The following is a 72,089-nucleotide window of genomic DNA, read 5'->3' as shown; positions in this document are numbered from 1 at the left end:
AAACTCTATGAATTTCATCCATATTGAGCTTCATGCTGTATTATATAGCCTAATAGAGTACAGCCTAAAGGCATTTCACTGGACCTTGTGCATGTGACATTAAAACGTGAAACTCTGAGACTGATCAATTCAGTAAGTGATGGAGTATAGTTAAGCCTAGAGGCCTGTTGGCCAAATCCAGGGGAGTATCTGGTACCAGAAAAAGTACTCCGCTGATGAAGAGAGTGTGTTTGTGTGTATTGAATGGCAAGGCTGCTGGTTCTACCAACAAGATACAACCTAGCACTGTAGTACCCTGCGAACCATGATCCGTTCGGTATTTTTACACCCTGAGTTAAATGTAATGGAGTCTGTTGCACATGTTGTGAATGGATGCCGTTCATACAAAGACCTGTGCATTGCAAGGTATGATCACCTTGCCGACCTGGTAGCTACTGGGGTGAGTCAGGTTGTCTCACCAACAGCGCACATACACGTACAGTCTCTTGTCAGAGGAGCCTGGTTTGATGTAGATGATGTGTAGATGATTTTCTTGTATTGCCGAATAAGCAAGATATTGTTGTTTTGGGGGGAGGCCAGAAGGAGGTGGTGATTTTGGAAGTGGCCTGCTCACCCGACTGTTTGCTTTTGCAGACAAGCTCCTCAAAACCAGCCCCTCATATCATGCCTGGACAGCCTAGGATACAGAGGAAGGTAGGTGGCACTGTTATTTGGCAGTCTCAGTCACGTATGTAAGCTTACTGTACAAGGCCTCCAGATTGCAGGCCTGCCTAAGACCAGAGCAAGGCAGCTGGCTAGGCACCCACATGAAAAAATACTACAGTTTACTATAAAATACTACATTGCTTACTATATAATTTGATTGTAAACTATAGAATACAGTAGAATACTATACTACACACTGTAGCATCCCTCGATCATGTGCAGTACTTCCTATAGAATGTTGTAGTATGATTTAGAATAATATAGTTAATACTGCAGTATTATCCGCCAAAGAAATAATGTAGTAAATACTACAGCAATGTCTGCAAAAACACTTCAGTCCACAAAAACACCACACTTTTTTAACCTCTACGGGATGGGTGTCCCTAAATCGGGACGGTTGTTGCTAACGTGCGCTAATGTGACTAGAATTAATTAAAAGTTTACCCTCTTCATCTTTGACAAAGACACTTATATGTTTCCCCTTTCATATGTGTCTGGTGTTAGCTAGTTACTGGCTAGCTAGGTCTTCATCTGTGTCTGGTGTTAGCTAGTTACTGGCTAGCTAGGTCTTCATCTGTGTCTGGTGTTAGCTAGTTACTGGCTAGCTAGGTCTTCATCTGTGTCTGGTGTTAGCTAGTTACTGGCTAGCTAGGTCTTCATCTGTGTCTGGTGTTAGCTAGTTACTTGCTAGCTAGGTCTTCATCTGTGTCTGGTGTTAGCTAGTTACTGGCTAGCTAGGTCTTCAGCTAGCATGAAACAAAAGGGGGTGTAGCGTCAATCAAAACTCTGACACCACTTTTCAATAAAATTATAATAAAACATGAACACTGTACTGAATATTTCAGTTAAGTCTGCAAAAACACTACAGTGAACACTACACTAAAGTCTGCAAAAAACACTACAGAGAATATTATTTATACCATAGTAGTATACGATAGTATTTTTTCATGTGGGTACTGCTCTGTTTCGGCGGTTATGGGCAGCCTAGCTGTCTGGAGAATGGTGCTTTTTTTGTTCCCTTGAGTGTCCTTGTCTCAATGACCCTTGAAATTGTTGAGCCCTTTGTGATGAAATGTGATTGGTGGATTCAATAAAGCATTGAAAATGAGGAGCCGTGGGAAAGATAGTGGCAGGTCCACCCAACGTGCCTGCCGTGAATTTAACTAATTGAAGATTATGGCAGGGTAGTACCTCCACCAGCAGATAATAGGGTGCATTACAGAGAGGGACTCCCCCCACGGAGACACAGACACAGACACTGAGAGGAGGCACTGTTTAATTACCAGTCTGGTAACTGCCTCAGAGCTGGCAGACCGTAACGCGGAGAGAAACTGGGGAGGGAGGGAGAGGGAAGAGAAGGCTGTGGGGAGCATAGCGTGAACAGAGGACTAGGGAGGGAGAGGGCGGAGAGGGAGTCTTTGAGCTGGGGGAGCATATTGTGGAGACTGGGGAGGCAGTGGGGACACTGGGACAGAGAAGGAGTGTATTAGGGAGGGTTTGGGGAGGGAATGTCTGCCCCCACTCCCCCAGCTATGGAAAACAGGAACAATACGATTTTGTTTAGACTGCATGGCTACGCAGCTTTCCCCTCAAGTTGCCTATTGTCTCCCTGGTTCTTGCTTAAGCCTTTGCAGGTTGACAAATCCAGACACATATTGAGTCATTCATGCATCTGTCATTGACAGGGGTGAAGCCCCATGTAGGGGACCCTGCTGGGAGTCTACTGAGCGTGTTTTCCATAAGATGCTATCTCCCAGTTAACAGACTAGCATATGATGTGTTTATTGGGTTATGTGAGAAAGTTAAATGCCAATAACTTCACTGTAAGCATTTCACTGTTAGTCTACACCTGTTGTTTACAAAGCATGTGACAAATGAATGTTGAATGGATTTTCATTTTAATTCAGAACTTGGATCTGGTGCCAGTTTTTTGGTTTACAGTCCTGTTCATCTTCATGCAATCTGGTGTTAGAAAGCTCCCCTGTGGTCTGTGGGTGGGACAGTTATTGTGGATAGATTCTTCAGGTGAAACCCCAAATGGGGATGCTTGTTATTCAACCTGTTGTATGCAGAAACCATTCCCATCAACGTGCAATTCACGTGAATGTCAGAGTTACTAAAGGAACACAATTTCAGCCTTCATCACTTATACTGGTTAGTAGTAAGCAGCAGACAGAGAGCCCAAACTCAATAGAGAGCGGTAACTTTGTACTTGTGGCCCTGTCAATAATCTCCTCAACAAGGGGAAGCCATGGAGAACTTTACAAATAAGTATGGCTTAATGTGACTTGTGTATAGAGCCTCCAGACAGTCTGGGGTCAAGCGGTAATTAAGGCAAACATTTCACCACAGTTAAAAATAGACCTCACCACTTCCCAGAGTTGGTGTTCTCATGAGTGACATGAATAGCAGGTAAGAACTCTGAGCCAGCAAGTTGTAAACCTTAAACTAAATATCTAGTGGTTTTGCATTTTGGTATGTAAGCGTGTTGTCTGACCTGTTGTTTAGGCAGTATAAGGAGCTCATTGTCTATAGTTAGAGCTGCACAGCACATGGGGCTAGGGGAAGCATGTGTCAATGCATTAGAAAAACAGGGTTTTGTATTCAACCATAACAAATATGTATTAGGTCTAAATTCACGTTTATTTCTATTTCAACGTCAAGGAAATCAACAAGGCGGAAACTCTTGATCTCCATCCCCTTTCATTTTGTTCTGTACTTGGCGTTCATTTGCTCCTGCAACATTGACTACAAGGCTTAACACGGAAATAAACTGACATTCAGGCAGACGTATTGATGTACAGCTGGAACCTCCTGAATATGCAACAGCATGTCCTGTTGACAGCAGTGCCTTGGTTTGACAAGACGCTCCACAGTTGTCTTTATTCTTCCGGATGGCTCCATGGCTGTATTGGAAGCAGGGAGCCGGAGTGGCTGTGGGGTGGACGGGCGCATGGTGGGGCAAAGCAAAGCCTTATGGAGCTTCCAAAGTAGACTTTCCCTGTGGAGCCTGTGTCAGCACTCCGTAAATCTATGCTTTCTCCCACCACATCTGTTCCTGGATCACATGCAGCATCGGCTAAGACTACGGCTATAGGGCTTTAGGTCTGGGAGACCCTCTTAATCCTGACCAGTGATGACGAGACGCCCCAGTGTTTCTTCCCGGTCACACCACCACAGGGCTGTTGCACCCACCCTGAGCCCATCAACAACAACCTGACTAACTTAAGACACATTAAGACACATTCATGCAGTTCTAAGAAAAAGCATAGCTATCAACAAAGGATTTTACATGAGCGTCAGGAATTGCGACATTGGAATGATCCAAAAGCGATGTGAACGGTTGATTCCCATGTATTAGTATTTCATGACAAACACAGAGAGACAGTGTGTTCCTTTCAGAACCTCTAGCTCTGTAAGTCCTTACAATCTTTCTTTATACAGAGCACGTAACTCTGCCCTGAGTCCCAGGCTGGGCGAACCCGATCACCCTGTCCCGCCAAGTAATCCCCCTCTCCTAACCTCAGTGATCTCGTCACATGACCAGGGGGCTGAATGGCTGCCTGAATGCGGAATCTGATAAAAGACGTCACCAACAGACTGTCACACTCTGCCTTGGTAATCTCGTTAAATCTTGTCTCTCCCATGTCACTGCTACGGTCAACGGGGTTGTTGTGTGTCTTGTCCTACAATAGGATCAAAATTATAATGTATTTAAGTGCAAAACATGAGTCGGTCAGTTTAAAGTGGCCGGGCATGTTAGTACTACTGCCAGAATGATGAAGCAGCTTGAGTGGACTTACATTCACTCTGCATGGGAGGAAAACATGTCTGGTGTTGTACAAGGGGGGACATTTTTGGTGGTAAACAACGGGGGAAGTTGCACGAAATGACCTCCTATGTCCTATATTGTTCACTAAAGTAGTACCATTTCAGAAGCAGCCTTGAACTTATCCTCCTGCAGGAAAAGTCTGCTAGGGCCTGCATTTCCTGTTTTTCGGGGCCCTGGCTGGTTTAAACGAGGCTGCTCATGCAGTACTACAGGTGTAGGTTACTGTAGGCAAGCTGAGAAATATCTGTGTGACTCGTCATTCCTTCCTCTGAGCTCCCCGTGGCCATTGAAGAGACCCCCCCCCTCCCCCATTTGTCATTGATTGTACAATGTTTGAATTGCACCATGCCAGACTTATTTTAAGTAAATCAATATGGCTACTGAAAATAGAATATAGAAACAAACAACAAATAGGTATCTTGTCAATAGTAGAAACCTTTTAAAATAAGAAGTATAATAGTTCAATAATAGTATAATAGTTCATATAAATTAATTTAGGGTGCATGTCCTAAAAAGTCTGAGTGGATATTGACAAACTTGTAACCATGATAGATTAAATACATTTGGCCATAATGGAGTTTAAAATCACTGTACTAGTTCCAGTGTACACACCAACAATCATAACTATAGTCACTGAAATACTACTGTGGCTTATTGTGTAGTCATGGATCAAGATATTGTAAAATGTCTGTAGAAAACGTTTGATTCCACATTTCATGAAAGATTTGCAGCATTTCCAACGGTTGTATGTAGACTTTAGGCGTACTTGTAATGAATCTACTCTATTTGCGCCTCTATAAACATCTCTGTAACACATTTGCATCAGCTTGGCCTGTCAGTTAAAGTAATAATTGGTTATGTTTGACATTTAATAAATTGAATTGCTTAATTTTATTTTATTAGGATCCCCATTAGCCGACGACAATGGTGACAGCCTGTCTTCCTGGGGTCCGATACGTAACGAAAAAGACATTACAGACAAAAATACTTTACAATGTACATACATTTAAAAACATTAAAATAGACATTGCAGACAATATACAATATACAAGAGTCAAAAGTTTGGACAAACCTACTCATTCCAGGGTTTTTTGTTTTTAAAACTATTTCTTCATTGTAAAACAATAGTGAAGACATCAAAAGTATGAAATAACACATATGGAATCACGTAGTAGCCAAAAAAGTGTTAAACAAATAAAAACAATATTTTATATTTGAGATTCTTTGAAGTATCCACCCCTTGCCTTGATGACAGCTTTGCACACTCTTGGCAACTCATCCCAAACCATCTCAATTGTGTTGAGGCCAGGTCATCTGATGCAGCACTCCATCACTATCCTTCTTGGTCAAATGGCGCTTACACAGCCTAGAGGTGTGTTGGGTCATTGTCCTTTTGAAAAAACATGTTAGTCCCACTAAGCACAAACCAGATGGGATGGTGTATCGCTGCAGAATGCTGTAGTAGCCATGCTGGTTAAGTGTGCCTTGAATTCCAATTTATCACTGACAGTGTCAACCAGAAAAGCACCCCACACCAACACACCTCCTCCTCCATGCTTCACGGTGGGAACCACACATGCGGAGACCATCCGTTCACCTACTCGACGTCTCACAAAGACACAGTGGTTGGAACAAAAAGTCTCAAATTTGGACTCATCAGACAAAAGGGCAGATTTCCACCGGTCTAATGTTCAGTGCTCTTGTTTCTTGGCCGAAGCAAGTCTCTAATTCTTATTGGTGTCCTTTAATAGTAGTTTCTTTGCAGCAATTCGACCAAGGTCTGATTCACGCTGTGTCCTCTGAACAGTTGATGTTGAGATGTGTCTGTTACTTGAACTCTGTGAAGCATTTAATTGAACCGCAATCTGAGGTGCATTTAATTCTAATGAGCTTATCCTCTGCAGCAGAGGTAACTCTGGTTCTTCCTTTCTTGTGGCGGTCCTGATGATTTCATCAAAGCACTTGATGGTTTTTGCGCCTGCACTTGAAGAAACTTTAAAAGTTCTTGAAATTTTCCACATTGACTGACCTTCATGTCTTAAAGTAATGATGGACTGTCGTTTCTCTTTGAACATTTAAACAGTTCTTTTCATAATATGGACCAAATAGTATACCACTCCTACCTTGTCACAACACAACTGAATGGCTCAAACGCATTAAGAAGGCACACCTGTTAATTGAAATGCATTCCAGGTGAAGCAGGTTGAGAGAATGCCAAGCGTGTGCAAAGCTGTTATCAAAGAAAAGGTTGGCTACTTTGAAAAATCTCAAATCTCAAATATATTTTGATTTTTTAAACACTTTTTTGGTTACTACATGATTCCATATGTGTTATTTCATCATTTTTATGTCTTCACTATTATTCTACAATGTAGAAAAGAGTAAAAAATAAAGAAAGACCCTGGAATGAGTAGGTGTCTCCAAACTTTTGAATGGTACTGTATAAGTATAGATAGTATCCATAAAACTACAACTAAAGACACACATTTGCACAATAATAATAACAGCGTTTTATTGTCGCATACAGTGGATAGGTGCAGTGAAGTATTTTGTTTCAAAGGGTCAGCCATAGTAGTATGGCACTCCTGGAGCAAATTATGAATAATATCCTTGCTCGGGGGCACATCAACTGATTTTCCACATTGTTGGCTTTGGTATTTGAATCAATGACCTTCCGGTTACTGGCCCAACGCTCTAACCGCTAAGCTACCTGCCACCTAAACAAGAAGTTGCTCATTCAAAAACTAACAATCAATTATCTAGAAAATCTCATCAAATCTCAGGTCTCTTGTCAGTAGTCCTGGTCAACATAGTTCTTCCAGGAAAATGTATCAGCAACTGCAACAGTTTTAGATTCATACCTTCACAAATATGTTTTAAAGCCTTCCCACTCAACAATCAATAAATCAGACTTTATTTATAGAGCATATTTCTTACAGGAGATGCATTTCAAGGTGAAAATCAAATAAAATAACAAACCACGTCACATTGTTCACTAAAGAGTTTCTGGGCACATGTAAATTAAAATTGTGCTTTAATTTATTAACATACGAATGGTATGACAGCATTGTCCCTAAAACAGGTCTGTATTGAAAGGGGTCAGTGATATAAAATGAATCATGCATAGGCCTTAATTGTAATGGGTTAGTTTATAAATGTTTCAATTTGTCTAATAATTCATTTATATTTAATAAATAATTGTAATAGTCATTGTAATTAACCACATTTTGAGAGACAGGATTTAGGCCTACGGGAATACCCTAAACAAAACAAAATAAATGGGAAAAGTTATATGCACATACAATATATCATATGTGTATAGTTTCATATGCAATAGCCTATTTTAAAAAGAAGAGAGCAAGGACAAAGCAAATAGTCTAGACCTTGAGAGAACCAACAGTTTTACTGTTTACTGATCAGCCTATAACAGAAATGGTTACACAATATATATACACACACCATCAACCACATAGAAGCTAAATATTTGTACAATTTCATTATAGGTAACCCTTTTTCTTTTATTCCATACTTTATGTAAATATTCCACAAACAGAAATACACAATGGACAAAAAAACATGTAAATTTCTCCTCGTCACTCAGCTACATGTATATCGAGGTAGAAAGGGCAATAGAGGATCAAATTAGTTTCATTCTCCATTTCTTAGAGGTCACAATAGTTACATAGTCTTTCCTCTTCTATTTCACCACAATACCGACCTGTTTCAATACGCAGAGACAATATCCCTGATCTGATCTGACCTGTTTCAATACACAGAGACAATATCTCTGATCTTATGTTTTTCAGTACGCAGAGACAATATCCTTGATCTGACCTGTTTCACGCAGGGGCAATATCCCTGATCTGATCTGACCAATTTCAATACACAGAGACAATATCCCTGATCTGATCTGACCGGTTTCAATACACAGAGATGGTATCCCTGATCTGACCAATTTCAATACACAGAGACAATATCCCCGATCTGACCGGTTTCAATACACAGATACAATTTCCCTGATCTGACCTGTTTCAATACACAGAGACAACATCCCTGATCTTATGTTTTTCAATACGCAGAGACAATATCCCTGATCTGACCTGTATCAATACGCAGAGACAATATCCCTGATCTGACCTGTTTCAATACGCAGAGACAATATCCCTGATCTGACCTGTTTCAATATGCAGAGGCAATATCCCTGATCTGACCTGTTTCAATACGCAGAGGCAATATCTGTTATGCAGGTGAATGAGGACCCAAAAGCGACTTTACAGAAACAGAGTTTATTCCAAGTCAAAACAGGAAAACTGAAACCCTCTAGTCAGTAGAGGGAAACAACTGGAGATGCGACCACAGACTGCGGGTCGCTTCGGGAGGGCGCAGGCCGTAGCTGATCTAGACACCTGCTCACACGCAGCATCTGAAGAAGGCAAAAACACGACAGGACGGAACGAGGAAACAGAACAGCAAACAATGATCCGACAAGGACAGAAGCGAAAACAGAGGGAGAAATAGGGACTCTAATCAGAGGGCAAAATAGGGGACAGGTGTGAAAGAGTAAATGAGGTAGTTAGGAGAATGAGGAACAGCTGGGAGCAGGAACGGGACGATAGAGAGAGAGAGCGAGAGAGGGAGAGAGGGAGGGGGAGAGAGAGGGATAGAAAGAGGGAAAGAACCTAATAAGACCAGCAGGGGGAAACGAATAGAAGGGGAAGCACAGGGACAAGACATGACAATCAATGACAAAACATGACAATATCCCTGATCTGACCTGTTTCAATATGCAGAGGCAATATCCCTGATCTGACCTGTTTCAATACGCAGAGACAATATCCCTGATCTGACCTGTTTCAATACGCAGAGACAATATCCCTGATCTGACCTGTTTCAATACGCAGAGGCAATATCCCTGATCTGACCTGTTTCAATATGCAGAGGCAATATCCCTGATCTTACCTGTTTCAATACACATAGGCAATATCCCTGATCTGACCTGTTTCAATACACATAGGCAATATCCCTGATCTGACCTGTTTCAATATGCAGAGGCAATATCCCTGATCTGACCTGTTTCAATATGCAGAGGCAATATCCCTGATCTTACCTGTTTCAATACGCAGAGGCAATATCCCTGATCTGACCTGTTTCAATACGCAGAGGCAATATCCCTGATCTTACATGTGCACATAGCGATCTCTTATTTTTAGGTAGGTTATACCTAATATACATCTCACACACAAATTAAAACCCTTAATCAAACAAAAGGTTCTCAATTGTGGTTTATGATTCATCTCCTCCATCCATTTGTATGCTTCAGATTGCATCAGCAGTTGTTTTTTAATCATATCTACGTATCCCTTAATTTGGTTTTCATACAGATGTTCATAGTCAGACTGTTGTAAAAGGTCAGACATTTCAGTTGCCCAGGCTTCCCCGTATGGATAGATCCCATTGGAAAACTTTACTTGCTATTCTGGCAGTCGGCAAATCCAACAGTTTATTCCAAAGTTTCACCATACACACCTTCCATTTCACCTCACAGGGATCCCAGCCCACGTCCCCATTTATTGCAAGTATAGGTGCAAACTTGTGGACACCGAAAAGTAACATACTGATATGTTATGAACATGTTTGTTTTTAAAACACCTCTTAGCACCCCACACTCCTGCTGAGTCGTCCAGAACAGGACACACACACGTCTGATACAGTTTGGAATATGTAGCATAACCAGTATCTTTGAGTGTTTTAGTTTGTCCTATAACTCCCCCAAGAGCTCTACTTGCTGAGTCGGCCGGGGCAGATGTTGCATATAGAAAGGTAATATGTTCATCAATAAAAAGACCCAAATATTTATAAATGCTAGTAAACTCAAGAATGTCTTCACCAAAACAAAACGGAATAAACACTTATCTTAGTAGCTGGTTTTCTAAAAGTCATTATCCGTGTTTTTGTCTGGTTGATCATGAGTCTCCATCTTTTACACCAATTGACTGCATATAATAACATGTTCTGCAGGTCTTGTTCAGTTTCTGCATTCAAAATAATATCATCAGCATGTAAAAGGACACTTAGCATTTCATCATCATATCTTACTCCAATATTGAACTGTTTAATTTCTTTTGCCAAATAATTTATAAACAAAGCCAACAACGTCTGTGATAGGGCGTCTCCTTGTTTTACACCCGAGGGTGTGGGAAACCAACCTGTCTGATATTCATTAACACACACAAGCAATTGGTACTTTGTAAAGAGTGGATTGCTTGATAAAATTTCCCATCAAACCCTGTCAACAAAATATAGGCTAAAAGATCCCTATTTGCAAAATCAAAAACATTCTGGAAATCAAGGAAACATGCAAAAGTAGGCTTCTCGTCATGTAATCTATTTCTGATTATTGTACAGACCGAGAAGATATGATCTATACAGGCTCTGGATTTATGAAAAACATTTTGTTCTTCCACCAGAATGTTTTGGTGTAATGAAATTGTAATTAGCCTATTGTTGAGGATGGATGAATATAATTTATATTCCGTACTTAATAAACGTATGCCTTTATAGTTCAATGGCACTCTTGGGTCATTTTTGAAGATTTGGGAATGGGATTCACTATAGACTTATACCAAGTGAATGGCTGTATACTGTACTCAAATCATATAGGACATCAATTAATTTAGGGGATTTTTAAACCTCATTAGGCAGTTCATCAATATCAAATCATTTCCCATTTTTTGCAGCGTCAATCACCTTGTTAACTTCTGCCACAGACAGCTCCTCATTTAAGTACGGGTTACCTATATAAGAGGGTTCTAAACGTTGTATTTTCCATTTGAGTTCTTAGGGAACATATGTCTATATAAAACTCTTCCTCAAAATATGTCACATTTACAGTACCTGAGAACAAACTAGCAAACCCCTTCTCCCACTCCTTAAGTACCTGTGTAATATCAGAGTTCAGCACCCCCCCCCCCCTGCTCTTCCCTGACTTCCATTGGAATGTCGTTTTGGTCCTAACTTGTTTATTTGGCTCCAAAACTGTTGCATATTTCTTGTCTGTATCTCCTCAAGGTGTAATAACTGCCCTCTCTGATATGTCCGTTTCAATAGGCACAGTCTTTTATCAAACAAGTTTTTCCTTCCTACACTCTTGTATTCCTATCTTTACACTGTAAAAATAAGTACTCAGCGTTGTGCATTACTGACCATAGATCCCTTAATTCATCATTCCAATTATGCTTGTTCAGCTTGTAAATTTTCCTGAACTTGGAGGGTAATTCTTAATACCCATTTTTTTTCAATTTCAGAATATACAATATCACAACATTTTTCATACCCGTATTAATCATTATAAAAAATCCTTATATTAAGCAAACCAGACAGCATCCTTTTTCTTGTTTTGATTTATTTACGGATAGCTAGGGGTATGCTCCAACTCAGACATCATTTACTAATGAAACATGTGTTTAGTGAGTCCCCCAGATCAGAGGCAGTAGGGATGACTGGGATGTTCTCTTGGTTAGTGTGTGAATTGGATAATTTTCCTGTCCTGCTAAGCATTCAAAATGTAACAAGTACTTTTGGGTGCTAGGGAAATATGTGGAGTAAAGAGTACATTATTTTCTTTAGGAATGTTGTGAAGTAAAAGTAGTCAAAAGTATAAATAGTAAAGTACAAATACCCCCCCCCCCCCCCCCCCCCCCCAAAAACGACTTAAGTAGTACATATTTTTACTTAAGTACTTTACACCACTGAGTAGAGTACAGTAGAATACTGTACAGTATGGTATGATATAGGACAGTAGCATTTTATTCAGTAGAGTAGAGTATAGTAGAGCACAGTAGAGTATAGTAAAGTAAGGAAAATAAAGTATAGTGTACTGTATTGTCCCCTACCTTACTCGAATGTACAATACTGTACTATACTAAACTGTACTGTACTCTACTGAATTAAACTATACTGTACTTTACTCTACTGAACTCTTATGAATAAAACGCTACTGTCTTTTACCATAGAGTGCTCTACTGTACTCTAATTAATTAAACCGTGCGGTGCTGTGATGTTCAAACTTGTGAGCTTTGGATCTCGTCCTCACCACCAAATGTGTACTTGTTTGGGGGTGGAGCTCATTGAACTAATACCCAGCATGCTTTACAAGTGTTTGTTTTAACATTTACATTCTGGTCATTCAGCAGACGCTCTATGCCGAGTCAGTGCATTCAGCTAAGGTAGATAAACAAAAATGTATCACAGTCATAGCATGCAAAAAAATCTGTAACCATTTCTGAGAATTTTATTGTGATTAATGTGGTCTGTTGCTTAAAGCGGTTGGTTGGCCTCCTTTAAACATAATTGCTGCTAGTTTTAAAGCTTTTGATAAAGATGGCTGTGCATGTTATAAATTATATAGTACGCTGTGACCTACAGCTCTTCTTTCCTATATTAAGAGGATGGAACAACGAGTGTGATATAATGCTTACGTCATTAAGAATGCATAGCAGTTGAAATTTGGCCATACAATCAATGACTGAAAAATACATATTTTCAACGTCTGTAAATTACGTATTTTAAACATCCGGGGAAACACTTATTTTCACCTTTCACTCAGCACCTTAAATGCACCTTATTTCAATGTCCTGAAAACACGTCTTTTCGACTTCCGTAAAAGACGTATAGACATGTATTTTCGACATACAGAAAATATTTTTCACCTTTCATTCAGCACACAAAATGCACCTGACGTCAACGTTTGTCTACTGGGGGTTTCTGTCAGCCTACTCTATTTCTATGGCTCAAAATATGTAATGCATAACTGTCCTTTATCATTCCGAGAGCCGGACATGATCATGCTCAAATAGGCTATCACACGTCTCCATTGGTGATGTTCAAACGTTACTTTTTGATTATTATGTGTGACTGTGTGCAGTGACTACCGCAGTTTCAGCCTATGGTTCCGTTTCGCCAGCCGGTGCATGATGCACAGCTCGTGGCTATCACGCTAGTGAACACGAATCGGGATGGGGGAAAAACATAGATGAGAAGCTTTCCCCGGGATTAAAACCCCGTCCTCTTGAAAGGTTCTATATCGTCGGTCGTCGTTAGTCGGCGTCGGTTTCCTTTCTGTACAGTGCTCTCTTACACGCGCGAAAAATCACACAAAGCACAACTACACGTAAAATGGTGTGCTTGAAATGTTTTATTGGGTTTTAATTCAGGTCTTTTAACACGTGGAAGTCAGATGGGAGACCTGAAAACAACAACGGACAAATGGTAAGTGTTGTGTTTCCCTTGCCATTGGACACTGATATACTCTTTGCATGTTTGCTATTGACATAGCCTAAGGTTTATACATTGTTTTATGTATATGTGTTTTTTTATATACAGTGTTGCAATATGTAGGAAATACAGTGTTGCAATACGTAGGCCTAGATCTTTGGTGCTGAAACTAACGGTTTAAATATAATTCAGGTGGAATAGCCTTCTCTCCTTATTTAAAATAATGTTTTTATTTTTTATTTAACCTTCATTTAACTAGGCAAGTCAGTTACATTGTAATGTAGGCCAGCCTATTATAATGTATTGCACTATGAGAATAGCCTCTTGTTGAAAATAGCCTATACTTTTAAATGATACATAGGACTGTGATTCTTTAGTTGTTGATGCCTTGCTTAATTATTAGTGTCCATGATTCTGACTGTCCAAGATTCTGACTGTTTACAATTTTAGCCATTTGTATTGAAAACTATGCAGTTAATGTAGCTTATAATTGTTTTCATTTACATTTTTGTGTTTCCCTGACTCATTTCCTTAGTATATTAGGCCTATAGGAAAATAAGATGGCAACATTGGGAATTTTCATGCTGCTCCTTCTTTCTCTGGTAGTTCATGGTGTAAACAGTCCGTAGTACAGTGTATGTTGTGTAACCAAACACAATATCCTGAGGTAGCTGTATGCTGTGTGCTCAAAAGTCTGAGGCGTGCATTTCGAATGTCCAAGGCTACTGTAGTTATGTGTTTATTACATGTACTTAGTAGTTCATTGAATGAAGCTCATATGACAAACTAGAATGCCAGAAGACCCTGCAACTTTGGCCTTGACCATTCCTCTGACTGAAGTACAGTATACAGGTTTTATATACAGTACAGGTATACATGGTGTACCTTTGTCAAACTAGAGAGGGCCTTCAAGATGGGATAGAAACGTGTCATATAACAGTGTCACATATGGCCAGGTGGTAGATGTGGAATCGTCTTAAAATATAGGGCATGTTTCCTACAATCACACAGCCAGACCTCTTTCTAAGAAAGCCTTAACACATACACTCCCCTATGTATTTATTTAGACAGTGAAGCTAAAACCTTTCATTTGGCTCTATACTCCAGCATTTTGGATGTTTTATATGAGGCGACAATACAGAAGATCACCTTTTATTTGAGGGTATTTTCACACATATCTGTTTTACCATTTACCATTTGAAGGTGTCATAAGTATTGGGACAAATTCACTTATAGTGTATTACATTTAGTCACAAGGATAGTATTTTTTTATTTAACTTTTATTTTACTAGGCAAGTCAGTTAAGCACAAAGTCTTATTTACCATGATGGCCTACCCTGGCCAAACCCGGATGACTCTGGGTCAATTGTGGCCCGCCCTATGGGACTCCCAATCACGGCTGGTTGTGATACAGGCTGGAATCGAACCAGGGTCTGTAGTGATGCCTCTAGCATTGAGATGCAGTGCCTTAGATCGTTGCGCCACTAGCGATAGAACCTATTTGGTCCCATATTCCAATGACCACATCAAGCTTGTGACTACAAACCTTTTGGATGCATTTGCAATTTGTTTCAGTTGTGTTTCAGATTATTTTGTGCCCAATAAAAATGAATGGTAAATAATGTATTGTCATTTTGGAGTCACTTTTAAACTAAATAAGAATAGAATATGATTCGGAACACTTCTACATTAATGTGGATGCTACTATTACTGCGGATAATCATGAATGAATCAAGAATAATGAAGGGAGACATAAATTTAACCCCCCCCCCCCCAAAAAAAAAATGCTAGCCTCCCGTGTTATTTGGGAATGGTGAGAGGTTAGCATGTTTTGGGGACATTTATGCCTCTGCAACTTTCTCACTCATAATTATTCACGATTCATTCATGATTATCCATAATCATGTTAGTGTCCACATTACTGTAGAAGTGTACATTATTAGTGAATTTGTCCAAATACTTATGACACCTTCAAATGGAGGGCCTAGAAACATAAAGTGCATTTATTTATAAATGGTAAAACACATACGTACGAAAACACTACACCCTTAAAAAAAAGGTAACATTCTGTACTGTCGCCTCATATAAAACATTTGATCTCAAATCCAAAATGCTGGAGTACAGAGTTGTAGCTTCGCTGTCCAAATAAATACATAGGGGAGTGTAACAGTAAACTTCTGGTCTGTGTACGAATGACTTGTTCTCCCCTGTTACCTCCTTCCAGCAAGGCCGTGGCGAGGTTGGGAAGGGGAGGGAATTGGGATTTCTGTCCAGAGAATATTGCTGGCCGCCAAGACATAATAATAGAAATATTAACAAACACACACACATCGCAAAGGGAAACAATCTAAACTAAACTGTTCATTTTTACACATACATCTTACACATACTCATACATACATGCACTCTTCTCAGGATCCTCATTCAGCTTTGGGAAAAGCTCTGGCAGATTCTTATTTTCAATTGATAGTTCCTGAGATTTGACATGACTTTTTCTAGCAGTATGTCAGTGGCCTGAGAGCCTGCCACACCTAGATAATGTGTGTCAGCACAAAAGCTGACTAATATGTACTGCCAATTGTAACAGTGCAGAGCTGAGATTGCTTGGTTGCTTCCTATGACTGTAGGTCAGAAAGTTGATGGCTGTAGTATTAATTTGCCTTTTGCATAAAGAGTTGGACTCGCCATATAATTGCAAGTATTAGCCGGTATTGCAGTACGCTCTCATTAACGTTGAACTCACTCATCAACTGAGGCTGTACTCTCCCACGTGCTACCAAACACTTATCAGTCACTGAATGTCATTGAGTTGATGGCTGACTAATGTAAATAACTTGGTGTGTGAGATATTGAGATATGTATATCTGCTTTGGTATTTAACTTTCATAGCCATGTCACATCATTTCCAGTAAGTCACATTCAAACTAATTTCATTGCTGTTCCTGCCCTGGCTCACCTAGGAAATGACAAGTGTGATGCGGCTTTCGAGACAGACAGACAGACAGACAGACAGACAGACAGACAGACAGACAGACAGACAGACAGACAGACAGACAGACAGACAGACAGACAGACAGACAGACAGACAGACAGACAGACAGACAGACAGACAGACAGACAGACAGACAGACAGACAGACAGACAGACAGAGCTGGTGAATGATGTGCATTGCCAGACTAACCCGTAGACCAGACTCAGACTATTGACCATAGCTGACTGGTGGGGCACATCCTCTGTGTAGCCCACTCTCCTCTCCTAAAGTCATCTGTCTCTGTGTTGTGTAATGTCCAAGTCAAATACATGTGAAAAGTCCAAGCTCAGCACATACAGTATGACTAGTTACTTTACTGACAGTACTGGGTGCTTAGAAATGGCCGTTCGCGTTACGTTGGCATGGTTTTTACTGTGTGTGCTTTTCTTGCTGGGTTTCCATGTGATTTTCCGATGACTTTGAAAATGGCCTTTCAAAGTAGTGCATGTTTATCTGTGTGTCTGTGTTTCAGGCCTTTATGTGCATGACCTAATTCTGCAGCGAGCAAATAATCTGCAGTGAAGGCTTTCCTCTGTGTGTGTGTGTGTGTGTGTGTGTGTGTGTGTGTGTGTGTGTGTGTGTGTGTGTGTGTGTGTGTGTGTGTGTGTGTGTGTGTGTGTGTGTGTGTGTGTGTGTGTGTGTGTGTGTGTGTGTGTGTGTGTGTGTGTGTGTGTGTGTGTGTGTGTGTGTGTGTGTGTGCCTGCATACACTCTCCCTCCCTCCCTCTCTCCCTCCCGCCCTCAACGTTTCCTTGTATGAGCCGGCAGAGAGAGGGAGAGAGAGCGAGGGAGAGAAAGGGAGAGAGGGGGTAGTGAGAGCACACTAAGTTCATCTGAGGACAGGGAAATGCTTTTCTTTCCAGTGTGAATCATTTTGGAAAAATGAGTCTCTGGACTGAATTGCCCCAGCAATTTGGCATGTTTCTCCATTCTACTTTATTGTCTATTTTGGCTGAACTCACAGATCTTCGTTTTACTGCCAAGAAAACTTCAGGTCCTTTAAAGATACAGCAGGCAAACCACGTCCTTTAAGCAAATAAAATAAATCTCAGTAGAATGCTGCCATAGCTTCCTGTTTATCTCTGAATTGTGCTGGTTCTCCGAGTCTGCATCCATCCAGCGCCCAGGGAGAATTAGTCAGTTGGCGTTTAAGAGGCAGTTTGAAGAACACCCCCTTTTTTAAAGGATTTAAATGTTGGTAAAATGGACATTACATGTTTAATACGTGGTGTGGGTTTTGGTTCAGATCTTTATTTTTGGTAAGTGAATTTCCACACTAAAGATGTTGCCTTTGATTTCAGAAAGAACCTTGAGTTTATCGGCTGCTCATGCACTTATCACTCAAGCAGTTTGGAAAACAAATGTCTGCAGTGCAGTGAAGAAGAAAAAGAAAGTGTAAGAAGGGTATGGGAGGGAGGGAGGGAGGGAGGGAGGGAAGGAGGGAGGGAGGGAGGGAGGGAGGGAGGGAGGGAGGGAGGGAAGGAGGGAGGGAGGGAGGGAAGGAGGGAGGGAGGGAGGGAGGGAAGGAAGGAAGGAAGGAAGGAAGGAAGGAGGGAGGGAGGGAGGGAGGGGGAGGGAGGGAGGGAGGGAGGGAGGGAGGAGGGAAGGAGGGAGGGAGGGAGGGAGGGAGGGAGGGAGGGAGGGAGGGAGGGAGGGGGAAGGGGAAGGGGAGGAAGGAGGGAGGGAGGGAGGGAGGGAGGGAGGAGGGAGGGAGGGAGGGAGGGAGGGAGGGGGAGGGAGGGAGGGAGGGAGGGAGGGAGGGAGGGAGGGAGGGGGAGTCAGTCCCCTCTCCCACCACACAAATCATTTTGCTGTCTCCCCCCCTGAGAGAGGAGAAGAGACCAGGGATAAGACTGAAGAAAGGAGAGAGAGAGAAAGGGGAGAGAGGGAGTGGCCTGTGTTGGGGTTTAGATGAGGCAGTGGTGGACCCAGTCAGCAACAGCTGGGTCTTTAGTGTCTCACTATGTCTCCCAGCCAGCCTCTATCCCCAGCCCCAGCCTCCAGCCCCAGCCCCAGCCTCCAGCCCCAGCCTCCAGCCCCAGCCTTCCAGCCCTGTCTGAATTATGACACAACAGGGATGGCAAGCAGACTAATTACAATGACTGATTGCCTCTCTGCTGGCATTTCATAGACAGTGATTGTCATGTGAGTGAGCAGGTCTGGAGACCTGGAGGAGGAAGAGGGAGGCTTTTCATTAGCTTGCCTCACTTACTTTGGACAGAAACAGATGCTGATTTAGATGTGTGTGTTTTTTAAATGACATTTGGCACCAGACAGAACTGGTGTGAGGAGGCTAGAAGCCAGAAATACAGGTGATTTTGTAAAAAACAAATGTAGATTTGCTGTTCAGTCTTACTGTGCTGTGTTAGAGCTAAAATATATTACATGTGTTAGTTTTCTTAAAGTAATATCACGTAGGGAACAGACTCTGGATTATGAATGAAATTGGGGGATCTTTTGCATGGTGTACTTTTTCCTAAAACAGCCGTGTCATTTATACTGTGTTATAAAGAAGTAATAAGGAAGTAAAACCAGCTGAGGTGAAAAGGTGCTGGCTTCTAAATAGCAAGAGACAAAGTGATATCCATCGGAGGCCTGTTAGAGGTTATTGAAATAAGTGCAGAATTCTCCCTCTATTGACTTCTCGTAGTGGTCATTTATGAGATGTGTCTCTGTATATTACTGGGCATATTTATTTTCAAAGGGAGACACGTAAAGGCCTTGAACTGTCCATTTGTATGTCAGTCAGTCAGAGAGCACAGTGAAGTGTGATGTGTGTGTTAAGTGGGAGCTGGTTTGGGTTGGTCGGGACGGCTTTGTCCACTGCTTTGGCTTTTGTTCCTTTTAATAATGAATTGCGGAGGCCTTGGCTTGAGCCGGCCTGTCTCATAGCAACTGAAGACAGAGTGGTGAGGCGAGAGAAGGGCAGAGACAATCACGGGCGTATGTCTGTCTCTCGTGGGGCAGACAGACAGACCAGAGCTCAGTCCAAGCACACTGAAGAATACTTAACATGCAAAGAGGAGGAAAACCTATTTGCTTTGTATAATGTGATCTATTACTTCCAGATAACACTGTCATTTAACAAAAAATAAAACTGTAGCTGTGTCATTGTCTGGCATCACAGCTCTCATGTTGTCAACCAATGTTCCATTACACTGTTCCACTTATTTCTTGCCATGATCTTCCCAAATGAACCAGGGACAAACACATGCTGGATATGTACATGTTGTAAAACATGGAATATACACGTAGTAGTATATAAGAGTCTATGACCTCAAATGGGCATCTAACCTTATGACTCAGCTGTCGTTGATTAATGGAAGCCTGTTCCCCTGTATATTAATGTTTGTCCTCAGGTCAGCTGGCACCAGTCACCCGAGACGGGTGTGCGTGTGTGCACATGCTGTGTCTGTTTGTGTGTGTGCTTCTGCGCCCTCGCTCACACTGAGCTAGAGTTTTATTAAACGACGGCAGACCGCTCGAGGCTGGCAATGTTTTGCCCTGTGACCCAGACACTACCTGTCTGCTGCCATGGTTACAGGGACGGAGCAGATTTAGTGGCCTGACTCCAGGGATCACTTTCCCTGTGTTAACAATCAACCCTGCACCCTCACGGCCATAAAACAGCCACCCTGCTGCCCCACGGGCCAGGAGAGACCAGGACACATCAACCCTGCACCCTCACGGCCATAAAACAGCCACCCTGCTGCAGGAGAGACCAGGACACATCAACCCTGCACCCTAAACAGCCACGGCCATAAAACAGCATCAACCCTGCTGCATAAAACCCACGGGCCAGACCAGGACACATCAAGGAGAGACCAGGACACATCAACCCTGCACCCTCACGGCCATAAAACAGCCACCCTGCTGCCCCACGGGCCAGGAGAGACCAGGACACATCAACCCTGCACCCTCACGGCCATAAAACAGCCACCCTGCTGCCCCACGGGCCAGGAGAGACCAGGACACATCACATCAACCCTGCACCCTCACGGCCATGCCCCACGGGCCAGGAGAGACCAAAACAGCCACCCTGCTGCCCCACGGGCCAGGAGGAGACCAGGACACATCAACCCTGCACCCTCACGGCCATAAAACAGCCACCCTGCTGCCCCACGGGCCAGGAGAGACCAGGACACATCAACCCTGCACCCTCACGGCCATAAAACAGCCACCCTGCTGCCCCACGGGCCAGGAGAGACCAGGACACATCAACCCTGCACCCTCACGGCCATAAAACAGCCACCCTGCTGCCCCACGGGCCAGGAGAGACCAGGACACATCAACCCTGCACCCTCACGGCCATAAAACAGCCACCCTGCTGCCCCACGGGCCAGGAGAGACCAGGACACATCAACCCTGGTGCCCTGACGGCTGTTAAAGATGTCCTAAGTGCCCTGTAAGATTAGCTGTACTGCCTAATTGCTGTGGTGTCAGTGAGCGTCTCTCCCTTTGTGATCGGGTTCACTTGGAGCTGTTAGCCTTGTTAAATGAAAGAGCGCGTGAGTATCTGATACCATTTGAAAGCGCTTCTTTGGTTTGCTATTGCATAATGAACTGGACGCAGTATGGAGCATTGTGCTTTGTTGTGAAGGGAAAATATCTTGTCTCTTTGTGCCGTTGTATTACGTCCAATGGATTGTTAGCGTTGACTGTTGTGTTCAAAGACCTTTGTGCTGTGGTTAGATACTGTATTTCACTATGTGTGTTTTTGTTTTTCAGTGTTACAGAGGGTGGCAAGAAGTCCAGATGAAATGGACTTGAATGAAGCAATACAGGTAAAAGATTAATAAGAAGAATGTTCACAGAGATTCTCAGTGCTGTCTCATAATGTGCCCTCATATTAATCATCAGATGGCTCTAGAACCAGTTTTCTCTATCTCTGAACGAAGTACTGAGCTGGCCAAACCAGCTCCCTCTGAATGAAGTACTGAGCTGGCCAAACCAGCTCCCTCTGAATGAAGTACTGAGCTGGCCAAACCAGCTCCCTCTGAATGAAGTACTGAGCTGGCCAAACCAGCTCCCTCTGAATGAAGTACTGAGCTGGCCAAACCAGCTCCCTCTGAATGAAGTACTGAGCTGGCCAAAACCAGCTCCCTCTGAATGATGTACTGAGCTGGCCAAACCAGCTCCCTCTGAATGATGAGTACTGAGCTGGCCAAACCAGCTCCTCTGAATGAAGTACTGAGCTGGCTAAACCAGTTCCCTCTGAATGAAGTACTGAGCTGGCTAAACCAGCTCCCTCTGAATGAAGTACTGAGCTGGCCAAACCAGCTCCCTCTGAATGAAGTACTGAGCTGGCCAAACCAGCTCCCTCTGAATGAAGTACTGAGCTGGCCAAACCAGCTCCCTCTGAATGATGTACTGAGCTGGCCAAACCAGCTCCCTCTGAATGAAGTACTGAGCTGGCCAAACCAGCTCCCTCTGAATGATGTACTGAACTTGCCTCCTATGCACATATCAAAACCAGCCATATGCAAACACATTAGCCTTTCTTTCTTTCTTTCTTTCTTTCTTTCTTTCTTTCTTTCTTTCTTTCTTTCTTTCTTTCTTTCTTTCTTTCTTTCTTTCTTTCTTTCTTTCTTTCTTTCTAGTGACTTGCACTGTTGCAGGTGTCCACCAGATGCTGCAAGCAGACAGAGCCTTTGCGGAAAAACCACATGATTTCACATGTGGAAAATCATCTGATTTCACGTGACATATCCACATGTTTTGCACATGAGAAATCATGCGTTTTTGGAACACATGACATGATGATATTTCACATGTGGATTTTCACAGGTAAATTCCCTGCAAACATATATGTATTATTATGATACACACAGTGCTTTTAACATACAAAGTTTGTTTATGTTTATTTATACATTAATTTTTATTCAACATGACCTTTCCTAAGATTTGAACTCACAACCTCTTGGTTCACAGCATTCTGATCTTGCTGCTATGCCACAATGTCTGTGTCAGTAACTGATTTCACCTTTCTTTCTTTTGCATTACAACAATGACCACTGATTTGACCTATGAACCTGAAAGAGATACTTTGGGATTTTGGCAATGAGTCAGATTAACTTGTGGATACCATTTTTATGTCTGCTTTCAGTTTGAAGGACCTTGTTAACTAGCATGCTAGCAGATACCCATAGACTCGCAATCAAAACGACCTCTAACTTCATTCATATTGGACATAGAGACATAAAAATGATATACACGAGTTCATCTGACTCTGGGGAAGTAGATTGCCAAAATCCCAAAGTATCCCATTAAGTCAAATAAATGACCATACAAAGTCAAATAGAAAAACAACAGGAAAGTTGGACAAACACATTTAGATTGTAGATACTGCACAAAGTAAATCTTTTTTGAAGTATAAACATTCTGCGTGATGAAATAGTACTTACCGGATGGCGAAAATGATTGCGGATGACTACAATACAACATTGAAAAGATCCTGTTAATTAACTTCTGGACCACATCCTGACTGATGGCAATACATTCTTGCATAATCAATGCTTGGAGTTTGTCAGAATTTGTGGATTTTTGTTTGTCTACCCGCCTCTTGAAGAGAGGCGAGACAAGTTCTCAATGGGATTAAGGTCTGGGGAGTTTCCTGGCCATGGACCCAAAATACCAATGTTTTGTTCCCCGAGCCACTTAGTTATCACTTTTGCCGTATGGCAAGGTGCTCCATCATGCTGGATAAGGCATTGTTCGTCACCAAACTGTTCCTGGATGGTTGGGAGAAGTGGCTCTCGGATGATGTGTTGGTACCATTCTTTATTCATGGCTGTGTTCTGAGGCAAAATTGTGAGTGAGCCCACTCCCTTGGCTGAGAAGCAACCCCACACATGAATGGTCTCAGGATGCTTTACTGTTGGCATGACACAGGACTGATGGTAGCACTCACCTTGTCTTCTCCAGACAAGCTTTTTTCCAGATGCCCCAAACAGTCGGAAAGGGGATTCATCAAAGAAAATGACTTTACCCCAGTCCTCAGCAGTCCAATCCCTGTACCTTTTGCAGAATATCACTCTGTCCCTGATGTTTATCCTGGAGAGAAGTGGCTTCTTTGCTGCCCTTCTTGACACCAGGCCATCCTCCAAAAGTCTTTGCCTCACTATGCATGCAGATGCACTCACACCTGCCTGCTGCCATTTCTGAGCAAGCTCTGTACTGGTGGTGCCCCGATCCCGCAGCTGAATTAACTTTAGGAGACGGTCCTGGCGCTTGCTGGACTTTCTTGGGCGCCCTGAAGCCTTCTTCACAACATTTGAACCACTCTCCTTACAGTTCTTGATGATCCGATAAATGGTTGATTTAGGTGCAATCTTACTGGCAGCAATATCCTTGCCTGTGAAGCCCTTTTTGTGCAAAGCAATGATGATGGCACGTGTTTCCTTGCAGGTAAACATGGTTGACAGAGGAAGAACAATGATTCCAAGCACCACCCTCCTTTTGAAGCTTCCAGTATGTTATTCAAACTCAATCAGCATGACAGAGTGATCTCCAGCCCTGTCCTCGTCAACACTCACACCTGTGTTAACAAGAGAATCACTGACATGATGTCAGCTGGTCCTTTTGTGGCAGGGCTGAAATGCAGTGGAAATGTTTTTTGGGGATTCAGTTCATTTGCATGGCAAAGAGGGACTTTGCAATTAATTGAAAATTAATATTTGTGTCATTCTCAAAACCTTTGGCCACGACTGTAAAGTTGAAGTCGGAAGTTTACATACACCTTAGCCAAATACATTTAAACTCAGTTTTTCACAATTCTTGACATTTAATCCTAGTAAGAAATCCCTGTCTTAGGTCAGTTAGAATCAGCATTTTATTTTAAGAATGTGAAATGTCAGAATAATAGTAGAGAGAATGATTAATTTTAGCCTTTATTTCTTTCATCACATTCCCAGTGCTTCATAAGCTTACATACATTCAATTAGTATTTGGTAGCATTGCCTTTAAATTGTTCAACTTGTTTCAAATGTTTCGGGTAGCCTTCCACAAGCTTCCCACAATAATTTGGGTGAAGTCCAGTGAAGTTCCTTGAGTGCCGTCGTGGTATCGGCGTGAGGGAGGATATACACGGCTGTGACAATAACCGATGAGCATTCCCTTGGGAGATAATTCGGTCTGCATTTGATTGTTAGGAATTCTAGGTCATGTGAACAAAAGGACTTGAGTTCCTGTATGTTGTTACAATTACACCATGAGACGTTAATCATGAAACATACACCCCCGCCCTTCTTCTTCCCGGAGAGATGTTTATTCCTGTCGGCGTGACGCACAAAGAATCCAGATGGCTGTACCGACTCCGACAGCATATCCAGAAAAAAACATGTTTCCATAAACAATGTATGTTACAATCCCTGATGTCTCTCTGGAAGGCAACCCTTGCCCTAATTTCATCTATCTTGTTATCTAGAGACTGGACATTAGCGAGTAATATACTCAGAAGTGGTGGGTGGTGTGCGAGCCACTGTGGTTGGTGGTGTACACATTCTGTCTGCCTCTTCTCCAGCAGTGTTGTTTTGGGTCAACCTCTGGAATCAGTTCAAATGCCCTGGGTGGTTCAGACAAAGGATCCGCTTCGGGAAAGTCGTATTCCTGGTCGTAGTGCTGGTAAGTTGACATCGCTCTGCAAAGTTTTCCTAAGGATTAGAAGCGAGACAGCCCTCTCATTCGAACAACAGATAGTCCCAGAAAATAATCTTAAGAAAGTTTGTTCTGAAGTGTATGTCCTATATCTAGGAGATACAGTTTATTCGGAAAGTATTCAAACCCCTTGACCTTTTCCACATTTTGTTACATTAGAGCCTTATTCTAAAATAGTTTTTCCCCTCACCAATCTACACAAAATACCCCATACTGACAAAGCAAAAACAGGTTTTAAAATGTTTAGCAAATCTCCAATAAAAAAAAACGTAAATATCACATTTAAATAAGTATTCAGACCCTTTCCTCTGTACTTTGTTGAAGCACCTTTGGCAGCGATTACAGCCTAGAGTCTTCTTGGGAGTGACGCCACAAGCTTGGCACACCTGTATTTGGGGAGTTTCTCCCGTTCTTCTCTGCAGATCTCCTCAAGCTCTGTCAGGTTGGATGGCAGCTTTGCGCACTTTGCACACTCTTGGCATTCTCTCAACCAGCTTCATGACAATTATCTACTTGATTCTGGGCAGTTTTAGCAAAATGCAGAAATGCATTATTGCCTATACGTCTGTGGCCATATCTTTTTCACACTCACATATCTGGTGGTGTAGCTGCACTGTACAGTACATTTGAGTTTGCTAGCGACCAAGAGGTTATGAGTTCGAGAACCATTGGCTTGGCCCATCCAATCAGAATCAGATTTTCCCCACAAAAGGACTTTATTACAGACATAAATACTCCTCAGCACCCTCCAGCATGGTACAGTGCCTTGCGAAAGTATTCGGCCCCCTTGAACTTTGTGACCTTTTGCCACCTTTCAGGCTTCAAACATAAAGATATAAAACTGTATTTTTTGTTATTGATTTGATAAAAAAGTTTGAAATATCCAATAAATGTCGTTCCACTTCATGATTGTGTCCCACTTGTTGTTTATTCTTCACAAAAAAATACAGTTTTATATATTTATGTTTGAAGCCTGAAATGTGGCAAAAGGTCGCAAAGATCAAGGGGGCGGAATACTTTCGCAAGGCACTGTATTTGCACACTCCCTCAAAACGTCAGACATCTTTGGCATTGTGTTGTGTGACAAAAAGGGCAAATTCTAGAGTGGCCTTTTATTGTCCCCAGCACACCTGTGTAATGATCATGCCTTTTAATCAGCTTCTCGATATGCCACACTGATCAGATGGATGAATTATCTTGGCAAAGAGATAAACTCACTAACAGGGATTTAAACGAATTTGTGCACAAAATTTGAGATAAATATGTTTTTTTTTGTGCTTATGGATGATATCTGAGATCTTTTATTTCAGCTCATGAAACATGGAACATGGGACCAACACTTTACATGTTGTGTTTATATTTTTGTTCATTAGATTTATTTAATCTTTACGGCAAAGTCCAGAAATGTGTTCTTGCCCATCTCCATTATGTCAAGTGCAGAGGTTATGAGTTCAAATCCCAAGGGAGGTTCAGTCTCAACTAATTATCATCTGTCCCTTAACAACTGAATCTAACTGTAAAAATACAGTAACTACTTGTAGATTTACAGTATTGTCACTGCAACTAGACAAAAACATCCAGGAGACCATGACTGTTTTAATTGAATTAAGGTCAATTATGCCTTTCAAAGTAAAATATTGTGAATTACATTCCACACTGGGTTTTCACAGAGCTCTATTTTAATTTATTCCGACCACAGCACCGCCATGGTTTTGATAAACAGAGTTGGCATTTGGATTGGAGCTTGTGCTATGCCCACAAATACATTTTTAATTTACATCAAAATGAACATTTTGCAATAGCCATCTCGGTCTCCGGACTTGAACCCCATTGAAGTACCGTGGTTTGAATTGAAGAGGGCAGTCCATAAGGGTAGACAAAAGATATGGAAAGATTCTATGTGGAGGAATGGTCTAAGATCCCTCCCAATGTGTTCTCCAATCTCATAAAACATTTCAGAAAAAGGCTCAGTGTTGTTATCCTCGCAAGGGGAGAGTGCTAGAGTATTGAAAACAAGGGTGCCAGTAAGTGTGACCTTTATCTTGAGATTTTATTTTATTACTTGTTAAACAAAATCTCTTTCTCTGAGCATATGTATTAGTACAAATCATAATTTTGTTAGTATACCATATGCTGTGGCTCAGTAGACTATTTGTATTATTTATTATATACAGAAATTGAGAAAAATACTGTTTTTTAACATATGATTTTTTTGTAAATAGATAAGAGTCATGAAAATACATTGAAATGAGTTACTGTTTTCAATAAATGTAAAATATTAGACAATTGGCAGAAATTTAGGTTTTCATCAGACAGTGATGATACAGTATGTGTGCCAGCAAATACATTTATTTTGTGTGATTATTGCGTGTCTGTCTAGTAGGTACTGTAGAACTGTATTAGAGAGTAAAAAGAAAGGTTCCGTCACGTGCTGAGTCGAGTCGAGCAATTTAACAGTTAACACTGGGACAAAGCCAGGCCTGCGCAATGCATGCTGGGAAGTTTGGCTGCCAGACAAATTGCCTGCAAAGTTTCAGCTCAAACTCTTGCTAAGGCTGAAACTGAGAGTGGAAATGAGAGGAGCAACAAAAGAGAAAGAGAGAGAAAGATGGCTAAAAGCTGAGTGTGCTCCTAAGCATTCCTGAAGCATGGAGAGAGACATGGGACTGTACAGTACTTACCAGAAGAAACAATATGTGGAACTTTGGTTTACTTCTTTCGATGGAGAATATGGGGACATTTTTACTATTCTGCCTTTACCACAGCCCGAATTGAATTAAATACATTTGACACATTCTTTCCCCCATCAAAATGACATAGGAAGGTGCAATGTAGCACGTTGTTACATATGACTGACAACTTTTACATTGTGCAGTGATGTAGCATGTAGCTAGGAGGAAGGTTTAAATTTGTTCTTAAATCTAATGTTCGTATAAAAATCTAATGTTCGTATAAAAATACACAAACAGCAAACTATGTAACATAATTTTATTCAATTGTTACACACGTTATTCAAATGTGCACAATAAAGATTAATAATGTAATAATAGTCCTAATCCAATTGAATATCTATCAACACTGGAAATTGGAACTTCCAACACAGGTTGGGGTGAAACACAAGTTATTTTAAACACAATCTACAAATCTTCAGATTCCACATACAATTCACGACACAGTATTATATTTTAAAATCAGTTTTGTATTTTAAAATCTTTGAAAGAGTCCCACAACAGGTTTTGCTACCCAGTAGCTATATAGTTCTGTCTCGCCATTCTTAAGGGCCTTCATCTGTCTGTCATAGAGGTGTGGCTGGTCCATTAAAAGGCTGTGTGTGTAATGATGGGAGCAGAAGAGAGACGAGGCTGAATATAGAGACTGGCACCTCTGTGGCAGCCTGGTAAGGCTCTCTCTCTCTCTGAGTCTCTTCAGCGTCCCCTCGTTTGGCTCTCACACATTGTGCCATTCAGCCCTAGACCGTATATTCACCCTGTTCTGAGACGAGGCAGACTGCTATTGTGTGCGCAAGCTCATTTGAATAGCCTTCAGTATTTTGTGTGAGCAAGTCAGGGCTATTTGCATTTGTCACAAAGGTTTACAGGTCAATTGAGGCAGGCTAGAAAAATAACACATGCCAAGGAGAGTGTTTTCTCCTCTCTCTCCCTCCATCTATCTCTCTCTCCCTCCCTCACTCTCTCTCTCTCCCTCCATCTTTCTCTCCCTCCCTCTCTCTCTCTCTCTCTCTCTCTCTCTCTCTCTCTCTCTCTCTCTCTCTCTCTCTCTCTCTCTCTCTCTCTCTCTCTCTCTCTCTCTCTCTCTCTCTCTCCCTCCTTCCCCCTCTCTCTCCCTCCTTCCCTCCCTCACTCTTTCCCTCCTTCCCTCTCTCTCTGTCTCTCCCTCACTCTCTCTCCCTCCACCTTTCTCTCCCTCCTTCCCTCTCTCTCTGTCTCTCTCTCCCTCCTTCCCTCTCTCTCTCTCTCCCTCACTCTCTCTCTCCCTCCATCTTTCTCTCCATCTCGCTCTCTCTCTCTCCCTCCTTCCCTCACTCTCTTTCTCCTTCCATCTTTCTCTCCATTTCTCTCTCTCTCCTTCCCTCTCTCTCTCTGTCTCTCTCTTCCTCCCTCACTCTCTCTCCCTCCATCTTTCTCTCCGTCTCTCTCTCTCTCCCTCCTTCCCTCTCTCTCTGTCTCTCTCTCCATCCTTCCCTCTCTCTCTGTCTCTCTCTCTCCCTCACTCTCTCTCTCCCTCCATCTTTCTCTCCATCTCTCTCTCCACCTTCCATATCTCTCTGTCTCTCTCTTGCTCTGTTGATTATATAGAGCTAAGGGTCTGAAATACTTTTGTTGGCATCCAGGGTGCCAGCTGGGGATCAGTTAGTGGAGAGAGAGGTGTGCGGTGTGCAAGCCTTCCATTCCTGCCCTGTTGGCTGACAGACAGACAGACAGACATGGTGGGTGATGGAGGCTGGTGCCAGGCCAGCAAACCAAGACAGCACTCAGACAGACACAACTAATCCCTTCAATTTGACAAGCTCTATGGGCTCCCTATTGTGTGTTGCTAGTGTGTGAGTGCATGTGCATGCATGTGTGTGTGCGTGCGTGCAAGTGCGTGTTGCATGTGCGCATGGGGATGCCAGTCTCTGAGAACGTTTTTGAGCGTGGCCGGGACCTCATACACAAGGGTTGATATGTTTGTTTGGGTGTGCTGGTGTGTTGTACTTCTTCTGTCTGCTGCAGTGCAGCCCGATAGAACCCATATAGTGAAGAAGCAGTGTGCTCTGTTTCACATGGTGTGTTGACAGGATAGGGGTGTGTCTGTCTCCAGCACTGTGCTGTACTGTGCTGTATTGTGCTGTGCAGCGTGTTCGTCGTCAGTGTGTGCGTGTGTGTGTGTGTGTTCGTCAGTTGGTGGATGATGCTGACAAGGACGATGTGACGTCTTCTCAGCAGACAGTGTGACAGTGGGAGCGAGGGCTGGGAATTACCAGGGTCCTCTCGATTCTCTCAATTATATGTATTGCGATACAATACTGTGATTTTATTGCGATTTGATGTTCCAAACATATTACTAACCATATGTCTGCTGCAGACGAACAAGTCATGGAAATATACAGTGGGTCAAAAAAGTATTTAGTCAGCCACCAATTGTGTAAGTTCTCCCAATTAAAAAGATGAGAGAGGCCTGTAATTTTCATCATAGGTATTTTTCCTTCATAGCTTGTTCTCCATGTTCTTTTTAAATAGGGAGCCAGTTTGTTGTCAGCACTTACAGTGGGGCAAAAACGTATTTAGTCAGCCACCAATTGTGCAAGTTCTCTCACTTAAAAATATGAGAGGCCTGTAATTTTCATCATAGCTACACTTCAACTCTGACAGACAAAATAAGAGAAAAAAAATCCAGAAAATCACATTGTAGGATTTTTAATGAATTTATTTGCAAATTATGGTGGAAAATAAGTATTTGGTCACCTACAAACAAGCTAGATTTCTGGCTCTCACAGACCTGTAACTTCTTCTTTAAGAGGCTACTCTGTCCTCCACTCGTTACCTGTATTAATGGCACCTGTTTTAACTTGTTATCAGTATAAAAGACACCTGTCCACAACCTCAAACAGTCACACTCCAAACTCCATTATGGCCAAGACCAAAGAGCTGTCAAAGGACACCAGAAACAAAACCAGGCTGGGAAGACTGAATCTGCAATAGGTAAGCAGCTTGGTTTGAAAAAATCAACTGTGGGAGCAATTATTAGGAAATGGAAGACATACAAGACCACTGATAATCTCCCTCGATCTGGGGCTCCACGCAAGATCTCTTCCTCGTGGGGTCAAAATGATCACAAGAACGGTGAGCAAAAATCCCAGAACCACACGGGGGGACCTAGTGAATGACCTGCAGAGAGCTGGGACCAAAGTAACAAAGCCTACCATCAGTAACACACTACGCTTCCAGGGACTCAAATCCTGCAGTGCCAGACGTGTCCCCCTGCTTAAGCCAGTACATGTCCAGGCCCATCTGAAGTTTGCTAGAGAGCATTTGGATGATCCAGAAGAAGATTGGGAGAATGTCATATGGTCAGATGAAAACAAAATATAACTTTTTGGTAAAAACTCAACTCGTCGTGTTTGGAGGACAAAGAATGCTGAGTTGCATCCAAAGAACACCATACCTACTGTGAAGCATGGGGGTGGAAACATCATGCTTTGGGGCTGGTTTTCTGCAAAGGGACCAGGACGACTGATCCGTGTAAAGGAAAGAATGAATGGGGCCATGTATCGTGAGATTTTGAGTGAAAACCTCCTTCCATCAGCAAGGGCATTGAATATGAAACATGGCTGGGTCTTTCAGCATGACAATGATCCCAAACACACCACCCGGGCAACGAAGGAGTGGCTTCGTAAGAAGCATTTCAAGGTCCTGGAGTGGCCTAGCCAGTCTCCAGATCTCAACCCCATAGAAAATCTTTGGAGGGAGTTGAAAGTCAGTGTTGCCCAGCAACAGCCCCAAAACATCACAGCTCTTGAGGAGATCTGCATGGAGGAATGGGCCAAAATACCAGCAACAGTGTGTGAAAACCTTGTGAAGACTTACAGAAAATGTTTGACCTCTGTCATTGCCAACAAAGGGTATATAACAAAGTATTGAGATAAACTTCTGTTATTGACCAAATACTTATTTTCCACCATAATTTGCAAATAAATTCATTAAAAATCCTACAATGTGATTGTCTGGAATTTTTCCCCCATTTTGTCTGTCATACAGGCCTCTCTCATATTTTTAAGTGGGAGAACTTACACAATTGGTGGCTGACTAAATACTTTTTTGCCCCACTGTATATTCCAAATGGTGACATTTGCGCAATCGGTTTTCTATTGCTCATTTTCACGTCACATCAGTGATATAATTTCACCGTGTAGGACTGTGGGTCAATTAACCTTGTCAGAGTGGGTGCCCTGATTCTTGTTTGTGAGCTATGCAGGCTACTGCCTGGGATGGTCTCGCACTCAGAAGTACAATATGGGGAGGGGGCGGAGGTAGGTTGACCTCAGATTTCCCCACTGGAAGCCCGAGGTTGGGGGAGCGGAGGAATCTATCAAATAGTGCACCTCTAACTTTGTACAGAACTAATGCAATTAGTGTTTGTGTGTTTCTTGTTTGAAGTAATAATCAGGGCCTCTTCTTTATAACTGTGTTATTCTATTTGTGTGATGTAGGATTTGTGCAATTTAGTTTTATTTGTGTGTTTGTTGTTAGCAACAGGGTAATAATGTAATCATTTGATTATATCTTTTATTTGTATTTATATACTACAATTTGTTTATATTTGTCTTAGTTACTTCTTTTTGATATTTATGAGTCTTATTTGTGTATATATATATTAATTTAGTTTTAAATGTTATGATTATGTATTTGTGTGGTTCCAAATGTCTGAATAATGCAATTCACTCTGGTCTTGGTCTTGAATCGGTCTTGCTTTAGGTGGTCTCGAATATAACACTGCCTTTAGCTATTTACCCCAGTTATTCCTCATTATCTGAACTTGGCTGGGGCATGAGGACAGGGTAACCCAGGTCATCTTTACTACACCGCCTCGTTCCCTTCCTACCCCTGGCCGGCACATGATGGGCACTCGATGCCAGACCCACCCCTCCCTCTCTCACTCCCTTTCTCCTCCTCCCTCCCTCCCTTCGCCGCGGGCAGACTCAGGCATGGGATCTCCATCTGTACACAAAGGAGCCTCCTCTATCTGCATACGCTGCACATAAAAGAGCCTTTTGTCATGGGCTCTGCACACATGACCGTCCGCCTTTCACCCCCTGGAAAAAAATACCAATCTCTCTCTCCGTCAACCAACTCCACCCCCAATCGTCCCCAGCCCCCCAACCCCACTCCCTCCCTGCCAGAGTTACGTCTGCAGCAGACATGATTAAACACTCACTTTCTTTTTAAATAAAGAGATGCATAAGTGAGCTATACCTCCCTTATTACTGTTAAGTGATTTTCAAGTTTTTATTTTCGAGGTGCTAGTCAAGTCTCAATTTCTCGCTATGTACATTTCAAGTTTTGCTCTCTCGCTCCCCCCTCTTTCTCTCTTGCTCTCTCACTCTCCCTATCTCTCAGTTTATCTCTCTATATCTCACACTCTCTCTCTCTCTCTCTCTCTCCTTGGCCCTTGTTGTGTGCAGCACTCACAGTAAGTCACAGTGAACTACAGCATCTGCTGTCCTGAAATATGAATGCGCTCTAGTTTTTGTCTCTCCTCCTCTCCCGTTTCTGACATTTAAGTGAACTGAATGGGCATTAGTGTTTGGTACCATGCCCGGTTATCACCCCCATTACTGTGGCAAAAGGCGCACTTGGGATTGCAGACTGTCTGAGAGCTGCTGGTTTTCACACTGTCATTGTGGAGCCGTCTATCTTTTCACCCTCCTGTCCTGTAGTTGTGAGAGCTGAAGAAACAGCAAATTGGTATGAGCCTGTCAGAAAGGAAGAGAGTTAGTGGCACTATGAGCCTCTGCTGTCTGCACTCTATGCTCCAATGTGCTTTATTGAACAGGTCTCGACGTGGATCTGACCTGAATAAAGACCTAACGATTCAAATTGTCAAAGTACATTGGAGCATTGGAGTCTCTCTTTACATTTCACTGAGCAATAATGTTTTGATCTCCGGCACCTGCTTTAAAAACATTGAATGTATGTAATACTGCATATTTCATTTGGTCCTATACTTGATGTAAACATGGCCATTCAGCAAAGGTGCTTTCCTGCAGTTTCCTGAGTCCAATGAGCTGGATTTCTCAAGAATTAAATCCAATGGATATCTGCCATTTTGGCAGTGAATGATGACAGATAGATATTCCGTTGGGGAAGAGTCAGAGTCAGTTGGGGAGGGGTAGAGAGTGTAAGTAAGGAGACCGTGGGGACACACGCACACTGTTAAGTGCATGGGCCATAAAAATGCTCTCCTCAGCAGTTCCTCCGAAACACTGCACTGATGCCTTCGCTTTCTGTCCAAATAAGTGTGGATTTTGGAACGCTCCTCCAGCCCATCTTGCTGTCACTGCACAGCTGGTGCCGGAGCTGTGCCATGCAGGAGTGGAACTGTTTTCCGTACAAACAGTGCCATGTCCCCTCCCTGACCCCTGTGTGTTGTGAGAGGTCAGGGGCTGCCATGTAGCCGACTGGGATAGCCTGTCCACACCTCTACCCACACCCTGATGGGAGGGCTAAGGAGTCATCTCCTTTCCGTCACAGACAGACAGACAGACAGACAGACAGACAGACAGACAGACAGACAGACAGACAGACAGACAGACAGACAGACAGACAGACAGACAGACAGACAGACAGACAGACAGACAGACAGACAGACAGACAGACAGACAGACAGACAGACAGACAGGTCTGCCGGGGTATGAGTGGTTTAGTTCACACTGGGTGTATGTCTAGTGGGTTCATTTATAGTGTGAGACAAATTACAGGGATTGAAAATTACAGACGTGTTTATCTTAAGAGTTTTTGGGATGATAGTGTAAAATATGGTATGGAGACTTAAAATGTTTTTTGCTGTTTAGTTTAATTTGATGTTTTACTTTACACCCATGCAGATTGCCGCACAGAAATTGTACACCGCTGAACCGTGATGCTGAATGATATGCTCTTCCTTAATTGACCATTATATTATTTCACAAGAAAAACAATTAAAAAGTACTTTGATGTCATGCAATAGCCCAGTAGTTAATAACAAACACTCCGTTCGTTGAATTGCTCACCAAAACATTGCCACGTTGTCAAGTTACCTCACTCATCCAACCGTACAGGCATGTGCACAGATAGGGCTCTACCGTTGCAGAGCACATGCCCCTTTCCCTTCCAGACTCTAAAGTGCCCTTTTGGGTGCCCCCCCCCCTACACACACACACATTTTTTTTTAAGCCAGTCGCACCTGGACTGGCAATTTAAAAAACATTACAATACATTCATTACAGAATTCACAACACACTAAGTGTGTGCCCTCAGGCCCATACTCCACTACCATCTACAACACAAAATCAATGTGTACGTGTGTGTATAGTGCGTGTGTTATTATGTGTGTGTATGCATGTGTCTGTGCCTATGTTTTTGTCTCTTCACAGTCCCCGCTGTTCCATAAAGTGTTTTTAAAATCTGTATAGAAAATCTGATTCTACTGCTTGGATCATTTACCTGATGTGTAATAGAGTTTGATGCAGTACTGGCTCTATGTAATACTGTGCGCCTCCCATAGTCTGTGCTGGACTCGGGGACTGTGAAGAGACCTCTGGTGGCTTGTCTTGTGGGGTATGCATGGGTGTCTGTGCTGTGTGCTAGTATTTTAAACAGACAGCTCGGTAACTTCAGCTTATCAACACCTCTTACAAAAACAAGTAAATGAGGAAGTCAATCTCTCTTCCACTTTGAACCATGAGAGATTGACATGCATGTCATTAATGTTAGCTCACAGTGTACTTTTAAGGGCCAGCCAGGCTGCCCTGTTCTGAGCCAACTGCAATTTTCCCAAGTTCCTCTTTGTGGCACCTGACCACACGACTGAACAGTAGTCCAGGTGCGACAAAACTAGGCCCTGTAGGACCTGCCTTGTTGATTGTGTTGTTAAGAAGGCAGGGCATCGCTTTATTAAAGACAGACTTCTCCCCATCTTAGCTACTACTGCATTAATATGTTTTGACCATGACAGTTTACAATCCAGGGTTACTCCATGCGGTTTAGTCACCTCAACCTGCTCAATTTCCACATTATTCATTACGAGATGTAGATGAGGTTTAGGGTTTAGTGAATGATTTGTCCCAAATACAACGCTTTTAGTTTTGTAAATATTTAGGACTAACTTATTCCTTGCTGCCCATTCCGAAACTAACTGCAGTTCTTTGTTAAGTGTTGCAGTCATTTCAGTCCCTGTGGTAGCTGACGTATATAGTGTTGAGTCATCCGCATACACAGACACACTGGCCTTATTCAAAGCCAGTGGCATGTCGTTAGTAAAGGTTGAACATGTTCAATAGCGACCTCCATTTGAGACCGCCGAGACAGCTAGGCTAGCTGGGCTTCCGTGTTTCTCCCCCTCTGCGGAATCTGGAGGGATCCCGGGACAGAAAGCAGCGCTCACAGCAACTATGCCCAACAGAGCAGCAGGATCCAACATAAAACAAAAGTATATAAAAACACTGTCAGCTTTTAGGGCGGCAGGTTAGCCTAGTGGTTAGACTGCTGGACTAGTAACTAAAAGGTTGCAAGTTCATATCCCTGAGCTGACAAGTTACAAATCTGTTGTTCTGCCCCTGAACAGCCAGTTAACCCACTGTTCCTAGGCTGTCATTGAAAATAAGAATTTGTTCTTAACTGACTTGCCTAGTTAAATAAAGGTACACAAAAAAAATACAAGGTCTCTCGTTCAACAGCGGTCAACAACAAACAGACTTTGCGCTCAGGTGATGTCTGTTTGGCTAGAGCATTTCTCACAATTTTCTATTCATTTTCTCTCATTAGTGGCTTATTTAAGCATGGCTAAGGGCTGTTCTTACGCACGATGCAACACGGAGTGCCTGGATACAGCCCTTAGCCGTGGTATATTGGCCATATATCACAAACCCCCGAGGAGCTTTATTGCTATTATAAACTGGTTACAAACGTAATTAGAGCAGTAAAAATAAATGTTTTGTCATACCCGTGGTATACGGTCTGATATACCATGGCTTTCAGCCAATCAGAATTCAGGGCTCAAACCACCCAGTTTATAGTTAGGGATAGTGTAGAGCAGCAGCTGCATACCTGAAGTGACCTCCTCAAAGGTTCAGCCAGGTAGAATACATGATAGTGGCAACAAACGGAGTTAAGTTGGAAATAGGAATGGTAGGCTACATTCACTGGTTGAATGGGCAAGACAAAACATTGAAGTGAATTTGAACAGGGTATGGTAATAGGTGCCAGGCAAAGAACTGCAACATTGCTGGGTTTTTCACCCTCAACAGTTTCCCGTGTGTATCAAGAATTAAAAGTAATAATTGCTCAACAAGTCTGTGACAGTGGTTGCGGGAACTGTTTTGTGTGTGCACTCTTGTTTGAGCACATGCCTCCCCCAAAACGTCTGTGCACCCGCCCTGCAACAGTCATTTCGGGATCTACTGTCTTTGCCTGGTACAGAAATGAAATGTCAAATTCATTCTGATCCATTTCAACTGTGATTTTCTCCTCAATGAAATGAGCTCATTCTGGAGGTGTTGTTAACACTGGAGGAGTGTTACTGCTGTAATTCATCCCACTGCCACAGTGGCATCGCCACTACTGTTAGACCAGCAGCTGACAGAAACATTCATGAAACAGCAACGGCACCTCTTAACTGGACCTGCTGCTGCGACACAGTTTCATATGCTGTGTTAGTGCCACTGTGTTAGTGCCACTGTGTTAGTGCCACTGTGTTAGTTCCACAGTCTTAGTTCCACCCCCCCCCCCACACGTAATAAAGCCACGTCAGATTAAGACAGTGGCAATGTATCTGCCAGACAGTGAGCGATTTAGGTTTGGTTAGTGTTCTAAGTAGACAGGAAGCACAGTCCGTGTGTTAAGATATGGAGAAAGAGCATGCAGAGTGTATGTGTGTTAAGAGGTGTGTGTTGTGAAGCAGAGACAGCAAACAGGGAGTGTGTGTGACTGAAATAGAGAAAAAGCACATGGAGAGTGTGTAAAGAAGCGGGAGAAAGAGTGCTAGTAGCAGCCACTGGGCGCCGAAGGTTCGGCTGGTTGCCGGGAAATCCTCTCGGAGTCCTCTCGGCCCTGTCCATATGCCCGGCAAAGGTGCTGTGACATGGCAAAGAGTGGTCCTTGTTCTCGGTAGTGGCGGGCAGAATTTCCCCCACAGCACCATTCTAATGCCAGGCTCGCCCGCTCTTAGCTTGGCACAGGGGAATAATGAAAGTGAGTGGCCCAGGCTGTAGCCTGTGTGAAGGGTGTACTAGCAGCTAGCAGACCTCTCCTCAGAGGGGGAGCTCAGGGATGTAGGAGACCATGGTTCCAGACACATACCGACTGGTTGTAGTGGTGGTCAAGCATGGAGGGAAAGGAGACCATGGTTCCAGACACATACAGGCTGGTTGTAGTGGTGGTCAAGCATGGAGGGAAAGGAGACCATGGTTCCAGACACATACCGGCTGGTTGTAGTGGTGGTCAAGCATGGAGGGAAAGGAGACCATGGTTCCAGACACATACCGGCTGGTTGTAGAGGTGGTCAAGCATGGAGGGAAAGGAGACCATGGTTCCAGACACATACCGACTGGTTGTAGTGGTGGTCAAGCATGGAGGGAAAGGAGACCATGGTTCCAGACACATACTGGCTGGTTGTAGTGGTGGTCAAGCATGGAGGGAAAGGAGACCATGGTTCTAGACACATACCGGCTGGTTGTAGTGGTGGTCAAGCATGGAGGGAAAGGAGACCATGGTTCCAGACACATACAGGCTGGTTGTAGTGGTGGTCAAGCATGGAGGGAAAGGAGACCATGGTTCCAGACACATACTGGCTGGTTGTAGTGGTGGTCAAGCATGGAGGGAAAGGAGACCATGGTTCCAGACACATACTGGCTTGTTGTAGTGGTGGTCAAGCATGGAGGGAAAGGAGACCATGGTTCCAGACACATACTGGCTGGTTGTAGTGGTGGTCAAGCATGGAAGGAAAGGAGAATTTACTTTTTATCAACAGATCAGGAGAATTTCTCTTTTTGCTTTCCTGTTGGTGTTTGTTCTTCGAATCTATGTATTTTACCGTAAGTTAAGGTTAGTTGATTTTTCTTTGTAAGAGTGTGCATTGTCTTTGAATAATGCATTTTTATATGTTGTTGTGTCATGTTAACGATAATCACTGATAAATGTTTAGATTTAGCTGAGAATGGGCAACAAGGCCCAATATAATTTACATTTACATTTTACATTTAAGTCATTTAGCAGACGCTCTTATCCAGAGCGACTTACAAATTGGATGGTCCCTTGATGTTATTCAAATATATTTCAAATCATATGAGCTTAAATCATTAGCGTTTAATCAGATAAAATAACAATAAGTCATCTTCATTGTGAAAACCTTTTCAGTGTAATACTGTAGAATTTAACATGCAACTTAATTTAGAAAAGGCTGCATAGGTCATTTTTCCATTTTAATTTCCTGTCAACCTTTCTGCTCAAGGTCAAGATAAATTCACTTTGAACCTACCCCCTGATATGTTATAGCCTTTTTTATGTTGAGGAGCTCTGACCTTTGCTATAGTGGTGTTGTTGCTATACTTAGACTGTACTGTCCACACAATATCGGCTTCCCGAAGGGCCATGAGGAGGGTCATGTCTAGATGGTATACAGCTTTTGTCATTTTAGCTAACCCCTTTCCTAACCTTAACCTAATTCTCCTAACCTGCTACGTTAATTCTCCCGACCTGCCGCGTAAGTTCTCCTAACCTGCTACGAAAAATCCATTTTGACAAAAGCTTTATCTCTTCTGGACAAAACGCATAAGGAGTCGTCCCTACAATCTGGGTGTTTCCCGCTTCTGAAGGTTGTCCATTTTGAGATCTGATATCGGATGGGATCCATTTTGTTTTGCAAGCTCTCAAGCAGAATCTTTCTCGCTCTCTCTCTCTCTCTCTCTCTCTCACTCTCTCTCTCTCTCCCTCCCTCCTCCCTCCCTCTCTCCCTCTTTCTCCCTTTCTCTTTCATTGTCTTCTCAGAATCCGGTGAGGCACAGCAAGGTGAGTTTAGCTCTGATGGAATATCATATCTATTTGCCTTTGCTCTTACATGTTGAAGGCCATATACTGTACATTCGGGTCACTGTTTATTTGTGTGCTTATTATGTTTCATTTCACATAATATGTATGTAAGTTGTGAAGTTTTGTATTAGAGTCCCTCCCTATTAGCTTTGGATGAAAGTTTTTGCGTACGGAGGTGACTAAACACAGCGAGAACCAGCCAAATGCATCAGAAGTTGGATGATAAAAGGACAATCATTTATTTGTGTAATAGCGTAAGTACTTATGACTTATCTGGAATATTCCCCTGCAAACCAATGGTAAAATAGTTTAAAGTATTTGAATGACTGAACTCTGAAGTACTCTATGCATGAAAGCAATTTATAAGCTCACATTGAATCATGAATCTTCATGAATCTTGAATCTTGTACTTTATACCAAAATACCTTGACCTTGACCTTTCATTGGAAACTTCAAGTTTATCAAAAGCATCTCTGTCTAAAGAAAGCATCAATACATGGTTTGATTATCACATAGCTCATTACTTAATGACTGCCAGCATATTGGTTTGCTGGAATTTCACAGATCAATAAATTCAGATATAAAGATGTAGATGTTAAAGTGTTAAATGTTTTTGATCAAATGTTAATACGTTTTGCAGTAGTAAGTGAATGCATATAATTTGCAGCCTTGCTTACCATATCAAATGATCCTGTGCAGTTCATTTTCCTAAATCCAATGATTATTTGTACTTGTAAATATTGTATTTCAATAAAAAGGAGTGTTACTCGTTGCTTTGTAGGCGCATTGGAAATGTGAAACAGGTTGGCATGAAAATAGATGAGTCCTACTTTGCCCCAAGGAGCTTCTTTCCTTTGAATAAATGTTTTATTGGAAAATATGCTATTTTGAAAATGTGTTTTTCAAAATCCCTGTTCAATATAATAAGTGTAAATAATTTGTTCTCGTCCTTTTTGCAATTCCAATCATGGGATTATTCTCAGCCTTTTTGTTGGCAGGCAAATAAATAATGACTTACAATTTAGCTTTTAAAAAATATATAAACCAAAATGTGTTATTATTACACAATAATGAAGCGGATTTGAATTGTTCATGTGCTTGGCAAATTTAAACAGTTTATTTTGTATAGCCCAATTTAAGTTAGGGGTCATTTCTTCTTACCCGATTGATATTCACTCTTATTTTGTGATATCAATTACTATCTAATCAATATATGTACAATTATGTATTCGTTCCATATTAATCATATAGTAAATCTAAGCTATTTGTGGTAAAAAGTGACGCATTTTGATATTGAGTCAGTACAACATATTTGATTATTACTGTATAGATATTTTTTCCAATTACCTCTGGCCCTTCATTATAAATGTATTTGAAATTGTATTGTCATTAGAAAGACATTATCACTAATTTTCAATTCAAATATATGGATACTATACTTTTATAATGTTATTGTGGACTGTGAACCCATTTAAAAAATACAAAAATATATGTGACTAAAAGTTAACCCAAAATAATAATTCCGCATTCTTGTTAGTGATACAAAAATCAAATGATTTAGTAACAGTGTTCTTCATTCCTCGTTTGTAAAAAAATAAATACATCCAGAAGTCATTGAATTAGTTGTGAAAATATATATTTTTTAAAGTTACACTTCAGGGGTGTCGGTGAAGGGAAATATTTCACAATTGCACTTTTCTTTAGCGTTGTATAATATTCAAGTGTAAACATGTAAAGCACATACCCGTCTCATTTTTAAACATCACCATCACCATATTTTACTCAGACCCATAATATTCACATTTTGTATTTGTTTTTCAGCAGAAAATGTTATCATGACATTATGAGTGATTGCATAGTATGGACACCCAATGAAATGAAACAATGTCCATTTAGTTTCAAGACTTTTTATTTAAGCCTTCATTTTGACAGAGAGTAATGCTGAGACCAAAGTCTATTTTACAGATGAGCCCTGTATACACATCAATACACATGAATACACATCAATATTCATATCAATACATGAAAGAAAAACTAAATCATAGAAAACTAACATATTATTCAGTAAAAAAGGTCCTCAAATCAGCCTTTTGAGAGGCACCAATTCATCCAGCTTTAGAGAGGCCTTGGAGATGATATTCCTACAAGCAAATTGAAAAAAAAAAAACTAAAATTAGATCTAGTTAAATTCAGTGAAGATGGAAGGGATCTTTAGAATTAGCCATCCCTGTACATCTGTAATGAATATGTAGGTTTACTCTGTCAGGACATATAGGGTTAAGTCAACTTTCAATTGTGCACATAGACACAATTAATTTGTCACCCACTCAATACATACGTGTTAATTGAAGACAGAATGTGTGAAAAAAAGCATGGGCTGTTGAAGGAGTGTATCATATCGTGGTAGTTCTATCCAGGGTATCAACACTGGAAGTCTTCTGTCCACCATTTTGTGATCAGAACTTTATCTAAATGCCCCCATTTTATGTGCTGTGGAACACTTGCAGCGCAGTAATACGGCCGGTCATTTTGAGGGACCACTTCTATTGAATCTATTGTATTATAGGTTATAATGATTCATGAACATTGTGAAATGACACGTCACACACAGACACACATTAGCTAATCATAAATACTTTTGAAAGGACATGCCCGATTTCAAGTTCAAAAGTTGACCATATTTTAATTCTCATGGCAATACTACAAAAAAAAAAATATTACAACTATTTGTAATTCAGAAATGATACTCAGTAATTGCAGTGATTGTTTTTTCAAGTTTGTATAGATAAGAACACGTATTGCAAATTTTTTCCAGGCAATGTTGCACCCAACCCTTCCACTCTCTTCTAGTGTGTCCGTTTTGTGTGTTATTCAAACACATAGACAGAAAGGGAGAGTGGCGGTCACACTCTGCTGCCTGAAGTGACAGGCCAGAGATCAGAGGTCATGGGGTGTTAATAACACGTGATGTGTAGACCCTGTGAGTGACGTCCCTCAGGGGATAACCCCCTAATCGGCATTAGTTAATGTGTTAGTAATCTTTACCTTCTTAAAGCAAACAGCACTAGGCCCTCAATGGGTCTGCCTGGCCTCCCCTGTAACGCTTTTGACCCCAGGGTCATGGCCTTTGTTCCCTGCTCTATGGGGAGTGCCCTCAGAGGTCTCTGGTGTAATAGAGAAGTTGTTTAGACACGTGCGAGGCTGGAGCAAGACCACCTCATAGACTCACTCGGGCCCCTGTTCCTAGAGAGGGAGACCAAGTCTTTCATCCCTGCATACGTAGGGCCAGCCGGCATTGTGGTTTGGTGTTATCCTCCTAAATGGCTTCCTTTAAAATATCAATTGTTTCTGTGTTATGTGTCACTGTGTGCGTCTGGTATCCTGAGGCATTGCGGTTCCTGATCCTGCACAGTCAGAAATGTGGGTTTTTACTCCTGTTGCTGACTAATGGGTAAAGGAGTGTAGATCATGTCTGTCTATGGGGAGCTACTGCCCACTGCAATTTCATATTCATCAGACTTTCTGTTTCCTGTGTTTCTAGACACTAAAGGAAAACAAACGGGCTCCTAATTATTTCTTGACTCCCCTCATGTGACCTACATGGAATATCATGTGTTAAGTGTGACAGTTTTGAAAAAATGGGTGTACAGTGACTGTTACTCTGTGACTCCTCTTATGTATCAAATGATGGAGCATAAAACGTTTACGAGTGAGAGAGAGAAAAAACATTTCAATGAGATAAATCAGAAAATGCCATGATTCTAACTTTTGCATAGATTCTTTATTGCATTTAGTTTGAACTTCCCTTGGCCGACACTTTCATTTGACATGTTCTTTCCTGTGTGTTCAGCAGTGTGCATTTGACAATTACCCGTACTCAAGAGAAAGGTTAGAAGTGAGATCTCGATTATGGAATCCAACAGTCTAGATTTGGCACAATCGGGAATTCATTTTACGCCAAAATAACATGTGATTTCTTACACGTTAGTTTGCTGATCATAATAAGATCAAACACTCGTACTATCAAAAGTTATACTTCTGTAGGACCAGTTAGAAAAAATATTGCAAGAGCTTTTACCATAAATACTAGTGAAATACTACTGAGTTAAAATCTGTCGGATGCAGTTATCTGTACAGGATCTTCATATGCAGTTATTGGATATTATTTTCATTGTTTTGTGATAGATTGAAATGACCCAAGACCACAAAGCAGTTCTCATATTGATTGTGCTTAAAGGCCCAGCGCAGTTAAAAACAAGATTTCCCAGTGTTTTATATATATATATTTCAACACAATGAGGTTTGAATAATACTGTGAAATTATGAAAATTATGATAATGCCCTTTAGTGTAAAAGCTGTTTGAAAAGACCGCTTGAAATGTCATCCTGTTTTGGTGGGATGGTGTTTTGGCCCTCCATGGTGACATCACCATGTGGTAAATTAGTTAATAGACCAATAAGAAAGACATTTCCAAAAAGCTCGCCTACTCAGAGCACTCCCAGACAGTCCTAGCAAAATTCTTACTTGAGAAATTTACCTTTGCTATTTTTATTTCTTTTTTTGACTATTTTAATTGAAAACAATCACAGTAAGGTACTTAATTGTTACCCAGAAATGATTTGATATTAAGATAAAAAATTACTGCATTGGACCTGTAACATTTTATGTTGAATTATGAGTTTGTTTTCCAAATACTTCATTACAAATGTATATAACCAGCTTGTCAACTAAGAGTTAAAAGACTAGACAGAGACAACATTTTTGATGATTTTTCCTGGAGTTGCTATGGTTAGCTTTTTGCAAATGTGTAGTATTTGAATACATTTTATCAAGCAAAGTTATGTTTTGAATGTATCACAATGCTTTTCAATTCTGTATGAAGCCTGTAAATGACATGGCGGCTCCGCCATTTTGTTGAACATTTCCTTGGATGGGACTGAGGGACTGAATCTGTATTCTCGCGTTGATTGCCAAGCCACAATAACAGATATGTTAGTTAGTGTTCTACTCTGATCATGTTCTCCTTCACCCTCCTCTCACTGTGTGGATTTGTAGCATTGCAAAGCATAACCAGGAACATAGCTTCGACTAACAGGTTTGATATTCACTTCATCAACCATTTTAATCCAAGTTGATATTATCTAAAGTTAATACTGAGTAAGATGCATATCATATTTATTAACAATACGGTTCAACAATCCCTTCAAATACTACAGACGGAATAGTTACATTTACCTCCCTGTTCTTCCTCCAAGCTTTTTTTCTGTTGCTCTAGAACATCATTTCTTTAATAGCCGTATTGTTTGCCAAAGTTCTTATGCACACCTGTGTACGATTGCGTTCCTTAAAAAATATCTTAGTGGAAAAATAACTTCATGAAAACCTGCCATGTTAACATTGCTTAATTTATTATTTGAAAGGTGTTTAAAGAAAGCATGGTTGGGGTCATTTACAAATGTAAAACACACGGTATAGATGAAATAAAACGGCATGTGATTAATTACAGACAAATGCAACCCAAGTAGAGAAGAGGGGAGCGAGGTAGAGGCACACAGTGGTAGAAAATTGGCAGGCCACCCAAAACCAAAACCCTATCCTCAAGTGAACTCGTTGCAAACTCTTAAGTGCCAAGCTACATGATAACTGCAGACTGTTCCAAACCAACCACATCTCAAACAGATTTATAGTTACATGTCCATTTGTCTCCTACATCCTCTACAGAACCTGAACAGGGCATACAATCAAATACACAAATACGTAATATACATCTACCGTAGCCTCAGACTGTATGCGTCAATGTATATGCTTAAAACCAAAGGCGTGGATTTTTCAATTGGCTAAAACACATGGCGAGATGTGACGTGAGGCTACACTGCTTTGGATGGGGTTCTAGAGATCTACTGTAGCTCAGGCAGACACATCCAACCCAGTGTATCTCGTTTTTAAAAAGAAGACTGTAAAGACTGCTAATATAACGCCCTAACTCAGCTGGACCATTTCTTCAGTAAGTAAAAACAAAGAGTGTTTTCTTTTTCTTTTCTCCCTGCTAGCGGCAGGTCCATTGAATGTAGCCACCTGTGTTTTATTGAACCTTGTTGTGAAGAGAGGCGGAGAGGAGAGGGGAGAGTCCTTGGAGTAAGCGAGCGGAGGAACCGGTCGTCTGTTGCCGTGCTGTTCTAGCGAGGGAGCCGGCGAGGAACGAACGGGTGGTGGCGTTAGGAAAGTGCTCCTCAAAGACCCACTCTGCAGATGAGATGAGAGCCCAAAACAGGAGCAGCCGCGAGGGCTCGTCCCGTCTGAGCTAACCTCACAGCACAATGTCATCCACAAACCAACAGAAAGCTACACACAGTAAAAGAAGCAAAATAATAGTTTCCCCCACCTTTTTCTCTGCTAGGCATGCAATCCCCTGCTATACTTTTCATCGGGCATTGAAGACATAAGGCATCAAAATAAGTCCAGAACAGGAGACGTGCAGAGATTTGACCGTTTTTCCCTTTTCTCTCTTTCCTATTTAGAGCTCCTGATACTTCGGGACAGAGAGGGGGGGAAAAGTTCAAGCGTGTGAGCCCAGCCTTTGCCGTTATTTGGAACCAGAGCCAAAAGAGGCAGGAAGTTGTTTTACAATAGTGTTATAGTAATCTGCCACAAATGGGAAAAGCCCAACGCTGGTCGCACGGTGGAGAAGGTGGTGGGACAGAGAGAGGGAGGGAAAGAGGAAGTATGAAAAAGACAGAGATAGAAGAAAAAAAAACGAAAGTCAAAATGATAATCGGTATGTACCAAGATGGTGGAGGACTGGTCTGCCGTGCTGTTTTGTAGCGTGTGTGCGTGTGCGCACGCGCAAACGGCAGGGTGAAGGGCGGGTGGAGCACCCCACAATGCAGGATTCTAGATGATTCCAGGGTAAGGGATAGTTTAGAAGCAAATATACTCAACAATCTTTTCCTATTTGGACAAGCTATCCTGTGCCTTTTTAGCCAGGACAAATCAGAACCCCTCGTGTTTTCTGTGAATTCTCAATCACGTTGTAATCACAGCAGCTGTTTTTCTTCCAGAAAAGCAGTGAGGTCTCACCCAAAACGCTTATCAGGCTTTTGACTCCTTGCCAAGATCGCTGTAAGGGTCATGCGATGTTTAGCCCCTCGGAGAAGCAGAGCCAGGGCAGAAAGAGGACCCTCTTACTGTGCTGTAACTCTACTAACCCTGCTCTCTACCCTGCCACGTGCTACACTACAGTATTATACTCAAGTAGCTCCCATTTTTCCATATCTGCTCTTTGTCTTCTCAATGCTGCTTTCATGCTAGCTGCTGTGGCATGCTAGAGTTCATACTTTTTGTCTGTGAGCCGTGGCTGGCTGTAGCATGTGATCCAAACAGACTGTTGCAGCTTGACGAGAGGGAGAGCTGCAGTACTGTACTGTACTGTACCGGATAAGGTTAATCATTTAACCTGCTCTCAGAACTGTTTGCATATTTCAAATGTCCTTATGCAGGGCAGTCCACTCTGAGTGTTTGTACGTTCTCTTTTTTTCGTTTCCTTATTTTTAATGCTCTTTTCTGTAGCTGATTGCCGGGGTGCAGAGAGTGCTAGTATGGCGTGACTGTGTGCACTGCGTCTGCGCACTGCCAGAGGAGTGCATTTCTGTGTCATTCTTTCTCCTCTACCCCCTCCCACCCTCGACTGCTTTCCGCCCTCCCACTCTCCCCCCTCTCTCTCTCTCTCTCTCTCTCTCTCTCTCTCTCTCTCTCTCTCTCTCTCTCTCTCTCCCCCGTCTCTCTCTCTCTCTCTCTCTCTCTCTCTCTCTCTCTCTCTCTCTCCCTCTTTCTCTCTCTATCTCCCCGTCTCTCTCTCTCTCTCTCTCTCTCTCTCTCTCTCTCTCTCTCTCTCTCTCTCTCTCTCTCTCTCTCTCTCTCTCTCTCTCTCTCTCTCTCTCTCTCTCTCTCTCTCTCTCTCTCTCTTTCCCTCTAGGTCTCCGTCTCCCACCCTCCCTCTCTCAAGTGCATATACAGTTCCTTGCCGTGTTGGACGTGTGATGAAAAAGTGGCTGGCTCTCGTGCTCCGCCGCACCTCCTATTTCATCATCAGTCGAGCTTTTCTCTCCTTCACTCTGCGCTTGCTGCCTCGTCTCTTCTATCGCTCGCTCCCCTGTTCTCAGCTCCAGCCGCACGCAGGGGGGGGGAGACTCGAGCTCTGTGGGGAGAAAAAAAGAACAAAGGTTTGCTGCTATTTCTACAGTCAGGGCCTCCCCATAGCCCGCCCTTCCATAGAGGAGATTTTTTTTATTTTTTTTACTACTTGCTGGATTTTAACCCTCTGCCTCCAAATATCTACACAACGGCTCTGCAAAAACCTGGCAACAAGTAGCTTTTTTGGGGCCTTTCCGTAGTTTTGTGCGGCAATATTTGCATCACTTTGGACCTTGGTGTTATTTCTTCTTTTTGGGTGTTATTTTTTTCATCTGCATTGATACCCAGAGTTTTATATTTGTCTTTGAAAGAGTTTTGGCGGTGTTTATTTTCGATGTCTTCTTTTTTTGTCGCCGTTTGGTCGTGTTTGTAATCTCGCCACGTGATGAGCCTTCTTCCTCCTGTAGCTGTGTTCGTACGGGCGTCATTCCTACTGGGTAAGGCCCTCTCTCTTTTTCACGATCTTCCTTCTAGTGACTGTCTGTGGATGACAAGCAGGAGAACGTGTCCGGGTCTCTGAGCGTGTGGTACGTCTGCGTGTTCACAGACGTGCCCTTCGTGAGCGCCATCAGTTCTCTCGCCTGGAAATACTGCACCTCCCTCTTCTTCCTCACTCTCGCTGTTTCTCTCCCTCTTGCTCCCTCTCTCTCCCTCCCTCGTTCTCTCGTTCTCTCTCTTTCTCTCCCTCTCTCTCTCTCCCTCCCTCGTTCTCTCGTTCTCTCTCTCTCTCTCTCTCTCTCTCTCTCTCTCTCTCTCTCTCTCTCTCTCTCTCTCTCTCTCTCTCTCTCTCTCTCTCTCTCTCTCTCTCTCTCTCTCTCTCTCTCTCTCTCTCTCTCGCTGGCTCTTTTTCCTAACAGGGGAGTGAGTGCTGTGCTGGGCTGGAGCTCTTTCTGGGACAGGAGCCAATTCCAAACAAAAGACAGGAAAAGGCAATGACAGAAAAATGCAGCGATTGAATTTGGAAAAATGTTGCAGCGAAAACATAAGAAGTGACCGTGCATGTTGTTTCGTGCCGCCGATGCATGCTTGTGTTAAGTGTTAAAACTGATTTCAGGGGCTGAGAAAGCTTGGGGAACGGAGGTCTGAATACACTTTGTCGGGTAGCGAAGGCATTCGAGTTGGGAAGACGGAGAGAGGGAAGAGAGGAGAGGAGGGGGGGGTTCCTTTTTTCCAGACTGATGAATTATTCATGTAGGCAGCCAAGGCTGTGACTGGACTGGTTGTGCTATTTGCATGCATCAGACATGCTGTTTGTCTGTTTGCTAACATTCCTCATTCAAAGACTTGTTAACTAGCAGAGGGTTTTAGCTGGAGCCTTCCAGACAGCCTCATGGCCTCCTTTTGTTGAAGGGCCCGCCAGGCCTGGGCCCAGCCTACGGCAGCCAGGCGAGGTAGCAGCAGCCCAGGCTGGGGCTCTGGGCTGAGGCTGGGCTGGGCTGGGCTATGAGGGGGACTGCCTGGGGAGTCACGGGGGCCTGCATGCCTCTCTGCCTGCCAGGCTAGCTTGCTGCTCTGCCAGAGCTGCATGGGACACCGAGGCTGATGGATTTCTGTTCTCCTCAACAGAGATGCCGATCCAGCGGGGGAAAAAGAGAGGGAGAGAGAAGTTGCTCAGAATTTCACCCCCGGATTCGGAACATTTCGGAATCGCCTCTACTGCAGAATATTTGTAAGTAATACCTGTTTCTTTATGTGTGTGTGTGTGTGTGTGGTGTGTGTGTGTGTGTGTGTGTGTGCGTGCGTGCGTGCGAGTGAGTGTATTAATTACGTACATATGTTAAATTGTGTCTAGTATCATCTTTGTTTATAAAACTCATTGTACAAAATAATGGACTTCATACACTTTCGTACATTTTTTATTTTGATGCAAGTGCTGAACCGAAAACCGCAATCGGAATCCATTGCATATAGTCGTGCATTGCAGAAAGGTACTACTTTATGTCGGTTATGAAAGCGTTTTTTTCATGGCAAATTACCATGTATTAGTACTCAAACTCAAAAAGTATTATACTGTGACCTCTACACAACACCGTTATTTAATAATATTGCAAATGTGTTTTTCTTAATACCAGAGGTGTTTTGGTCCATTGATTACTGCCAAGTTCATCTTATTTCGTGGTAATCACGGGCTCACGTTTGAAGAGATATTTCATGTGAGTGATGCGGTTTTGGGTTAGGTGACAATGTGTGTGGAGTGATATCTTTCCCAATGACTCATCTGCCGATTAAGGCTGGGTTGGAATGATGATTTATTTACAGGTGTATTTGTTGTTCGTCAAAGTCTTGATTTATATTGAAACGTTTCTTTAACATTTTGCATGGGTTCTTTCGAACAACAAGTAGAAGGCGCGCGCGCGCGCGCGCGCGTGTGTGTGTGTGTGTGTGTGTGTGTGTGTGTGTGTGTGTGTGTGTGTGTGTGTGTGTGTGTGTGTGTGTGTGTGTGTGTGTGTGTGTGTGTGTGTGTGTGTGTGTGTGTGTGTGTGTGTGTGTGTGTGTGTGTGTGTGTGTGTGTGTGTGTGTGTGTGTGTGCGTAGCTCCTGTTCCTCTATTATACCCCTTATATATACAGCAGCATAGTACAGCATTTTTTAATACGTACCTACATTTTCAGTATATGATTGCAATTTTAATACAATTAGTAAAAAGTCAAGTCCCTGCAATGCACAGATATTTCCGACTGATAAATTATACTCTGCTCATTTTTCTTAACAAAAACTCATATTGAAGCAAATAAGTAAATCAGACTTCTAATTTACACACTCACACTTATACAAATATATTCAGTGTGTCTTCTCATTATAATATGGCTCCTATGATTTTGTTATGCATTTGGCTTCTACAAAATAAATTAGAATCGATATTATGTGTTGCTGGCACAAAATGTTATTTCAGCAGATCACCACTCAATCACCATCTTTTCACCAATACCCGTAAATTGTATCACTATAATGCTATTGAATATTTCACTTAATTGTCTCATGGACAATCAGTCTGAGTATACAAGCTTTTCACTCAATTATGTGAAATGCCTATCTGTGAGGTTCCCGAGCAATTTGTCACGCTTTTCATGAACATGGGGAGTTTGGTTACATGTTGAACTTGCTCTGTCATTTTGTGTGTCGATTGATAAACACATCTCGCAATGCATTGCCAGTTTAACACATGCCTGCTTAAGACTCTGCGTTCTAAAAAGCATCGGCCTAATTATTACCGACTTCACGCTTTTTCAAAGGATGGGCGAGGAGGCCTTTACTGAGAGGCTGCGTGTTAGTAGTTTGCATTCAGTCCATTACATACATGGGGAATTCATGGTCACAAAGGTAGGCCTAAGTTAGCCATGGATATACTGTATGTGCCCACTTGCTTATCTTCAAAAGTACATGAATTCGCCTGGCAGTTGAGTGCGCCACCTCAGTCCTAAGGCCTTTTTGGCGGGGGTGGCTGTCTACCAGGGGTAGTTAGCTCCGTTGCATGTGGCGGGGCAGATGGCAGGGTCATAAGCAATTGCAGTATTTTCTCTCTCTCTCTCTCTCTCTCTCTCTCTCTCTCTCTCTCTCTCTCTCTCTCTCTCTCTCTCTCTCTCTCTCTCTCTCTCTCTCTCTCTCTCTCTCTCTCTCTCTCTCTCTCTCTCTCTCTCTCTCTCTCTCTCTCTCTCTCTCTCTCTCTCTCTCTCTCTGTAACATTATACCTGCCCAAGCATAGCTCCTGGACAGCCCTTCACATCCTGTGAATTGAAGTCCATTATACTGTACAGTAGGTACACACAAATACAGACAATTATTCCGGTGGACTCAGCATACGAATGTGCCCTTGTACACAACAAACACACACACACAAACGCTCATGCACACACATATACACACACAGATCTTTAAAATGTGGAAAGCCGCAATCCTATGAGTGAAAATGTCAAAATGATTGTTTTCTGTCCATTTCTAATAATTAATCATTGAATAAATGTTGTTAAATTACTGTATCGTTCCTTATTTCATTACTATGTGTGTAAGCTGTGAACTGTGTGTAAGCAGACCACACATTGTGTTGCAAATAGGAAACTGCAGGTTTAAAATAGACAAGTCTGTGAATTTGAACTTGAGCGTTTGAACTCAAACGTCAATTTGTACTTGAACTTGACCTTGCATTTACTCTGGGTTCCCTTTGTGACTGACATTTCCTGTCCATTGAGGTTGGTCCTATAGATGACATAGAATTTCAACATAATATCTGCATTGGCAGTGAAACCAAGCGTAGATGTAGTTTGCGGGTTTTTTGTGTGGGTTGTAAAACCGTCTGGAAAATCAGGTAATAGGATTCTATATGACAAATTCTTGTCAAAGGCCCCAACTTCGATAGTTGGTTTCGATTATTATCACACAGGTAATAGGTCTCGCTGTGTTATATTTTCTTTTCAAACAGTTGTTTTCTCCAAACTTGTATATAAATGGGATTACTGATTGACGGTTGGTTGCAAGGTGCTGTGAAAGTATAGTGGCGGGCAGTATAGTGGCGGGCAGTATAGTGGCGGGCAGTATAGTGGCGGGCAGCCATTTCCTTCTTTTTTTTCTGAAAGAAAAGTTGCGTCTTATGCACTGTCCTGTAAAGTTCAATTTGATGCTGCAACATGTCGTCTACCGTCTTTCCAACACATTGGCCCGTCCAAGGTAAATAGGCCCGTCCAAGGTAAATAGGCCCGTCCAAGGTAAATAGGCCCGTCCAAGGTAAATAGGCCCGTCCAAGGTAAATAGGCCCGTCCAAGGTAAATAGGCCCGTCCAAGGTAAATAGGCCCGCCCAAGGTAAATAGGCCCGTCCAAGGTAAATAGGCCCGTCCAAGGTAAATAGGCCCGTCCAAGGTAAATAGGCCCGTCCAAGGTAAATAGGCCCGTCCAAGGTAAATAGGCCCGTCCAAGGTAAATAGGCCCGTCTAAGGTAAATAGGCCCGTCCAAGGTAAATAGGCCCGTCCAAGGTAAATAGGCCCGTCCAAGGTAAATAGGCCCGTCCAAGGTAAATAGGCCCGTCCAATGCAGCAGAAATGTATGCTGCTCGAATGCAAAGTGAGAGCACCTCTGTACACGGCGGTGCTTAAATGTAATAACTAATTGACTTATACAGACAATGGCGGTAGACGTGATCCTCATTGGAAATGCGACATTTTGTCAATGTGTGTATGTAATTGCGTAATTACAAGGGCTTGTCAGAGTTAAATCGGTTAACTCAAGTTTAAAAAAATAACTTTTTGCCATTTCAGTGCACTATTTTCTTTATCACTGTTAATTGCATTGTCTGTAAGCGTTCAGAATACACTGAACACATCCAAAGTACATGATCTATACAGCGAAAAACAACGATGCGATGTCCAAACAAGTTGACTCTAAGGTTAAAGAACGTGTGTTTATCAATTCAACTGATTTTGCTTTCTGTTACTTTGGACAAAATGAAGATGTCAATCAATATTCTTGTAATGATTTATGAAGAAATTCTGAATTTGCAAATAATTGCACCAAATCCTGCATTAACTTGTTTCAAAAAAAAATAATTGGTTAACGACCTTAATAATGACACAATGCACACACATATCATTTTTTTAAATTAATGACTGTACTGAGTGCAATGACCATCAAAGACTATTTGATCCCGTAAAACCTACAGTATATTCTTATCCCCTTTTGTTAATATATTGTGTGTATAATTTTTATACATTTGGGGGAATTAAATAGGTCAATGCTGTTTCACAGAATTTTGAGATATAAATTAGGTGTGTGTGTGTGTCTGTGTGTGCTGGTGTGTGTGTCATTCATTTAATTGTATTTATTTAACCAGGATAGTCCACTCAGTAACACTTGCCACTGTTTTCCAGGGAGTCCTAGATTCCATAGAGTCATTGTGTGTGTGTGTGTGTGTGTGTGTGTGTGTGTGTGTGTGTGTGTGTGTGTGTGTGTGTGTGTGTGTGTGTGTGTGTGTGTGTGTGTGTGTGTGTGTGTGTGTGTGTGTGTGTGTGTGTGTGTGTGTGTGTGTGTGTGTGTGTGTGTGCGCGCGTGTGTGATAATACTTTATTCATGGTTATTACAGTAATAAATATCTTTGATAATTACAGTATGTTAGCAGTTTAGAGACTTAGTCCTACTATATTAGATCTCATGAGGACTGGAATGAAACTAATCTGGACAGAGTTTCTCTTCTGAATAGTTAGAACGAGTGTGATCAGCCCAATTCACATCGCACGGTAAATTCCAGACAAATATAATGTTCATACTTAATAGTCATCACAATTCATCTTGTCTATCATCAAATGTGTATATTTCTCTGTTTAAAAAAGATTTCTAGCAGTAACTCAGGGCTTGGAAGAGAGCCTACTGCATATTGGCTCGCACATTTCAGCCAGTAATCGTTCCTTGTTGCCTATAGTCTGTAATTCATACTCAATTTAGTTGTCAGCATAAAACCATTCATTCTCAGTTCATTCAATAGATTTTAGTGGAGGAATGAGATAAGCATCTTGTTTGGCATTGCAAGCGTAGTGCAATGTGTACATCGATACTTCATGTAATGAATAGGCCTACTGTACAATTGTGATCCATATGTCATACGACGAAGGGAAACATAATTCATTTCAGCACATCACTTTTTGATGATTGAGAAATATGTATTATCGGAAAAGTAGGTTTGTCGTGAACAAATTGGATTGATGATCCATGGTTGACGGAAAGAAAGGAAAGTGAAAATAGATTTAACCCTGTTCTTACAATAGGCCTACATTTTCTCTACAGTAACTAGGTTTCAGCATATGATGTGTATTTTTACCCAAATGGTCTTTTGAGGCTCTGTGTGGTTTGACTCATGTGGCACAATGTTCTATGTCCTCTTACCACCACTCATACTGAAAATGAATCACCCACCAGCACCACATAACCATGAACAACCGGTGCTTTGTTTCATTTGTTAAATGGAGAAATTGTCATGTAGAATCATTCAATTTATATTCATTAGAGATGTAGTTCTATTGTGATTTGCGTCCAATATTTGTCTGCTCTGATCTCACAGATCTGAGGATGGTGGCACATCATCACAAGCAAAATGCCCACCGGAAATTCAATTTCTCCAGTTAGGAAGCTAGAAATGATTTAACTGGTTCGGCCAGCCGTTATTCCTAATGACATTTAGTGCACGGTGTGTTTTTTAAAATCATGTTTTCCTGCATCTGGTTGATCAGCGGATCGGTAGGCCTAAATACAGGTCAGGCTTGTGTCATTTTCAATCTTGCCTTGAATTATTTCTATGATATTATCTTATGTAATCCACTGTATCTATTAGGTTAGCCCCCCCCCCCCCCCCCACACAAAAAAATGACATCCTTTCTGAGTTACGTATATGAAACAATGTATTATATTGACCATTACATTTGATTTCTTTTAGTCATTTAGCAGACGCTCTTATCTTATTTATCTTAAGATAGCTAGGGGGGGATAACCACATATCACAGTCATAGAAAGTACATTCTCCCTCAATGTACATTCTTCCTATCAGCAAAGTCAGAGCTAGTAAAATTGAATAAAAAGTTAGACATGCTGAGCTGGATAGAGCCCTATTTAGGTTTTGGCTAGCTGTTGTAAGCATTTTAAAATGTTGGCAAAGTCCTTTGCATCCATGTGACTAGTTGCTCAACTGAATTTGAGATGCAGGTTTACAGTATTTTACTTTGCAGGTTTTGTGACGATACTTAGGCCTAGGTATTAAGACTGTATTTATCTTGAGAAGAGATAGTCCTAAACTGTACATACAAGCCTATATGCCCATCCGCATAGGAATATGTTGAGTTTGTAGTTTCAGCTAGCCAGATTCTATATTGCTGACAGATTGCATAAGTCAACACTGTTGTTCGTTCATGATCAGCTCCAACAAGCCCCAACTAGCTAAATGGATTCCAATGTTCAACTCTTACTATTATGACAGTTAGTTGGTAGGAGCACCAACCTTGGTACTTAGACCTGCATGTACTGACCCGTAAGTCACAAGGGAAGGACAGTATTTAACTATATGTACAGGGCCTTCAGAAGGTATTCACACCCACTGACTTTTTTCCACATTGTGTTGTGTTACAGCCTGAATTTAAAATATATTCAATTGAGATATTCTTTTGTCACTGGCCTAAACACAATACCCCATAATGTCAAAGTCTAAATATGTTAATACCATTTTCTTAAACGAATGAATTGCAAATGAAAAGCTGAAATGACCTGAGTCAATAAGTATTCAGCCCCTTTGTTATGGCAAGCCTAAATAAGATCAGGAGTAAACATGATCTTAACAAGTCACATAATTATTTTTGAAAGACTACCCCATCGCTGTACTCAACACATACAATTATCTGTGAGGTAGTCGATGCAGTGAATTTCAAACACAGATTCAACCATAAAGACCAGGAATTGTTTTCCAATGCCTCACAAAGAAGGGCACCTATTGGTATATGGGTAAAAAAAAAAAAACAGACATTGAATATCCCTTTGAAGTTATTAATTACACTTTGGATGGTGTATCAATACACTCAGTCACTACAAAGATACAGGCGTACTTCCTAATTCAGTTGCCGGAGAGGAAGGAAACCGCTCAGGGATTTCACCATGGGGACAATGGTGACTTTAAAACAGTTGTAGTTACTCCACAATACTAACCTAATTGACAGAGTGAAAAGAAGGAAGCCTGTACAGAATGAAAATATTCCAAAACACGTATCCTGTTTGCAACAAGGCACTAAAGTAATACTGCTAAAGATGTGGCAAAGAAATTAACTTTATGTCCTGAATACAAAGTGTTACGTTTTGGGGCAAATCCAATACAACACATCACTGAGAACTACTCTCCATATTTTCAAGCATAGTGGTGGCTGCATCATGTTATGCATATGCTTGTCACCATTAAGGATAAAAAGATACAGAATGGAGCGAAGCACAAGCAAAATCCTAGAGGAAAACCTGGTTCAGTCTGCTTTCCACCAGAACCTGGGAATTCACCTTTCAGCAGGAAAATAACCTTAAACACAAGGCCAAATCTACACTGAAATTGCTTACCAAGAAGACAGTGAATGTTCCTGAGTGGCTGAGTTACATTTACATTTAAGTCATTTAGCAGACGCTCTTATCCAGAGCGACTTACAATTTTGACTTATATCTACTTGGAAATCTATGGTAAGACCTGAAAATATATTTTTTAGCAATGATCAACATCCAATTTGACAGAGCTTGAAGAATTTTGAAAAGAATAATTGGTAAATATTGCACAATCCAGGTGTTGAAAACTCATAGAGACTTGCCTAGAAAGACTCATAGCTGTAATCGCTGCCAAAGGTGCTTCTACAAAGTATTGACTCAGGTGTGTTTTCATTATTGGGTATTGTGTGTAGATGGATAAAAAAAACGGTAGGTGGGGGGCAGTACATCCTGTATAAACACAAACTCACTTCCTTGACAACTGCTCTGCACTGCTCAGCAAAGCGCAAGAAGTATGAATGCCCTGACTTCTGCTGAGGCCGTATCACCGTAAATGCTGCATGGCCAATGCAGGAGTCTGATTGACCATGCGCCCAGATGCACAATGCACTTCTCTCTCCAGAATGCGCTCTTTCCCAATATGTGCACATTCATTGTTTCATAACTTAATTGTGTGAACTGTTTGCGTTTGATTGTTATTGTATATCAATTCCCCATTACATATAATCACCAGTAGTACATTTACTGTTAATTCCAATAATTTATTATCTACAATGTTTGTTATTTTGGTTACAGTCATTTCTGTTAATGCATTCAATATTATTATTCCTGTTCTCTTATTCCTGTTCTCCTTGTCGGTGTCCACAAGCTATGCTACACTTGTGAGAAACTAGTTTTGGATTATTTAATTTACGAGTTTTGACAATTGAGTCTTTTGTTTGGAGCGCTCCTGTCAATGTTGAGTAAGGGCACGCACGCATAGAAGTATTCCTATAGGCTACCTGGGCTACGAGCAAATGTAGGGATAGAAATGTGCCCATTTGGGGATCTAGTAGTACTTCTGGTTGGCTTAACGCACCACCACTAATGACCTGTGGAGCTTCTCAAAGTAACGTTTTCTTCACCTCAAACAGCAAGCAAACAAAGTCTGTTTTCACATGCATTGAGAATTAGAATAGTTTCTCAGTGTATTTAAAACATCTTTCCAGCTCTCTCTGTTTCGATAACTACTCAGAGTGAAGGGGTAAAATGTCATGCACTGAAATGTCATAAAATAGGCTTCTTATCAGTGCTTGACTTGAACTGAAAAAGGTTCCGGTACTCATTTTGGGCGCTGGTACTGTTTATATTTAGGTGCAGGAGCTCCACAATACTTCTGAGCTAATATTCTATAAGGTGAACAGGAGCTCGAGCAGTAGATCATTTGAGGTGCCTGTACTCAGCTCCGGTGAGCTCCTGCCCAAGTCAACCACTGCTTGTTATCCAAGCGCAAGTAGCCTACAGCTGTGAATGTCCCGATGGGGGAAACTCTGAGGGCTCAGAATATTTTATACAATGTTGCAAGTTCGCTAGCACAAGCTTCAGACCGGACCCATTTAGTTAATAGTTGACACAATGTTTCAAGTTCCTTGCAGACTGGCCATGTGTAGCCAATGTGATTCATAGGATATTTATTTTTATCAGGATATTTTCTACCTGCAGGCTGCAATGTTTTTATTTGTTGGCTTTATTTAGGCTATTTTTTACATATTGGCAATGGTAATAGAAGTTACTTTTTAGGTTTGTATCATTTTCATTTAGATAGAATTGTGATTAAGCACATGATGTTGATTTTGAGATATGAAGACTTTATTATAAAACATGTTTTAAAATGAAAATTTGCATATGAAAACCATAAATGGCACACAGATCAGTAGAAATCGTCAGATAAATTGGAATTCCACACGAGAAAGGTTGCTGACTCCTACTGTAGCCTATTACTGGCAACTTCAGGAGAGTAATGACAGAATATGGGAAAGTCAGCAGGAATGGGAGGAGAAAAGTTGGGTCAGGTTAAGTGTTTTTATTCCCTTCTGGTTATCTAGATCTCTGGTGCCCTCTTCAGGCATCAACCCGTAAGCTTAAAGCATCAGACAAACTGGAATTAGTTGATTTTATTAAAACACATAGGGTGTGTCTATATATGGAGAAATACATGTTAAAAAACAGACAACATTCGGTCGACCAATATTATTTTTTTCTGGGACAGCCCTAGAGCTCATAAATATATGTGTAGATGTAAAAACAACTAATGCTGTTTGTTTGTTTACAGAACCCTTTATATTTTATTTGTCATATAATTCTAGAGTTCAATTATACTCTCCCATGTAAATTGATTAAATAAACTTAAATTTGGCATGTTTAAGGCTGGCCTCAGTTATAGATTGTGTTGTCTAGCTTTCCAGGTTCACAGCACTGAGGCTAAAGAAGACGAGAGTGGGTAACAGTGGACACTACAGGTCCTCTAGTCTCTGTGTAAAGCAGGATTATATGCAATGGGGCCAGAGAGGGCAGAAGCAGAAATACTGTGTAGGTTTCCCCTCAGACCCCCTAGTCATGTCTTCCTCTCCTCTCCTCTCCTCTCCTCTCCTCTCTCCTCTCCTCTCCCTCCTCCTCTCCTCTCCTCTCCTCTCCTCTCCCTCTCTCCTCCTCTCCCTCTCCTCTCCTCTCCCTCCTCTCCTCTCCTCCTCTCTCCTCTCCTCTCCTCTCCTCTCCTCTCCTCCTCTCCTCTCCCTCCTCTCCCTCTCCTCTCCTCTCCCTCCTCTCCTCTCCTCTCCTCTCCTCTCCTCTCCTCTCCTCTCCTCCTCTCCTCTCCTCTCCTCTCCTCTCCTCTCCTCTCCTCTCCTCTCCTCACACATGGAAGCCATTAGCCCATTACGCCGCTGACCACTGAGGATTGGGGGCCATTTTATTCTCTCTGCGTTTATCGGGATGTCATCAGGCACGTCACATGAGATTTATCCATGAAACCACACGAGCTCCGCCGAGACGCTGAGCATAGTAATAATGACATAATATTGGACTGGGGGAGAGTTTGGGGGATGATGATGATTTTCCTCCTCTAACGCTAGAAGTCCCCAATGTAGGCCCTTTTGTCTCAACTTTGACCTGCACTCAATCAGTTTACCTCAGCAGACCAAATGAGCGACTCAAATCACCAGCAAAATAAACTTGCATTTGGGCTAGTTCCAGGCACTAGTTAGTCAAGTTTTAGATAGTTTGTAATGGGTAGTGTACCACGTCCAAAGGGCCCCTTAGTAGAGTATGCATCATTTGGAAGGATACTTGTTTTATGTACCTGCCAGGCTGAGTGATATTCCAGATAGCATTTGGGCTGAGAGCCTCTACTAGTTTTTCTTCCAGCACTCATATATTCCCTCCCTTTTTTGGCCTCAGTCGTCACCATGGCGATTTTGTCCTAGAAAAATTGCAGACTGCAGAAGTGTAAAGTTAGAGGTAGGCTACTGGAGCAGAGTGTCAGGGGGTTTATCCAGAAATCTCCCACTTGCTATTTTATCCACTCCAATCCCTCCTCTCCTCGCCACCATTTTTTTCAAACTAAAGACTGCCAGTAGGAGGAGATTGTTAAGCTTTTAGTTGTGTGTTAGATTTAGTACTGTTAGTCAGTGAATGTATCTGAACATGTGGTGTGTTAGATTTAGTACTTTTAGTCAGTGAATGTATCTGAACATGTGGTGTGTTAGATTTAGTACTGTTAGTCAGTGAATGTATCTGAGCATGTGGTGTGTTAGATTTAGTACTGTTAGTCAGTGAATGTATCTGAGCATGTGGTGTGTTAGATTTAGTACTGTTAGTCAGTGAATGTATCTGAACATGTGGTGTGTTAGATTTAGTACTGTTAGTCAGTGAATGTATCTGAACATGTGGTGTGTTAGATTTAGTACTGTTAGTCAGTGAATGTATCTGAACATGTGGTGTGTTAGATTTAGTACTGTTAGTCAGTGAATGTATCTGAACATGTGGTGTGTTAGATTTAGTACTGTTAGTCAGTGAATGTATCTGAACATGTGGTGTGTTAGATTTAGTACTGTTAGTCAGTGAATGTATCTGAACATGTGGTGTGTTAGATTTAGTACTGTTAGTCAGTGAATGTATCTGAACATGTGGTGTGTTAGATTTAGTACTGTTAGTCAGTGAATGTATCTGAACATGTGGTGTGTTAGATTTAGTACTGTTAGTCAGTGAATGTATCTGAACATGTGGTGTGTTAGATTTAGTACTGTTAGTCAGTGAATGTATCTGAACATGTGGTGTGTTAGATTTAGTACTGTTAGTCAGTGAATGTATCTGAACATGTGGTGTGTTAGTATCTGAACATGTGGTGTGTTATTTAGTACTGTTAGTCAGTGAATGTATCTGAACATGTGGTGTGTTAGATTTAGTACTGTTAGTCAGTGAATGTATCTGAACATGTGGTGTGTTAGATTTAGTACTGTTAGTCAGTGAATGTATCTGAACATGTGGTGTGTTAGATTTAGTACTGTTAGTCAGTGAATGTATCTGAACATGTGGTGTGTTAGATTTAGTACTGTTAGTCAGTGAATGTATCTGAACATGTGGTGTGTTAGATTTAGTACTGTTAGTCAGTGAATGTATCTGAACATGTGGTGTGTTAGATTTAGTACTGTTAGTCAGTGAATGTATCTGAACATGTGGTGTGTTAGATTTAGTACTGTTAGTCAGTGAATGTATCTGAACATGTGGTGTGTTAGATTTAGTACTGTTAGTCAGTGAATGTATCTGAACATGTGGTGTGTTAGATTTAGTACTGTTAGTCAGTGAATGTATCTGAACATGTGGTGTGTTAGATTTAGTACTGTTAGTCAGTGAATGTATCTGAACATGTGGTGTGTTAGATTTAGTACTGTTAGTCAGTGAATGTATCTGAACATGTGGTGTGTTAGATTTAGTACTGTTAGTCAGTGAATGTATCTGAACATGTGGTGTGTTAGATTTAGTACTGTTAGTCAGTGAATGTATCTGAACATGTGGTGTGTTAGATTTAGTACTGTTAGTCAGTGAATGTATCTGAACATGTGGTGTGTTAGATTTAGTACTGTTAGTCAGTGAATGTATCTGAACATGTGGTGTGTTAGATTTAGTACTGTTAGTCAGTGAATGTATCTGAACATGTGGTGTGTTAGATTTAGTACTGTTAGTCAGTGAATGTATCTGAACATGTGGTGTGTTAGATTTAGTACTGTTAGTCAGTGAATGTATCTGAGCATGTGGTGTGTTAGATTTAGTACTGTTAGTCAGTGAATGTATCTGAACATGTGGTGTGTTAGATTTAGTACTGTTAGTCAGTGAATGTATCTGAACATGTTATATCTTGATTACATGGTTGTAACCATTTCTAGGTCTTGTAATTTGTTGGATGGTGATATTGTTACATTTACGTCATTAATTGCAACAACAACAAAAAATTAAAAGTGAAGGTTATTGTGGAAATGCATGTAGTCGTAGAACAAGTGAATACCCTTACACTGTCAAGGCGAAGAAAATGAATATTTGGACCTACAGTATGCTCTTACTTGGAGCTTGGAGAATACAATAAAAAGTAGTTTGATGCTTGCTGTTAACAGTTGGGCATCTTTGTAAAGCCTTTATAGCTCAAATGGTTGCGTTTTACTATGCCATCCTACAGTGTGTCTTGGTTCACCCACACATCACAGATACTGTATGTCCCCGGCCCTCTGCAGTCTGCACCTTCTTCTTCAAGCCTTTTGACTTGTCAACACAGTACAGTTCCACTGCCTCTGCTCCGTCGTCACAGGAGTCGGGTTCCTCACAGCAGGGCCATAAACATGCACGGGCATAGGGCCATCTTGCCCTACTGTAATTACAAACATTAGAAACAATATATAAAAGACCCCTGGCTGCCTCTACAAGGCTACATACTGCAGCTGCAATTAATGTCCTTGTGCAGAATTATCACCCTTCAGCAGCACGGCTAAGTGGAGGCTGGTAATTAGTGGTCCTCTCCTCCAGTCCAATAGGCCAGCCCTTTACTTCTCTCCTTCTCTTTGTGCTTTGTTGAGCGTTGACTAATGACGATAACTAACTACCCCCATCCTCCGTCCTTTTCACCTCCACACACTCGCCATCACATGGGAGATCTGTAGGCACACACACACACACACACACACACACACACACACACACACACACACACACACACACACACACACACACACACACACACACACACACACACACACACACACACACACACACACACACACACACACACACACACACACACACACACACACACACACACAAGGGCCCCCCCGTCCATTAAGACAAGTCAACAGTTTTTCCATAACATTCCATAAACTCCCTTTAACATAGGTCAACTTGTGCTACAGAGAGAGATAGCAAATCCTCCTTGTTCAAAGTCTAGCTGTTCCACAAGGTCTTAGACCAAAGGACAATATATTTTCATTCGTCCTTGACTTGACAAGATTTAAATGTACATACGTTTAAATTCTTCTTTCGCTCTGTAAAATAAAAGAGGCCCATGATTTTGTCAGGTAATTTACCTTCATGGTTAGAACTGTCTCCATTACGGCAGCAAGCCTGGAAACTTTTGTATACCGTGTGGGTCCAAGTCCCACTTGGAACAAACTAAATTGTTAAAATCCTACTGCTCGTCTTTGAGTCAAATAACGAATATGTGAAGTAGATGATAATAAATAAAGTATATTGTGCATTTAAATGTACATGTCTATGTAATATGGAATATTATTAGCGGTGTGTCTAGGTGAAGAAAGAAGCACTTCCTCATTATTGAATCTTTATTTAAAAGATGTTGGCTGCCCTTCCCTTCTTACCAAGGCGGCAGGGTGACCTAGTGGTTAGAGCGTTGGACTAGTAACCGAAAGGTTCAAATCCCTGAGCTGACAAGGTACAAATCTGTCGTTCTGCCCCTGAACAGGCAGTTAACCCACTGTTGCTAGGATGTCATTGAAAATAAGAATTTGTTCTTAACTGACTTGCCTAGTAAAATAAAGGTAAAATAAATTTTTAAAAACACACTACCACAATCAGTGTAACTTCTACCTTTCAAACAAAAAATATATATAATCTGTGATTCCAACCCTTGCAGCCACCTTACACTCTGAGTTATTTCACCAGGCCTTATAAGGCATTTGATATAGGTCATTTGTTGAGCAAAATGTTGTTGTGTTGTGGTTGCTAGGATTTTTGTTGGTGCCGATGAATGTTTTGGTGTGTGTGTTCAGTGTTCAGCAGAGAGAGCAGAGAGATTGTGGTGTGGTACATCCTCCACTAATGAGTTTCCTTGCCCAAGTCAGACTATGGGGAGAATATGGGGTGAGCTCATTAGTCAGCAGACTACAGATACTGGATCTATCTATCTCTCTCTTCTTCCTCACTCTCGCTGTTTCTCTCTCTCTCTCTCTCTAGGCTGCATGACTGACTCAGACCTTGACACGGGACTTTTGGCCAATCAGAGAACCCCATGGTCAGACAAACGGACAGCCCTAGCAGTAAGTAACTTATTGTAAGCTATTTTATAATACAATTTGTAATATATCATATTGAATAGATTTGGATTTGTTTAGTATTTATGACTGCCTCATATTAATTTGAAATAGCAATTACCAGGTGCAGGTGGCTAAAACACACACACACACACATACACACACACACACACACACACACACACACACACACACGCACGCACGCACGCACGCACGCACGCACGCACGCACGCACACACACACACACACACACACACACACACACACACACACACACACACACACACACACACACCGTACCTAATCTTCAGAATCCATTGGGGCATAAAAAGTTCTATGTCTAGCCAACCACCTCTATCTCTCTGCTGTGCCTAAAACCGTTACAAAATGGTGACCGCTCTCTGCCTTCAGCTCCCCCAGCCCCCTGCAGCTCTCCCATCCATTTTGTGTGTCTCTGCCAAAATAGTCAGGTAGCAGGATGAGAGGAGAGAGAGAGAGAGAGAGAGGAGTTGTCCAGAGAGAGTAAAAGTGAAGGGATGGGGTAGGCTAGATGGGGCAAGAGGAGAGAAGAGGGCACTAGTCCAGAGGATATTGGGGGGAGAGAGGTATGTTAATGTACAGTGACAGGAAGGAATACAGAATCTGCTCTTTTCTTATTTGGAGGTTTAATTCTTGACTGACTGACTGACTGACTGACTGACTGACTGACTGCATACAAAAACAGCCTTGAAGACAGCACCGCTGGACCCTTCCCAGCTACTCTTCTCAAAGAGCTGACCTTGGGCAGACGCCATAAACTGTGTTTTTCCATTGGCCCAAAATGTGATGCTGGCAAGGCCTGCAGCTGCACAAACCCCCTCCCCCCACCCCAGCCCCCTCCGTGCCCCGCCCTGGCTCGACTCCCCCAGCAAGTCTGTGCCTGGCCTGACCCGTAACACAACCTGCCTGGCCTGCTTATGGTGCAGAAGAGCCGGGGCCGCCCGAGCTCTATCCAATGCCCCTACCATTGCCCCAGCCCTAGCTCCAACCTCAGCCCCAGTTCCAGCCCCATGCCCCATCCTCAGCCAAGCCCCCAGCCCCTGCTCCAACCCTGACCCCAACCTCAGACCCACGCTAAGCCCCAAACCTCCAATCCTTAGCCAGTACTGCCCGCGGCTCTGGAATTCTGCGCATGCCAGGCATTCGATTAGACAGACATAATAGTGTATAGATCCCATGCTGCCTGGCCATACTACCACGGCTATATGGACAAGGGACAAGGCTTCAAAGACCCATGTTGTTTAGCTATGCTAAGCTAACTGTGCATCACTCCTTTATTAGCAATGTTAGCAAACTCAAATATTGCCCCCTTTTAGCCTATAGCCAATAGGCTACCAGTAGACCCACATAGACTCAACAGAAGCCTACGTTAGGCTGTAGAACACTGTTCTGACAGTCAACACCCCCATAGCTCAGTTCTTTCGTCCTCTCTCTCTCTCTCTCCCTCTCCCTCTCCCTCTCTCTCTCTCTTTCTTTAATATCCTTCCTCTAATCTGCCATGTGCTCCAGTATGGCACAGAACAGCCTACATATTGTATTTGTGGTGATGAATTATAAATGATATTGCATAACCGTTCCCGTTATAACCTTATCTATGAATCATCTACCCAGAGACATGCAAGCATGGATACATTTCCCTGTGCTTGCAGTCTAGACCGGACCTTGTGGAAATGATACTGTGAAGTTGCCTGGCCTCTGGTGGGCCTGCGTTTGTTTATGGTTACACACAAAGCAGATGGCCGCGCAACATGGGCGCATATCTCACACTAACACTCACTGACACTGCCACAAGCACACACACACTCACCCACGCACACACTCACACTCTCGCACACTCACACGCCTGAGGAACAATCGAGTTGGACTCGTGAGCTATTTATTTGATCTCTGATCTCTCTTTCTATTCTCCCGTTATCAATGGGTTTTATGATTGTCCCATGTGACTCATGAGGATACTTAACCTGAGTAGCTAGCTAGCATTGACAACAGTGGTTTTAATGGCAGACCTGATCCTGCCAAGGGCTCAAATGGTAAAATACAGCAGCTAACTGTAGCTAACTGTATGTCGGCTATAGTTAACATTAGCTATTTGTAGCTAACAGTACAATAGATAACTGTACAATAGTAGCTAGCTGTATCCTAGCTAAATGTACAGTAGCTAACCATCCTAGCTGCTAACCTGTTCATCAAAGTTACTGTATATACATTTGCCCCCTGTCCTCCCACTCTCTCAGCCAGTTCAGAGGCAGGGAGAGCGAGGAGAGGTATGTGTCCCACCCTCTATTAATAGACCCTACGACAGATTGAGCTCTGTGTAGGCAGGGCGCTCCGCGGCAGGCGCAAGTCTCGTCAGATGGCCAGGCGCTGGGGTACCGTCAGATCGAGGGGTGCAGGGGGGACATCCAGAGTGGAGGGTTGGACGTGTCAGAACTGTTGATTTGTCTTAATGGACGGGGGGCCCTCCGGGTCACCAGGAAGATGCATGGCTCCATCAGTGCTTCTGTTAGCATGGTGGCTCGTGGGTATTAGTGGGACTATGGCCATTACTGAGACGAAGGACAAAGGGGCGATAAGACCCGAGGAGTGAATAGAACAGGAGCCATAAAGCAGGTGGGCAGAAAAGTATTTTGGGTCATATTGCTGATCACACAGTCCCTGTACAATAGTGAGCCTGGAGGCTACAGTTATGGCTGGCCTTTCTGGGTTATTTTTGAGAGAGGACCAAATGCCATGTTTCTCTGTGCTATAGAATTGGGAAAATCACATTTTTGTGTTGTGTGTGTGTGTGTGTGTGTGTGTGTGTGTGTGTGTGTGTGTGTGTGTGTGTGTGTGTGTGTGTGTGTGTGTGTGTGTGTGTGTGTGTGTGTGTGTGTGTGTGTGTGTGTGTGTGTCTGTCTGTCTGTCTGTCTGTCTGTCTGTCTGTCTGTCTGTCTGTCTGTCTGTCTGTCTGTCTGTCTGTCTGTCTGTCTGTCTGTCTGTCTGTCTGTCTGTCTGTCTGTCTGTCTGTCTGTCTGTCTGTCTGTCTGTCTGTCTGTCTGTCTGTCTGTCTGTCTGTCTGTCTGTCTGTCTGTCTGTCTGTCTGTCTGTCTGTCTGTCTGTCTGTCTGTCTGTCTGTCTGTCTGTCTGTCTGTCTGTCTGTGTGATGAGAAACAGCTGGTGAGTAAAGCTCCCTGCTCCGGGTGATCCATGCTGCATGCCTTGTCACTGCGATGACTGAGGCCATTTTTTTTCTCTAAAGATGAGGTTGTTGCTAGGTCAGCTAATGTTGGTTAATGCTGCTTCCATACAGGCCATGTTAACGAGGATTTGCTATGTGCTAGATTATCACAATATATTTTCCAATCAGACATTCAACATGCACAGGTGAATATCACTCCATAGACAGTCAACATGCACAGGTGAATATCACTCCATAGACAGTCAACATGCACAGCTGAATATCACTCCATAGACAGTCAACATGCACAGGTGAATATCACTCCATAGACAGTCAACATGCACAGCTGAATATCACTCCATAGACAGTCAACATGCACAGGTGAATATCACTCCATAGACAGTCAACATGCACAGGTGAATATCACTCCATAGACAGTCAACATGCACAGCTGAATATCACTCCATAGACAGTAAACATGCACAGCATACACACCAGGACACCTCTCGAGGCCCATATCAGTACCAGAGGTTATAGGGAGGTCAGCTTGTCTGACTTTGACCAGAATCCCCCATGTGTAACTGGACCTGGTCTGCCAACCTGCTCCCTGCGCTATGCGTCTCCCTCTCTAAACCTGGTATGAATAGATGTCCATGCCTGCTCCCTCCATTAACCCAGGGGGCTAAGAAGCCATGCTTCCCCTATTTAAATGCTCTGACGTGTCTGTCTGGATTCCTCCTGTCTGCACCTGGCTACCTCTCTGAGCTACACACACACACACACACACACACACACACACACACACACACACACACACACACACACACACACACACACACACACACACACACACACACACACACACACACACACACACACACACACACACACACACACACACCGGTCTACAGAAGCTCTGACAAGGGGAATGCAGAGAGGGGTGTACGTTTGAAGAGAGGGTGTGTGTGTGTGTGTGTGTGTGTGTGTGTGTGTGTGTGTGTGTGTGTGTGTGTGTGTGTGTGTGTGTGTGTGTGTGTGTGTGTGTGTGTGTGTGTGTGTGTGTGTGTGTGTGTGTGTGTGTGTGTGTGTGTGTGTGTGTGTGTGCAGGTGTGTAGGGAGGTACTGTGTACAGTATGGAGGGCAGAAAGGTCTGTGAGCCTCTGTCTGTAGACAGCCACTGCTTTGGTTAAGTATAACTATATAACTATAAGAAATCTAAGATGTGTCAAATAAATGATATCCAGCTCAGGCCTCTAGCTATGCATTTGGTTTGCTAACTTGCTAAGTGGTTAGATGTCCGGATCAAGCTTCTTGGTTACAGCAGAGACATTCAATCCCCTCCTGGATCAAGATCCCTGTTGCCTTAATAGTTTTGTGCAGGTTTTTTTTTTTTACAAAAAAGCGCCCCTTGTTTGCACATTAGGTAATACCTTATATATATGGTATATATATACTGTATATATATATGGTATATATATTCTGTACCAGTATGGTACAGAAACAGTATGATGGTATGAAAATCTGAACCCTAGTGCGTGAGTGTGTGTGGGTATGTGTGTGTTTGCGTCTCACTGGATGTTGTCAGCTGGTCCATGTTCAAAGGAATTCCTTTACCAGCATAGTGTCAACTATGGATCATAACTCTACAGCCGTCTGCCATATTGGAAGATAATGTCCAATCAGCAAGCTAAGGTCAAGTGTTTTCACCTTGTGAACCCAAACCGCTCCTTTCCAGTAAACATGGATTAAAGTGTGTGTATCCATGTGTCTTTGTGTCCATGTGTGTCCATGTGTGTCCGTACCTAGAAGCCAAGCCTCCAGTGATCCACTTACCAGAACAGTAAGCAAAGCTATGTTTAATAATGCAGGCAACAGAATCCTCCTTACTACTGAGCCGACACAATGGGCCTCTCAAGACTCTCTGTACTGTCCTCTCCTGCTCCTAGGGGATATAGTAGCAGAGGAGCACTATCCAATGTGATTGAATGACTTGACAGCAGGCCCTGTGAAGTGAAGAGAGAATGTATGTGCGTTCTTGGGTGCATACTTCTGCATCAACACACCAATTTAATTTTATTTTCATTTCACCGGGCACTTGATTGAGGGAAAAACTCATTTACAATTACCTTGTTCCTACATTTGGTTGCAAGAAGCCAAATATCAAGTTTAAGTTTTCCCCTTTCTACAAGTAATAGATTTTTAGCTCTTAGGTCCTTTCAGATGCTGCTGACAAGCTGCTTAGAGCCTGATGGAGAGAGGAGGAGGGAGGGAGGCCAGTGTTCCCCCCCTTCTCTCTGGCTCACTCTCTACCGCTCTCTCAATCTCTCTCTCTCTGTCTCTCTTTCTCTTTCTCTCTCTCCTACTCTCTCTCTATCTCTCTCTCCCCCTCTCTCTGTCTCTCTCTCTCTCTCTCTCTCTCTCTCTCTCTCTCTCTCTCTCTCTCTCTCTCTCTCTCTCTCTCTCTCTGTGATTGTGTGTTTATGCTTCAATCCTAACGATTGTTCTGTGTCTTCTGAGGTGTGTTGAAGCTGTCTTCTTCTGGTACAGGACCACAAACTGCCCCAAACTACTTTCAGTAACCATCTCTGTCTGTCTCTCCACAGTGTCTCCTGACCCCTCCTGTCTCCGCCTCCAGTATTTATGCTGCAGTAGTTTATGTGTCAGTTTGTTATATCTGGAGTACTTCTCCTGTCTTATCCGGTGTCCTGTGTGAATTTAAGTATGCTTTCTCTAATTCTCTCTTTCTTTCTCTCTCTCGGAGGACCTGAGCCCTAGGACCATGCCTCAGGACTACCTGGCATGATGACTCCTTGCTGTCCCCAGTCCACCTGGCAGTGCTGCTGCTCCAGTTTCAACTGTTCTGCCTGTGATTATTATTATTTGACCATGCTGGTCATTTATGAACATTTGAACATCTTGGCCATGTTCTGTTATAATCTCCACCCGGCACAGCCAGAAGAGGACTGGCCACCCCTCATAGCCTGGTTCCTCTCTAGGTTTCTTCCTAGGTTCTGGCCTTTCTATGGAGTTTTTCCTAGCCACCGTGCTTCTACACCTGCATTGCTTGCTGTTTGGGGTTTTAGGCTGGGTTTCTGTGCAGCACTTTGAGATATCAGCTGATGTACGAAGGGCTTTATAAATACATTTGATTTGATTTGATTTGGACTTAACATCTGTCCTGTCCAAAAATAAATCGAGAAATTACAATAGTGGATCCAAACTCTCATCTCCTTTTCAACAAAATGAAAACAAGTTGTCTTCCTGACCTGGTTGACTGGGACTAAGGTACTGGAGTACCAGTGTAGGCTGCCAGGTCTGTGATGGTCCTTTGGGGTGAGGTAGTAGGTTGTATAGTTTTAGGGTCATACCCTTCCTGTCAGATAACTATACAACTTACTGTCTTTCCTGAAGTGGCTGTAATATCATCCATCATCTCTGCAGCGCGCCCGCCACCCGGACCTCGATGGGAATATGTACTATGAACCAATTCAAGATGATAACATGCTTGTAATGTCATTCATATGGCATCTATGCATCATTTGGTTCTGGTTTGGTATGGCTCTTTGTTCATTTCAATACTTTTGGTTGTATGATGTATTTATTATTTTGCCATGAAAGTGATCTGCCTCTCTGATGTTCGCACGGGGTGAGGTAGTAGGTTGTGTGGTTTCAGGGTAGTGATTTTGCCCCATCAGGAGATAACTATACAACTTACTGCCTTCCCTGAAGGGCAGCAACACTACACCAGACAACTGCAGAGGGCGCTGTTGGCACCACGTGATAATCTAGCATTGGAACGAGGTCATCTAGCTTTTGATCAGCTACAGAGGTGACTGCAGCGTTTCAGGTAAAGTCTACTGACAATCTAGTATT

At 42.3% G+C, this 72,089-nt stretch overlaps 1 long non-coding RNA gene across 5 annotated transcripts; it reads left to right on the top strand.

The window, feature by feature from the left end:
* The first annotated feature begins 12,722 nt into the window (after positions 1-12,722).
* LOC124038499 lies at positions 12,723-71,027 on the top strand. Of its 5 annotated transcripts, XR_006839365.1 has the most exons (8): positions 12,723-12,762; positions 13,750-13,804; positions 21,569-21,624; positions 22,441-22,627; positions 40,237-40,257; positions 50,036-50,138; positions 64,944-65,026; positions 70,978-71,027. It is a non-coding gene; the product is annotated as an uncharacterized LOC124038499 (long non-coding RNA). The 5 variants fall into 5 exon arrangements; XR_006839362.1 differs by lacking the exon at positions 12,723-12,762 and having other exon boundaries at positions 13,382-13,804; XR_006839363.1 differs by lacking the exons at positions 12,723-12,762; positions 40,237-40,257 and having other exon boundaries at positions 13,382-13,804.
* Positions 71,028-72,089: the final 1,062 nt, after the last annotated feature.

This window comes from Oncorhynchus gorbuscha, linkage group LG01 (genome assembly GCF_021184085.1).
Source record: "Oncorhynchus gorbuscha isolate QuinsamMale2020 ecotype Even-year linkage group LG01, OgorEven_v1.0, whole genome shotgun sequence".
In the NCBI taxonomy this organism is placed as follows: Eukaryota; Metazoa; Chordata; class Actinopteri; order Salmoniformes; family Salmonidae; genus Oncorhynchus; species Oncorhynchus gorbuscha.
This window is presented reverse-complemented; position numbering and strand designations above follow the sequence as displayed.